At 44.3% G+C, this 72,089-nt stretch overlaps 4 protein-coding genes across 12 annotated transcripts in view; 3 read left to right on the top strand and 1 right to left on the bottom strand.

Moving 5' to 3' along the window:
• dnajc1 (DnaJ (Hsp40) homolog, subfamily C, member 1) overlaps positions 1 to 2,629 on the top strand; it is a 10,990-nt gene extending 8,361 nt beyond the window's left edge. The window contains exons 11-12 of the mRNA XM_030074138.1: positions 541 to 893; positions 2,301 to 2,629. Of these exons, the coding sequence (XP_029929998.1) occupies positions 541 to 893; positions 2,301 to 2,369 (422 nt within the window). The 3' untranslated portion in view covers positions 2,370 to 2,629. The remainder of the gene's footprint in view (positions 1 to 540; positions 894 to 2,300) is intronic.
• A 2,200-nt stretch (positions 2,630 to 4,829) lies between these two features.
• On the top strand, positions 4,830 to 8,124 carry c17h7orf25 (chromosome 17 C7orf25 homolog). Its single transcript, XM_030074145.1, has 2 exons — positions 4,830 to 4,985; positions 5,917 to 8,124. Exon 2 carries the CDS (start codon positions 5,933 to 5,935, stop codon positions 7,235 to 7,237), a length of 1,305 nt encoding a protein of 434 aa, XP_029930005.1. The 5' UTR covers positions 4,830 to 4,985; positions 5,917 to 5,932; the 3' UTR covers positions 7,238 to 8,124.
• Positions 8,125 to 28,078: 19,954 nt separating this feature from the next.
• inhbab (inhibin subunit beta Ab) lies at positions 28,079 to 34,829 on the bottom strand. Its single transcript, XM_030074147.1, has 2 exons — positions 33,956 to 34,829; positions 28,079 to 29,762 (listed from the first exon to the last, which is right to left on the bottom strand). Exons 1-2 carry the CDS (start codon positions 34,383 to 34,385, stop codon positions 28,969 to 28,971), a joined length of 1,224 nt encoding a protein of 407 aa, XP_029930007.1. The 5' UTR covers positions 34,386 to 34,829; the 3' UTR covers positions 28,079 to 28,968.
• A 24,100-nt stretch (positions 34,830 to 58,929) lies between these two features.
• Positions 58,930 to 72,089, top strand: part of amph (amphiphysin) — a 42,965-nt gene continuing 29,805 nt past the window's right edge. For all 9 annotated transcript variants that reach the window (XM_030074097.1, XM_030074104.1, XM_030074099.1 and 6 more), the window contains exons 1-6: positions 58,930 to 59,040; positions 62,993 to 63,073; positions 64,764 to 64,818; positions 66,000 to 66,094; positions 66,607 to 66,702; positions 66,836 to 66,943. In XM_030074097.1, the coding sequence (XP_029929957.1) occupies positions 58,972 to 59,040; positions 62,993 to 63,073; positions 64,764 to 64,818; positions 66,000 to 66,094; positions 66,607 to 66,702; positions 66,836 to 66,943 (504 nt within the window). In that variant the 5' untranslated portion in view covers positions 58,930 to 58,971. The remainder of the gene's footprint in view (positions 59,041 to 62,992; positions 63,074 to 64,763; positions 64,819 to 65,999; positions 66,095 to 66,606; positions 66,703 to 66,835; positions 66,944 to 72,089) is intronic.

Below are 72,089 nucleotides of genomic sequence, written 5' to 3'. Positions count from 1 at the left end.
CTGACTCCCGTCTGACTCCCGTCTGACTCCAGGCTGACTCCCGCCTGACTCCTGACTCCTGCCTGACTCCCGCCTGACTCCCGCCTGACTCCTGCCTCCCGTCTGACTCCCGCCTGACTCCCGCCTGACTCCCGTCTGACTCCCGTCTGACTCCAGTTTGACTCCCGCCTGACTCCAGTTTGACTCCCATCTGTCTCCCGTCTGACTCCCGGTCTGACTCCTGACTCCCGCCTGACTCCCTTCTGACTCCTGTCTGACTCCCGTCTGACTCCAGGCTGACTCCCGCCTGACTCCTGACTCCCGCCTGACTCCCGCCTGACTCCCGCCTGACTCCCGTCTGACTCCAGTTTGACTCCCGCCTGACTCCCGCCTGACTCCAGTTTGACTCCCGTCTGACTCCAGTTTGACTCCCGTCTGACTCCTGACTCCCTCCTGACTCCTGACTCTGTCTTTAAAGGCTGTACCTGCAGCTGCTGTCATGTGACGTAGCCTGTCCTCTGTGTGTGTGTGTGTGTGTGTGTGTGTGTGTGTGTGTTGCAGGGCTGGTGAAGCTGTCGGAGCTGAGAGGAAGTTCTCCTCCGTCACTTCCTAACAGTCTGATGACTCAGAGGGAGGAGGAGGAGGAGGAGGAGGAGGAGGAGGAAGAGGTGCAACAGCTGAGGAGGAGGAGCAGGAAGGCAGCGACGGCAGATGGAGGGGAGGTCAGGGTCAAAGGTCGCAGGCAGAGGGACTTTGACCCATTGGTGGTGGACGAAGAGGCGGAGCCTCAGCAGGAAGTGAGCGTGTGGACCCAGAACCAGCAGAAGTTGCTGGAACTCGCCCTGCAGCAGTTCCCCCGGGGAACCGCCGAGCGCTGGGACCGCATCGCCAAGGTTGTGCCTGGGAAGAGCAAGGTGGGCGCCACTTCCTGTTTCACCTCTCACTGTGGAGTTAACGCTCCTATTTTACAGAGCAAAGTGGAGTTGCTTAATAATAATGAAAATAGAGACCCTCACATGGCACTCAGGAAGTGCTTCACATCACAGAGGTGTGGAAATATAAATTAAAGTGTAAAACAGAATCAAAAATAAAACAAATCATGTATATCTACACCTGTACAGCACCTGTGATGATAAAACCACCTTTAATGTGATCTTTAATCAGTACAATTCAAATGGGCGTTGTGTAAAAAAAAAAAATAATAATAAAAATACAGTTACATTCAAACTCACGTTAAACACACCTGCCATCAATCATGACTCGGATTAGCCCCAGGTAAAGTCCCGCTGGTCCTGCGGTTCAGGTCCACGGCCTGCAGAGCTCTCAGACCATCACAAGGTATCAGTCTGAAGAGGCTGCAAAAGAATTTCCAAGGAATTAAATGTATCATGGAGCAAAGACGGTCAGCAACAAGAAGACATGAAGAAAAAATCTGGAACAATGGTGACATGAGCAAGAACTGGACGTCCCTCTGAAACTGATGAGAAGACAAGATGAAAAGTGGTCCAGGAGGCAAAGGAGCTGCAGGAGTTTGTGCTGGGTGCTGAGTACTAACCCTAACCTCCAGGTGACCTCCAGGTGACCTCCAGGTGACCTCCAGGTGACCTCAGTCATCTGCTCCTCCTTTCTGATCCAAGTGAAGTCACCTGGTGGAGGAAACGGCCATCTATACCCCGTCTGTCTCTCTCTGTCTGTCTCTCTCTCTCTCTGTCTCTCTCTGTCTGTCTCTCTCTGTCTGTCTCTCTCTCTCTCTCTGTCTGTCTCTCTCTGTCTGTCTCTCTCTCTCTCTGGTAGAGATAATAACAGACAAATGAAAAAAAAAAACACAAAAGTTTATTTAACCCTATAAAGGCTGAACTATGAAAGAATTGGCAGAAAATTCCATTTTTTTGAAATTGAACCTTTTATTTAGTCCTATAACAAAATGGAAAAAAAAAACATTTTTCAAAAAATAAGTTATTCCACACGGTGTTTCTGTTGTGTCATATATGACAGTGCTTGAAGTGCCAGCGGTCCAGAGTGAACAGGAAGTGTCCAAAGGTAAACAACAGGGTTTTGGTCAAGTATTGATTAAACTGAAAGGGAATGTGTTATTTGATGACGTGGATCAGATATGATTCAAAGGCTTCATAGGGTTAAATACAACAGCCATAAAGGGCTGTAACACCAATTAAACGGAAAAAAAAAACAGAAAATGTTTATTGTTATTTAATTGTCTATCAGCCAAAAACATTTTTAAAAAATTGACAAGAAAATTTACTTACTGTGTGTGTGTGTGTGTGTGTGTGTGTGTGTGTGTGTGTGTGTGTGTGTTCCTGCAGGAGGAGTGTATGATCCGCTACAAACTGTTAGCAGAGCTGGTGCAGAAAAGGAAACAGGCCAAGAGCTGAAGACTTGAGGGATCTACTTCCTGTCTGCGTGTCACTTCCTGTCTGCGTGTCACTTCCTGTTAGAGAGATATTTTTTTATGCTTGGCTCGACGGCGACACACTCCGGCGTGGCTGCTCACCTGCTCAGGTGTGTTTGTGTTTTTATAAAAAACGGACAAAAGCCTCTGAGCTCCTTGTGCCTTAGTGTGCTGCTCCACGCCGTCCAATCAGCTCCCTGCGTTCTGCTCACATGATCAATAAACGCCTTTATTTATTCCTGATCGTCTCTTTGCTCTGAACGCCTCAGGCTGTTTGTTTGTTTGTTTGTTTGTTTGTTTGTTTCTCTGTCTGTCATCAAAGATGTTGACACTGCAGCTCCTGCTGCTGGTCCAGCTGGCTGCTCTCACACACACACACACACACACACACACACAGGCTGAACACGCACACACACACACACACACACACACACACACACTGACGTTTGTAATAACTGAAATGAGTTCAGGTGAAAAGTGACGGTGTTTGAATGTTCAGGCTCATCCTGAGACGACACAGGAAACACAACAACAACAACAACAACAACAACAACAACAACAACAACAGTGAGAGTCAAACACACAGAGGGTCAGGGGTCAGAGCACAGTCAGGGGTCAGGGTGGGTTAGGGGTCGGGGGTCAGGGGTCAGGGTGAGAGCAGGTTTGTCAGAATCTAACCCTGCGTTCCAATACTCATACTACCATACTATTTAGTAGGGAAAAAAAGAATTAGTATGTCCCAATACATACTAAACTACATACTTTTTAAGGGCAGCTGCAGTACATACTAAAAGTAAAAAGTATAAGTATGTGATTTGGAACGCAGGGTAAAACTTCGACAGACTGACGATGACGGCTCGTCTAGAAAAACAAAAGGTGGAGTCTAAATGCAGGATCAAGATCGTCGTGAGAGGGCGGGGCCACCGGGAGAGAGGGGCGGGGTCAGACCCTGCATTCCAGTGCCCATACTACCATACTACTTAGTATGCAAGAAAAAGAATGAGTATGTCCCAGTACATATTTATGGATCATCTGTGGATCATCTCATTCATCCAGGTCGCTCTCTTTGGGCAAACTGAGTCGTGGCAGCTGGACAGGAAGACGTTTGGCCTCTTATCCGAGGGGCTTCATCATCACTAGTCTGACAAAGACAGTGGGCTAAGGTCCAGGTGTTTAGCCTCTGTGGGAGGGGCCACCTAAACATGGGTGAAGATCAAAACCCAAGAGGTACAGGCTTTTACTCAGTGGACAAAAACATCAAGTTCACTAGAGAAGATGTTAAAGACAACCACTTACCATTTGTGGATGGTGATGTGCACTTTGATGAGGAAAGGAGCCTCCACATTGGGGTATACAGGAAACCCACCCACACAGACCAGTACCTTCTGTTTGACTCACACCATCCACTGGAGCACAAACTGGGGGTTATCAGAACCCTGCAACACAGGGCAGATAACGTACCAGCCTCCACTCGGGCCCAAGCTGAAGAACACCAACACCTAAGGGGAGCCCTGAAACCTTGTGGCTATCCGAGTTGGGCTTTTGGCAAAGCACGCCCCAGAAAGAATAACAACTCTGATGATGCTGAGGAAATGAAAGACAAAGGCAAGAACATTGTGATTCCATGTGTCTGGGGTTTCAGAGAAACTCAGGAGGATTTTTAACAAACATCAAATCCCTGTATGTTTCAAACCCGGAAACACTCTAAGGCAGAAACTGGTTCACCCCAAAGACAGAACACCACACAACCAGAAGAGCAACCTGATATATGCTGTCCAATGCAGTGAGGGGGGGGGGGGGGGGGTCTGTCTGCAGCCGTCACGCCAGCTGGGCCCAGCTGTTATTTCAGCCACTTCCAGGTCAAGGAAGGAGGACGGAGGAGAGAGGAGACGAGAAGAGAGGAGACAAGGAGAGAGGAGACGAGGAGAGAGGAGACAAGGAGAGAGGAGATAAGAGAAGACAAGGAGAGAGGAGATGAGGAGAGAGGAGACAAGGAGAGAGGAGACGAGGAGAGAGGAGATAAGAGAAGACAAGGAGAGAGGAGATGAGGAGAGAGGAGACGAGGAGAGAGGAGACAAGGAGAGAGGAGATAAGAGAAGACAAGGAGAGAGGAGATGAGGAGAGAGGAGACAAGGAGAGAGGAGACGAGGAGAGAGGAGATAAGAGAAGACAAGGAGAGAGGAGATGAGGAGAGAGGAGACAAGGAGAGAGGAGACGAGGAGAGAGGAGACGAGGAGAGAGGAGACGAGGAGATGAGGAGAGAGGAGACAAGGAGAGAGGAGATGAGGAGAGAGAAGTCAAGGAGAGAGGAGACAAGGAGAGAGGAGACGAGGAGACAATAGAAATGAGATCAGCCCTCTCTGTTTAATGAATGCAGGTCACGTGATGTTTTGTGCTCGTCACCGCGCACCAGGTGGGCGGAGCTACTGAGTGAACCAGCTGCTGCTGCCTCCTTTATAACACCACAGAAGAAGAGGCTGCTTCCTGTGTAAAACCACAGAAGAAGAGGAGCCAGCGGCAGCGGAGGAGTCTTCACGTCGTGATCGGAGAAAATAATCCCAGCTGATCCCCGCGGAGGAACACGCGGCGTATGGATCCTGTAAGTGTCTCATGTTTTGTAACCGGATCCATCCGGTTGTGACCGGCGGGGCGGCGCGTGACTCAGCAGTTTGTGTCCCTCAGCTGTTAGCACGCTTAGCTAGCTAGCTGTGGCGTGACGTCACGTCACGCGGAAATATAAACAATGTTCCAAACGCGGAACTCATTTCATATAAACTGACGTCATCGGGAAGTTATAGATTGATGATCATCAATAAACTGAACAGGTCAGAGGAGCTGGTGGAGCACAGACACACACACACACACACACACACACACACACACACTCACACACACACACACACACTCACACACACACACACACACACACACACTCACACACACTCACACACACACACACACACACACACACTCACACACACTCACACACACACACACACACACACTCTCACACACACACACACACACACTCACACACACACTCACACACACACACACACACTCACACACACAGGTGAAGGCTGCTGACTGACACAGCAGGTGAACTCCAGGTCTGTTGCCATGGTAACCAGCTTCAGCTGACCCTGCAGGTGTGGGGACGTGAGCCCGAGACGTTGTTTTAATTATTATGTTTGTTGTTGTTGTTGTTGTTGTTGTTGTCGTCACGGTAACTGTAAACAGTTTCTTGGCTGTAAATTTGTTTCTGTGGCTCGGAGAGAGACATCGCTTCAGATTTGATAATCAATATTCAGGTTGTTGATCCTCTCTGCTCTGTGGGGTTAGAGTTACCTCTGACCCCTGACCCCTGACCCCTAACCCCTAACCCCTGACCCCTGACCTCTGACCCCTGACCCCTGACCCCTGACCCTGTGGAGGTGAACCCCCTGCAGAGATGAGACTAGCTGATCAGTGGATAAATAGCTGATCAATAAGCGGTGGTGTTGCTGACGTGTGGTTGTGTTTCCCGGCAGCGGTGAGGCGGCGGCCATGCAGGCGATGCTGCAGGAGCGGATCGGCGGCGCCCAGGCGCTGCTGGAGCGCGTGGAGCAGCTGTGCCAGCGGCAGCCGGGCGGCGTGGAGGGCAAGGCCAAGCTGTGCGGCAAACTGCGGGCGGAGCTGCGCTTCCTGAGCCGCGTGCAGGCGGGGCGGCTGCAGGTCAAAGAGTCGCACCTGCACAGCACCAACCTCACTCACCTGGCCGCCGTCGTGGCGTCGGCCGAGAGCCTGGAGGGCGTGTCCGCCGTGCTGCGCGTCTTCGCCTACGAGGACGCCGCCGGCGCCAAGCAGTCGCTGGTGGTGGACGTGGTCGCCAACGGAGGCCACACCTGGGTGAAGGCCATCGGCCGCAAGGCGGAGGCGCTGCACAACATCTGGCAGGGCCGCGGGCAGTACGGCGACAAGAGCGTCATCAGCCAGGCGCACGACTTCCTGCTCGCCAGCCGCCAGCAGCCCGTCCAGTACAGCGACCCCCACATCGTCTTCGCCTTCTACAACGGCGTGTCCAGCCCCATGGCCGACCGCCTCACGCAGCTCGGCATCTCCGTGCGCGGCGACATCGTCGCCGTCAACAGCGTCGAGACACGGGAGGAGGAGGAGGAGGAGGAGGGGGAGGAGGAGGGGGAGGGGGCAGGGATTGGGGCGGAGGCGGAGAGCAGAGCGGCGGCCGGTGAGGAGAGAGAGGATGACGACGACGACGACGACGAAGAGGCGGAGCCCGGCCTCACGCGGGTGGACCGGCACACGGTGGTGGCCAGCCTGGCGTTCCCCACGCAGCTGAAGGTGGAGGAGTGTCGCCGCGTCAACCTGGACATCACCACGCTCATCACCTGCGTGTCGGCGCTGAGCCACGGCCGCTGCCAGCTGGCCTTCAGGGAGCAGGTGCTGACGGAGCAGGCGGCTCAGGAGCGCCGCCAGCAGGTGCTGCCCCGCCTCCACGCCTTCATGCAGGACAAGGAGCTGTTCGCCTGCCGCTCCGCCGTCGACGACTTCCAGGTGATCCTGGACACGCTGGGCGGGCCGGGCGAGAAGGCGCGCGCCCGCCAGCTGCTGGGCCGCCTGCGCGTGGTGGAGGACCGGCCGTCGGAGCGAACCCTGCGCCTCACCGCCAGCGCCAAGGTCAACCGCCGCTCGCTCATGATCTTCGGCACCGGCGACTCGCTGCGCGCCGTCACCATGACGGCCAACAGCGGCTTCGTCAGGGCGGCGGCCAATCAGGGCGTCCGATACAGCGTGTTCATCCACCAACCCAGAGCGCTGACTGAGGGCAAGGAGTGGAGGGCCACGCCCGTCTGAGGGGCGGAGCTACTCACCTGGGGAAGTTATTTGTGTAAATCAGCTGATGGATCAGCTGATGGGTTTGTGTTTGGGTGTAAATACAGGAAGTGTTTTGTTGGTTCTTCAGATGATGATGTCACTTTGCAAAGTATCAATAAAGATCGGACATCATCAGCGTTGGTGTTCATTCAGGCAGACCAGGTGCATCATGGGAGTTACATGAAACTATCAACTATAATTAGATTACCTGTTGATTTGATTGATTATCTTTTAAACTAACTGATTAGTAATTATCACATGACTGAATATTCTGTTTAAACAGCAGGGGGCACTGTTGTCAGTTTGAATGGTTCTGTTTTCCTTTTATTATTATTATTATTATTATTATTATTATTACTTTATTTGAATGATTCAGTTTACAAACTGCATTTGGGAACATTAGTTTGTATATGAAACTGTACAGATCAAAACATACATACACTTCTCCTGTCGCACATGTAAACAACGTGTACATATCAAACAAAAAACATCTGTGTTGTGTAACAGAACTGGGCCTTTTAAAGTATCAAAAACAAGATATAATCAAAGAACAAGCATCGGGGGTTGACAAGACAACAGAAAAAGTTATGCACATAAACAACAAGGACTGAAAGTTAGAGACTTAGAGTTTCACATAAAACATCTGTGCACTGGTTTTCTTCAGGTAACACCTTTGAGGATGATAAATAACTTAATTTAATTCTTAAAACAAGCTAAAGAGGGTTTACTGTTCTTCCATTTATTCTTATGTATATGATATTTACCCATGATGATAATTATGTTTACCATCTTTGATACCTTCTTTGACAGACCATCCATGTAAATCAAAACCTGAGTCTTATTAAAGGAAGGATTGATGATCTCAAGATTTAACCAGCTATAAACGTCTTGCCAAAACTGCATTGTGACCGAGGAAGAGAAAAATAAATGTTCAATAGTTTCAGGCTCTGTCCCACAGAATCCACAAGGATCTACTTCAAACTTGAGCCTTTTCCTTTCAGTTTCAGCAGCGGGATAAATATTGTTCAATATTTTAAACTGGATTTATTTCACTTTGGGTGACATTGGCCATTTAAGATAGTTACAATGTGTATTTGTTCATCATTAATTATTCTTATTTTTGTTAATTTTTGGAAATCAGGGAGTAGCTTCCATTTTAAAACATTTCCCATCACTTAATTATTACATTTTCTTTCTTTGTTTTACACTTTAAATTAAAAGTTTCTACAAATGAATCAAATTGCATTAAATGGCCATTTTCATCCATCAGATCAGTAACATATAAAACTTTTTTTTCATACCATTCTTGTTTAAATAGTCTTCCTATTAATAGTAATGGTTCTATTATTCCACAAGGTGGAGCCATGTGGTGTGAAGTTGTGTGTGAACATTATTTTCCAATAATGCAATATCTGTTTATGGACGTCAGGCAATTTAACTGGCAGTTTGGAAATATCAAAGTCACAACATAACAAAAATTCTAACCCTCCAACATTTTTAAATAAACATTTTGGTATGTGGAACCATATGGAATCAGGCTGTGCTAAAAAAGCTTTTAACCATTTTAACTTGAGTACTCCAATCATGGATATGTTTTTCCTTTCTTGCTTCACCTCAGTGACGAGCTGGGGCCTATTTCACGAAACCTAGATTAGGATTTAAACCTGGATTTAGCAGCTATCCTTCATCTAGCCAGGATTAGGGATTAATGGGTTTCATGAAAGGTGGATTATCTTGCGAGATTAACCTGGCCAGTAAACCTGGCTATAATGAGCCTGAACTCGGTTTCATGAAAGTAATCCCACTTTAGTTACCATGGAAACTCAGCCTAAGCCTTAGCCTGCTCCGGACCAGGCTAGAGGTCCATCTTAAATTAATCCAGTGCCCTGTTGTTCAACTTTGTCAAATTACTATTAATCAATGACTCCAATCGTAAACCAATGACTTTGTTAATTCAACACCTGTTAGTATATGGACTCATTTCAAATTATGCTACATTCAAATAACATGAAAATAAACGCATTAAGATATAATCAATTTAATTATATTACTCTAATAGTGTGTGGCCATGAATCATAATTGGTTCACAATGGCTCATGTGATATAGCCTAATCACTGTCTGAGTTAAGGGGAGAGCTTGAAATGTAAAGATTTGAGAAACACTGCATTACAGCCATGGAGGCTGGAGGGGTTACGTGCCGTCCTCTCAGTCTCTCATAATTATGGAAGAACACATTTAATTGGTGTTGCCATGCAGTCGGGACATTGCACGGCACTGCAGATAGACAGAGTGATAGATAGAGTGATAGATAGAGTGATAGAGCGCATGTAATAGGCCTACAGCATTGGAGATTAGTAGGTTGACAACTGCTTAGTCTATATATTTATGAACTAAATAATAATAATATAAATAATATAAACTTTTTGGACAACTTAGCATTAAGTCGTCCAAAAATGTATACATTAAGTATTTGTCGGTAACACTTTGCTTTAATTATAACGCACAATCGACCAGCATGGTCTTTGGAAGGGAGGCGTGATCGAGCACCAGCCTGGCTTCACAATCCAGACTCGCTAAAGTCGCTCCTCCTCAGCCTGACTTGGCTTTAGTGGGATAATCCAGGCTGTGCAGGGCAGGCTTTAGCAAACCTGGATTTGGATTATATCCTGGCTTATTTAATTCACCCTTCGTGAAATAGACCCCTGGGACGCCTGCATGGCTGCCACTTAGACACAATGTGATGCGCGCGCGCACGCGCGCGCACACACACACACACACACACACACACACAGGGAATGAGACCTAGGTTAACTTTTGAGCAGAACTGTCCTTTACCTTGGCTCTTCTTCTGTCCACAAATCTGTTCCAGACTTCACTTTGTTAAATTAGGAACACACATTATAGTAATAGTTATATAGATAATACACTATATGAATATGGCTCATGTATTTATATGAATGCAGCCCTTCATGTAGTTCTAGTGTATTACGCTGAGGAACAGTGTATTGGTATGAACCGTGCGTCCAAGCGCTCCAGATGGGTTGTGTTCCTGGTCAAAAGGGGGCGGGGCTCCACTTTAACATTAGAACCGGTTTAAACTTGTTTACGGTCCAAAACACAAGAAGCACTTGTGCAATAGTACTACAGTATGACCACTCTGCAGGTCGAAGGTCAGCAGACATCACAACAGGAAGCAAAACAAAGGCATACAAAGTTTATTTTCCAAAATAAAGGTCCTCTCTGTGTACTGATGTGAAACCAAGTGAACGACTTCCTGTCAGTTAAAAGACTTAAAAAGACACAAGATCAGAGTTACAAAACGTTGTTCCGCTTCTAAAAATCTACACATCTTTTGTGTATCAACAACCAAATTCAATATGTACAGCTACATAGTCTACCAAAATAAAATGTGTGACATCTCATAGGGTTTCCCTGCGGCTGTAGTGGAATATTCCACCTGTCCTGAAAAGAAGAACACAGTTCATGGAGTTCTGCTGGTGAGGCTTCAGCTGCTTCCTGTCCTCCGTCACCTGGACGCGCCGCCGGCGGCCGCCACGGGCCGCAGCCCGGCCCAGGGGTCCTGCAGCATCGCCGGGCTGAAGTAGCGCTCCACCGCATCGGCCCGGTCCTGCCCCGGGCCCGCCTGCAGGGAGGGACACGGTTAATCTGCGTGCCACACACACACACACACACACACACACACCTGAAAACACACTGTACATTGTGACTGTTATGATTCACCACTTCATTAACAAAATTCTCCAGTTTTTAAAAGGTTTTTTTTTCCTGCTCACCGCTGCATTTTTGGTGGAAGTAAGAAAACTAAAGAAAAAACTAACACAGTCTCAAACTTTAGTACACGCTGGTCGTGTTGTTGGATCTTTTCCGAAAAACACGGCATGTTCGGGCTTTACATTCGGACTTAAGTTGTGTTTTATGACTCGTGTGTGTTCACCGACAACACGACATCAAATCAGTTTGTACACGGAGTCTGGCGGAAAGCCACACGGGCAGCGGAGCGCCGCTTCGCTAAACGCGCCTCCTGGCAAACAGACACGCTTTCAGTTCGACTTTTACCTGGAAGCCCTGCGGCGCAGCGGCACCGTGCGACCGCCTGAAGCCGTCCGGTCTGCGCCGCGTCTTTCCCCCGGACCCTCCGTAACCCCGGCTACCGAAACCCGCCGGGGAGTCGCCGTAACTCCGACCACCGAAACCCGCCGGGGAGTCGCCGTAACCCCGGCTACCGAAACCCGCCGGGGAGTCGCTGTACGCCCTGTGGCTGAAAGCCGCCGGAGAGCCGGGGGAGCCGCCGGGAGAGCATCCGTACTGCCGGGAGCCTGCGTACCTCGGACCGAAAGAAGGAGACCGAGCTCCGTGGAAAGCTCCGGGCGGAGAGCGGTACGTCCCGGCCGGCCTCGGGGCTCCGGGGCTCGGCTGCCTGGCCGGCGCTCGGTACATGAGCCAAACTAAAGTGATGAAAGAAAAGAGAAACGTCCCAACGGGAACCCGACCACAACAAAACAGCTTCGAGGGTCACCCCGGAACCGGAAACACGTGCACTCCCGCCCGGGCGTCGCGCCGTCACGCACTGCCCCCTGGCGGCAGCGGGTTAGAGTTACACCTGAGCCTGTTCCAGGAACCCGAACCCGAACCCTGTTTAATTATTCTGTTTTAAATAAGTGTCTCTGCTGGACTTGAAGATACTTTTTGAATAGCTGTTTATGTTTATATGTCTATAGAGATATAGCTTGACGAAATACTCAAATCTTGTTTAGAGAATATGAATTATACTACTGAACTTTATATGAAGTCAAAATATATAAAAATAAATGTTATGGTATCATGTGTTGGCATTATAAGTATATTTTAATAACATGTACAGCAAGCCTTAAATAACATGTTTTTGTTATTTCAACCACTGGTAAATATGCCTAAAATTGATGACCAATTTATTAATTGTATGAATACCTGATTTTTCAGGTCCTTTAAAAATGTTCAAAATTAACCCCTTACTGCCTGAATTTATTTGCACTTATCTACAAAAATAAATTATTTGTGTTTTTGCCTTTAAGCAGATGCTAAATTATTGGTGGTGGAGTGCTTCCAATACAGTTCTTGGTATGTGTTAAATATGCATCAACAGCATCAGTGGGATACACACACACACACACACACACACACACACACACACACACACACCCTCGGCTGCATTAAGACTGTAAGGGATTTGAGGCGAATTCGTGACAATAGTCTATAAGGGGTTAAAGTAAAGCTCAATGCCAGGTACCGTGTTTAATGTACACATCACATCACAGCCCCCTCCCAGAAACACCCACACTGAGATTCTTCTCTATTTTTTAATTTTTTAAAATTCCAAATCCTTCACGCATCACAGGGAAGGGTTAGTAAAAATCAAACAACAAAAGGACAAATGAGGACATAAAATAAAATGAATAAAAAAATCATGTAAGATGCCAAATTGCATCTTCCATGAAACTGTTTGCAGCAGATCCTGTGAAACGGGATGTCCTCGCCAGGTGGGCGGGGCTTCTGTCCAACACATGAGTCAGTTTTCCTTCCCGTCACTGAAGGAGCTGATCACGCTTCCTGTCCAGCAGCCAATCAGAAATCAGCTGCTGCTCCTGTTCAGTATCAGCTGACTGACTCCGACACACTGCATTGTGGGAAAGCAGCAAACAGGAAGTGCAGTTTTAAAGAGTGACGTCACCTCAGAGTCTGTCTTCTTCTGCAGCTTTTGTTTTATACTAAACTAGCAAGATTTAATATTGATATTGATTCAATGTGTAAATTCTGTGGGAATGAAGAGGAAACAATTCATCATCTGTTTTATCAGTGTGTATTTTCCAAAGCATTCTGGAGTGATGTACAGCACTATATAAGAACAAAAACAGGACAAGTAATTCTTTTACAGGAAAAGGACATTTTCATTTATTTCGGAGGTAATTTGGATGATCATATAGTTTTTTTGTACAGCTAATCTTATTGCTTGGCAAATTTCATATACACAAAAAAAATGGACTGATTACAAACCAAACGCTGATCTTTTTGTTTTGGAATTGCAGCAGTACGCGGCTACAATTAAAGACTGTAAAAATAAGAAAGCTATCAGAACAAACCGTGTGCTTGAAAGTGTTAATATTTATCCCAGGTAATGGAATGTGTATTCCTGCATTGATGAACCATGGCTATATTGTTGTTTGTTAGTAATATCCTGAACGGCTGGCTTTTTTTTTTTTTTTTGGGGGGGGGGGCGGGGGGGGGGGGGGGGGGGGGGGGGGGGGGGGGTCTGCTTTTATGTTGTATGTATGTTTGTTCCTTTTTCTGGATGTTTTTGTGATTGTAATACAGCACTTGTGTAAATTTAAAAAAAAAAAAAAAAAAGCTTTTGTTTTATACGTTCACCAGCTGGTTGGAGACCAGCCGCCACACGCTGCCCGTGATACCATGGCAACCGTCTGTTGCTTAGCAATATACAGCAACCGTCTGTTGCTTAGCAACAAACAACCGCTTGTGTTTGTCCAACAAACCGAAGAAACTCTGTTATGTGACCTGAGCACCACCAGGGGGCAGCAGAGCTGTGTGTGTGTGTGTGTGAGGGTGTGTGTGTGTGTGTGTGTGTGTGTGTGAGGGTGTGTGAGGGTGAGTGTGTGAGGGTGTGTGTGTGTGTGTGTGTTAGGGTGTGTGTGTGTGTGTGTGTGTGTGTGTCTGTGTGTGTGTGTGTGTGTGTGTGTGTGAGGGTGTGTGTGTGTGTGTGTGTGTGTGTGTGTGTGTGTGAGGCTGTGTGTGTGTTTCTGGGGGTGTGGGTTTCTGTACCACAAACAGCAGTTGCCATGGAGACAAGGATGCAATGGGTGGAGTTTAGAGGTAGTGTGTGTATGTGTGTGTGTGTGTGTGTGTGTGTGTGTGTGTGTGTGGTGAGTACGTGTTATTAAAAAATCAACATAACATTAAACTTTGACCCACTTTTGACTCCTAACCACACATGACTCAGCACATGACTCAGCACATGACTCAGCACATGACGATGGCGTGTACAGCAGCAATGTGTGACGTCACAACACACAGATCTGCTGACTCAGCGGAACCGAGCCGTGCAGCTGCTGAATGGAACTGAAGCGTCGACCAATCAGAGTTCAGCTGTCGTGTTTCCCGGGCGACCGCGGCCTCAGCATCACGCAGCTTCTCGTCTTCTTCTTCTGCTGTTCGCTCTCCCAGCACAAACGGACGGCGGCTGAGGTCGTTAAGCGAAGCAGGAAAGGGATCAGGGAACGTTACGTAACGAGCGGACAAAAGCCGAGCGTTACGTAACGGCACACGGGCCGCGGGCTGGACGCCGCTCCTGAGTCATTCTGAGGATCACGTCCTGCCGCGCCCCCGGCCGGAGAGAGGAGGGCTATAATTACACACACCGTCTGCTGTGTCTGTGTAAAGGGACAATACACCCAGTTACAAACTGGCATTTTCTAATTCAGATTTATTGTTGACTTGTGCCATCATCCTCCACCAAAATGCGAGAGAAAGTCACAAACTGGAAGAAAACAGAGTTTTAACTGAATCCAGCTGGGCTGCTGGGCTTCAGTTCCTTTTGTAGAGGAACGATGTCGTCTGGAGCCTGAAGACCAACCGGCTGTCCAGCAAAGAGATCCTGCTGAACTGAAACCAGCGCTGCAAAACATGTCATATTTTTCCAGTAAACAACATGTCAGCTAATGTTTTCCTAGCTGACCCACGGTCAGTCCACACCGAACCACATCTGTCAGATCTCAAATTCCCCAACCAACAGGGCATTTTGGGCTTTTTTAACCAATCACTTCCCTTCAAATTAGCTCAGTCGACTAATTCAGCTCCAACGGGACCATAGGCAGTAAAACCTACACAGACTAACTCTGAGTAATATGGCATAAGCTTTGATGTAAAATACAATGCCAAAAAAAGTGTCATTATGATCCGCAGGACAAGAGAAGATAGAGATCTTTCCTTCCCCTCTTTTCACCTGTCAGGACAGGTGCTGCCTGTCTGTGGCAGAGTTAAATACTTGGGTCATATCTTAAATGATCAAATGAATGATGATGATGACATACACAGACAGTGACGCATGTTGTATGCACAAGCAAACATGTCGAGAAAAAAGTTATTTTTCTGTTCGAATGAGGTCAAGATAACCCTGCTTAGAGCCGACTGTACACCACTCTACACTGCCCCCTGGTGGCTCAGCTTTAAGCAGAGCAGCATGCAGAAACTCCAGGTTGCTTACAATGATTGTATGAGGATTCTATTTGGGAGGCCAAGGTTTTGTAGTGCCAGTGAAATGTTTTGTGGTGTAGGGGTCATTAGTTTTCATGCCCTTCTGAGAAGGCTGACCTATAAGTTTACCTGCCGTCTGAATGTCTCAGAGAACATGTTTATCATGCTGCTGACTAACCCTAACCCTAACCTAACCCTAACCCTAACCTAACCCTAACCCTAGCTCAATCTGAGTGCTGCCAGGTATCACTCAGGCATTTGGAATCATTGGTACAGGCTCTTGTTGTAGTCATTCAATGTGCTGATGTTAACTGGTTGATGTTGTGTTGTGTTTTGTTGTGTGTTTTTATTGGACCTTGTGTCTGTTAATAAAGATTGATTGATTGATTGATTGATTGATTGATTGATTGATTGATTGAGTACTAACATCCTAAACTAAAACTAATCCTAGTATTAAAAGGAAACAGATAGACAAAAAACATCAGCATTAAAAATCCAGCTTGGTAGCCCCAAACAATAATACTTAAAATGGCAGCAGGACAGGCAAGTGGATTCAAACTCTCAAAAATACCTCAAAAACTTCCACCACCAGCAAAATGTGTGCAAAACAACCTACAGAAACCTTAATCTTAGCCTTAGCCTTAATCTAAATATCAAAAATACTGAAAATTGGCAGAAACCTCTCTCTAAACAATTAATCAACATTTTGATAATTTTATTCAACAAACAGAATCAGAACACCATCAGGTGGAGACAGGCCTGGACAGCAGCAACCAGATGGACCTGCAAGGAGCTGAAAAATCTGGAGTCTGATACTATCAACAGGGCACAGCAGAATTTGGCTTCACTGCCAAAGCCCAAAACCAAAACCATCCCAACCCAAACTCCCAAAATGGTTGGCTTATTCACAAGACATAGACACAGTGAGGACAAAATGAATCCATCCCTAATCACTGGCAATTCAAATATCTCCAGACTACCCAGTAAACCGGGTCCACCGGACCAGTTCCAGATCGACTCCTACCTGGGAGCCAAAATAATATAAGCTATTAATGTTATCAGCAGCAGGACCCCTGCAACAGCAAATGTATGCAAAGTCATACTCTCGTCTGGAATCAGCAGCAAAAATACTGCATCTCAGCAACTTATCCTAAATAGGGCTGGACAGTAATTCAATATCGATACATATCTATTGATAGACACTTGTTAATATGCATAAAAAAAAGCTCGATAAAAAGTTCGATAGAAAAAGGCATGTAAACAAGCGTGTTCCCTCCCTAGTTCATAAGCCTGTCATGTCTCTTGATACTGAAGTCGTTACTTCCTAACAGGTGATCACACACGCCCACCCAGGCATGCTCCTTCACCAAGCTCCACCCCCTTACCTGCCCCCCACTCGCCCTCCCCTAGCTTACCATAACACAGCAACACGTGGTGAACATGTTGAGTTCAGAGGAATATGAGACCCAGTCGGATGAAGAAGCCGGTGAGGAAATTGTCCAGAAGGACATTCCAGCTCAGCAGCATGGCGGTGTTTTGGTTATTACAACTCTGACAATGAACAGAGCACCGTCGTGTGTAAACCATGTAGGCAAACCATCTGGACCAAGAGTGGCAATACGACAAACTAGTTTTGCCATTTGAGTGGCTCACACCCGTTGGAGCATGAAACATGTTGCCCTCAGCGCTCCTCTGCCGCTGGTGCGTCGTCGTCGGGATCTTCAGGTAACGTTACACCAAAACAAACCAGAATGGACAGTTTCCTTACCTCTGAGAAGTATGACAGAGATTCCAAATGGCATAAGGATATTACTCATGCAATAGCATGCTTCGTCGCTAAAGATATGCAACCAATCAGTGCAGCTGAAAAGCCTGTCTTCAAACAGCCTCTTGCCGCAAGCACTTCTCGGACACAGCACTTCCCATACCGCATACCAAGTGCAGGCAATCGGTGGAAAAAGAGCTGTCATCCGTCTCCTACTTTGCCACAAGCTCTGATCTGTGGTGGAGTCGCAGGTGTGAGCCCTGTCTCAGCCTGATGATTCGTTATATAGACGGGGAATGGAACCTGAAGAGTACGTGCTCGGAAACAGCTTTCTGTACCCATGACCATGACGGTGGAGATGATTGCACAAGTTCAAGAATCAAGAGCTTCTTTAATATTTATTTATCAGATTTTTCTGATGTCAGGTCACTTTAGTTGATTTCACTTTGCTTATCATATTTATCAGTTGTAGCTGTATGTAAACATTGATGCCCTGATAAATAAGGTGGTTGAATCAGTTTTTTTCTTGTGGTTTTCATTTAAAGTAGGTCATTTAGCATAAAATGCCCCAAAAACATTTTTTAAAAAAAATATAGCAATAATTTAAAAAATGTAATTGATAAACTTTTTTTTTTTTTTTTAAATATTGTCCTGCCCTAATACTAAAACAGGTCAAATCACTCTACACAACCGCACTTGAGACATTTCCAGAGGCCCAAATACTCTTTCCACTGCAGGAAAAACTGTCCCTGCAATGCCTTAATGACAAAATGTAAAAATTCCTGCATATCTGCCCACGAGAAGCAAAACTCTTCCAAACTAACCCTATGCACACATAAACTCACCCAAACACCTTTAATAAATCTTAAACTAGACTGAGACCAATTAAAGTAGTAACTACCAACAACATGTGTGGCCAATCAGAGAGGACGAAAGGCTCCAGTCCGGTGCAGCAGGTAAACACCAAGGGGACCAGGTGACTCCATAACGCTGGATTCATCCTAACCCTAACCCTAACCCTTCCTAACCCTAACCCTAACCCTTCCTAGTCCTTCCTAACCCTAAACTTAACCAAGAGGTTTTGGTGTCTAACCCTAACCCTAACCTAACCCTTTTATTAATATCCATAAGCAATCAGTACACTGTTAACAAGCACTTAGAAATGTCTTATAACAATAAACGTGTTTATGATGTTATAATTAATGCACTTATATAGTCTTATTATCACTTACTACTGTTAATAAACATATTAGAAATGCAGATGCTGAAGTTAGAAATAATTCAGAAATAAAAACAAAAACACAACATGCAGAGTAACAATATGGTTGAGTTTAGCTCATAAGGGCCTTAGTATCTATTAACTAACAACAAACTGTTACCCTGCTGCAGAGTCAGGTGTACAGTTTATGTTCATTTAATAATCTGAGTTAAATATGATCATTTGCATTTTTATGAAAAGAGTATATTTGACTATATAAATAACAATATATGTCCAAATGGGACCCGTCTATTGTAGCAAAGGGAGTATTTTGTGTTATGGTGTGGGTCAGGTCATCTTTAAGTTGAGCAGCATGAAGCTGTGTTTGTGTGAATGAAGTGAAGCTTTTGCGCTGTTTATGTTTCTTTCTCCGCCCCTCGAGTTAATGCGGCCAATGAGGTATGTTCATTTTACTGTTATTGTTAATATAAGCTACATTTGTGTTTGTGATGATTATTCTTCATGTGAAGGTTGGGAATCGTTTTGGGTTTATTTATGAGTTTGTGTGTTTTTATGTCATCTAGTTCTCACAGCATAACACGCCGTGGATATTCAAATTAAAATGCTGTAATTATTAGATCAGTTTGCTTATTCAAGGAATCAGGGAACAAATGATGCGGTTGGCACTGTAGCACACCGTGCGTTAAAACACCTAGAGAATAACACTGCTTCTGCTAGAATCCTTTTTATTGAATTTAGCTCGGTATTTAACACGATCCATGCAGACATTCTTCTCCATCAGCTGGTTCAGATGAAGGTGAACCCTCTGTTGATTAAGTGGTATTATTCTTTTCTGTCTAATAGGTCACAACAGGTGAGATTTAACTTTAAGGGGTCCCTCAGGGGACTGTCAGTTCATCCCTGCTGTTCACTTTGTACACCAACGACTGTGTCAGCTCACAACCCAATCAGTTTGTTGTAAAGTTCTCAGATGATGCTGTAATGCTCAGTTTACTTACACGTGAAGAGAACATCAGCAGCCAAACAGCTGGAGCGGACAGATCTGTGGAGAGGTGCGATCAACACCACCTGCAGATTAATGTGCAGAAAACTGAGGAGGTTGTGGCGGACCTTAAGTCCACTGGTAACCACACCGTGATTACCATACATGACCATGACATAAAACAGGTGGAATCTTATAAGTACCTGGGAGTACACATTGATAAGGACATGAGCTGGCATGAGCTCTCATGTTTTGTATCCTGAGTATGAGTTGATGCTGTCTGAGAGGAGATGCAGGACTCCTGGACGAAGCTTTAATAGATTCAGGTTTTCATTTGTTCCCTTGTCAGTTAAACTGCTTAATGAGGAAATGTTGTCCTGGGGGAGAGAACGAGGCAGAAGGTGAATGTGCTGTATTGTTTATCTGACACGAAGGTGTGCATGTTCTCAGGGTGTTGCATATTGTCAGTGAATATTATATTGTGTGAATACGTCAATGTTATTATGTACAGTTTTCTCCGTTAGGAAACCAATAAAGTGACCCTTGACTCCTGACCCTTGACCCCTGACCCCTGAACCTTGTAACTGAGTAAAATTGCCTGGTGTGTGTGATTTAAGCGGAGGGGAGTTACAGCCTCCCTGTAATGTCCTCAGTGTTGAGGTGGGAGCTGGCAGATTTCCCTTTGAGTTTTGAATGGGGTACCTGAGAGACGAGCTGTGGCTGATCAAGGTTAGGGTTAGGGTTGCTGCATAGCAGAGTGACAGAGCCTCTGGTGTCTGTTTAAACCCCCTAACCCTGCCGGCTTCCCTCTTTATTAGGGGTCTCAGAGCTGCAGGCCTAAAGCCATTTGGGTTTTAGGCTCTGGGAATATTATTCAGTCTTTCCAGATCTTTGGAAGCTTTTGCAGCTGAAGTGACTTTGATTGAACTCGTAAGATCAGGAAACGTGGAAGAAGAGGCGGCGCTCGTCTGAAGCTGAAAAAACAGCCGCTCTCCCACATCCCATTACCATCTATAATGCTCGCCAATGTCCAGTCCCTGTGAAATAAGACCGACGAACCTCAAGCCCAAGCCCGCTACAGTCACGATTTCAAGGATGCCTGCATCCTGCATCCAGGCCTTCACTGAGACCTGGTTGTCGGACAGGGACTTGGATGTGGACCTGGAGGTCGATGGATTTGGAGCACCTATATGGTTGGACAGAGACGCTGCCGCAACAGGCAAGTTATCTGGTGGGGTTGTGTGCTTGTATAGTAATCAGTGTTGGTGTAAATCTGTCACTGTCCGGGAGAAACTCTGTGCCACTGACTTAGAGCTGCTCTCTGTTTCATTACGCCCCCCATATCTGCCCCGGGAATTTCCCCAGATATTTGTGACTCTTGTGTACATAAAGCTACTAAAAACAGATATAAATTTTCCTTCGTGCCTCTCTCCATCCGGGCTTTAAACGCTGTGGAGAAGAGGAGGTAATTGCACCATGGTTTTTATTGCTGCAACTGTGTACCTGTTTGTTATTTATTCATTGATTAATTTATTCCTTTTTGCACTGTCACTGTGCACTTGGTGTATCTGATGTCATTCACTGCTCGTATTATCATGTATGTTTTTACGTTTTTATGTCTAAATGTGACTAAATGTGTAATCTGCTGCAAACCAAATCACCCTTTAAGGTACAAATCAATAAAATGAATCTGAATCTGAATCTGCCTTTTCCTATCCAACCTCGTCCTCTGACTTGTACTCTGATCCAGGCTTTGTTGTTAGATAATATCTTAATTTCCTTGGTAGGGAATACACATTTGATACAAGAGACATAATCGCAAACCACCTCAGTGAGTCCATTGGTGTCCTCAGTGGTTTCCTGAAAAACAGACCAAAAGTTGAACTTTTCTGCACCCTTCCCCTCCTTAGCCAGGGTTCATTCTTGGGGAAAAGGTGCACGATGTTGTGGTCTGATGATCTAAGCAGTGGGCCTGCAGTAGATTTAGAGGCCCTTTTATAGATCGAGAGTATTGTAACATACTCATAAAAGGTGCCCAAAGACTTTTTTTTAATGCAGGGATTAAAATCTACTAAAAATGACATTTGGGCCATGTGGGGAGTGAGGCTGCAAGTCCTGGACCAACCTTGAAAAAGTCTCATTGGTTTCTGAGGATGTATGAACACAACAGGCCATGCAGGTATGTGCACCCTCCTTTCCTTTCATGTTTCCTGACAGACCTGAAAGAGTTTCTGGATGAAAACCAATCAAACTGCAGCCCTGTTTAGCAACTGATAGGCAGAGGGATTCCCCGGTGGGTCCAGGAGAGACTCTTACAGTGCCGTCTGTTTGTAGTCTAACACCAGACCACATGCCAACAAAGGCCAGAAACACCAAATACAAGATATCCATCTTGCAGGACCAGCAGGAGAGATGACCTCCACCTGGGTGTCAAAAGTTCTGGATGTTTGAGGTCAAACGCTGGAAAAGCAACTTTCCTTGATGGTTTCCACGGCAGAATGTACTGACGTCTTAAGCCGCTGTGAGTTTCTCCTTTCGGTTTGATTGCACTGAACTGACTGAGAAAAACTGCCAGCCGACAGAAACCCAGAGCTCAGGGCTTTTCTGCTGAAATGCCCTCAAACTGAGAAAAGAGGGAGATTCTAAAAAAATTCTGGTTAGAGGATCAATCACATCTGATCAGACTCTTTGAATCTGAACCTGCTGTTTGTGCTCATGTGTTCTTTATGAAAATAAAATTTGCTGTTGTTGATGATGTTGTTGATGTTGTTGATGGTGATGTTATTGTTGTATTTTATTTTTCTTGTTGTTATTGTGTTTTTTTTTTTTTTTTTTTTTTTTTTTGCAGCGCACAATTCTGTCTGCATTAGAAATATTGACAGGAACAGTCCATTTACTGATCAATATCTTGAATCAAATGGACTGATCAGTTTAGAGCATTTAGCCCCACTGACCCACACAGATTCTGCTCTGTTTAGCTCAGTGCTGCCCCCGCTGGACACAACACTGACCTGCAGGCTGTTTAGCTCAGTGCTGCCCCCGCTGGACACAACACTGACCTGCAGGCTGTTTAGCTCAGTGCTGCCCCCGCTGGACACAACACTGGACGTGGGTCAGATTTAGTTGGTCCTATAACTCTTCTCCTTCGCCCCCTCCAGTCTCTTCTGTCCTCCTCCTCTCCTCTCCAGTTTCTCCTCCTCCTCCTCCTCTCCTCCCTGGTGGAGATGAGTCATGTGTGACAGAGATCTCGCTCCGTGGGCGTCTGGACGTGAGCAAGTGGACTTGTGGAGCTGAAGCCAAAATAAAGTGGGATTGTGAGTAGTGAGCAGAGAGAGACTGTATTTTAGTCTTTGATACTCTGATTAAATGAATGAATTTCACACACACATACACACACACACACACACACACTCATACACACACAGTGACGCGAGGTGGGCGATGCCTCCTGCTGAATCTACAACTGTGAACTGGGCCTCCAACCAGTGCTAAACACTGACTCACTGCTGCAAGATGAGGTGTTGAATATGTTCTTCCAGAAATTAAGAAATTCATCAGAATCAAAGTCTATTCGCTCATTTAGGTTTGCAAAGCATCAGACTGAAGGTTTAGACTTTAATTATTAATCTGAGTTCAGTTTATCAAGGTTAAAGAGGTCAGGCAGAGAAACTTTCTGAGATCATCGACTTGTTTTAACCTCTGATGGAAACACGGTGACATTAAAAACTGTCCAACCTTTTCTGCACATTTTCTCTTCATGACACATTTATGTGGAATAAAGTGTACACAAGGTTCTGCCTTCTGTCAAGACATTCACGTCGAAGTATAAAGATAAACATCTAGTTTGTAGTGTCCACTACCTTTTCTCTTTTAGTCTCAGCTGTCTGATTTCCTGATATTCAGTTTCCTGAAGTCACAAGGCTTTCAGTATTTGTTGTTCAGTTCCTTGAGTGTCTTCCATAATAAAACTGGATTATGACACTCTATGAGGCAAAATGCATCTAAAAGTCATTAAGACAAGAAAGTCTGAGCCATTTTTAAAAGATTTGTTCCTCTGGAAACATTTAAACCAAGTGGGTAAACGGCTTCCACACAAGAGATTTTTGTGTTTTTTCAAATTTTGTATTTTCACATAAATGATTGATTTTAGTAGAAGTGTCCTGAGACTTCAGATGGAGGTTTTGCTCCTGGCAGCTGATTCAGTGCCGTGTGTTCGTGGTGGAGGTGGTGCTGAGGTTTCAGGCGGTGACGTGTCCGTCTGCAGCTGATCGGCCCACAGATCCTTGTTCCCAGCTGGGAGAGAGAAAATAGATCTTTCTAGTGCCTGTTTGACTCACATGACAATCCTCTGCCTCTCAGCTCTTTATCAACCTGGACCGACGAATCAGAGTGGCTCCAGTAATGTTTTTACATGTTGTCTTACTCTGATTTTCTGCTTCCTGATGAACCCTAGTCTCCATGCAGTAGGTCAATGAATAGTTTCCATGGCGAGTGTGATGCTGGAGATGCCCCGATGCACCACACAGTCGGTGTAATGCAGAAGAAACTTTATTGATTTATTTTCTCCAGGAAAACAATCTGTATAAGCAACAGCTAAGCAATCATCAGCACAAATACTTTTGTTTGTTTTACTAATAAAGAAGGCTGTAGCTTTAACCAACCGTCAAGATCCAAATAAGGCAGCACTTGTTTATTCTCATGAGTAAGATGGGATCCATTTCCTTTTGTTCGATTTGATATTCTAATTTATTTGCCTTCTTTATTAGTGAAAGACCTGTGCCTTGTCGACAGTTTACTGGCCCGTGATGTGTCAGTGAGACCATGTGACCTGTTCTGGTGTTGTTATCAAGTTATTTCTCATGCACTTCAACACGATGTACACAGTGCACACAATACACACGACGCAACATGATGTGTTATGTTCATGCTGCAGTTTGTAAAGCTGGTTTGAAAGTGATGTGAACGCTGAGCCTGGAGAGCACAGCACACAGAGACAGGCTGTGCTGCTCTGCAAACATTGCTCCACTGTGCTGCAACATCATCTCCAACTGGCCGAGGGTTTCCGACGGCAACACTGCTCCTGCCAACAAGGTTAGCGCACTTTGACTGTTTGCACAATCCCTTCCTTATTTACTTAATTATCTGTCGTCACCAGCCTCCCATTCAATATTTCACTCTTCGCCCCCTTTTTTCCTGTGTGCACACAGTGTGCCCATTTTAGAAAAGACCTGTAATGAACTCTGGCTGTTTGTGGAGTTGATCCACAGGCAGGTTCACTTCAGTTCAGACAGAGAGGCAGACAGCACAGAGACTCTGTTTGACAGAGCAGTTTTCCCACCTGAGTGGTTTAACTCTGAATGCATTACATTTATTAAAGTCTCTGCCAGGTCTTTGGTTCTCTATGCATCAACAGAGTGAGAGATCTTCTCCATTCACAAAGTAGTGAAACACAAATGGCACAAAGCAAAGGAAACTCCATATATTCCTAACATTCATCACTTGTCTTGTCTTAAATCGCTGCTTTTGCTCTGATTATCTTGTATTCTCAGCTCATTTGTCTTATGGAGGCACAGAAAGTGATGTGCAGCAATAACTAAGAGTGCATTGTGTTTGCTCTGAACAAGGTTGTCACACATGCCTAAGCAGTCTTTGTATTCCTTAAATCAACTTGTGGACTGAGCGATGGGTTTTTAGGTCAGTGAACAAACAGATTTGGAGCCGTGGAGCATCGCTGTGCCAGCCGCTCCTGTTTCTCTTGTCCCCAGAGCAGCTCTGGCTTCCGAAGGTTTAACTTTACCAGGTTCATGTGCCGCACGCCGCTAGCTTGCCCAGTGAGTCGGAGCGGAGAGAGGCAGAGAAAGGAAGTTGAGCGATAACACCGGAGCCTCGCAGTCTGTAGGCTGCCGCTCCAATTTTTACCACCAAACAAAGAGCTGAGTGTCGGGTTTCCCTGTCACTCTCGCTCCCTTTGTGGAAGTGCGAAAGCGTAGTGGAGTGCCGACATGATCCTGTTCTCAGCCCTGAAACGGCACATCACCTGAGCAGGAGTCACCTGGCGGTTCTCTGCTCTCGAAACAAAATGAATCCTGATACATTCAGCCTCAAAAAAAACCTCATCTGTCCTCATCTGTCTAATGCAATGCTGCTGCTGTTTCTGAAGACCACTCCCTGTGTGTGTGTGTGTGTGTGTGTGTGTGTGTGTGCTGTCTGATGCAGCCAGGCCCAGACGTGCAGGATGGCTGTGATCTGAATCCTGCAGGACCAGGAGAACATCATCGGCGGGTCAGAACACAAAAACACACCAGCTGTCCTCAGCAGGTTCAGAGATGCTAATCTTTAACTAAAAACATGCTAATTATCTGCTGCTAATTGATTAAAAGTTGATGTTGTTGACCAATACAACTATTTTTGACATGCTAAAAAAAAGCTCAACAGCAGCAGAACCTTTTAAAGAAGGTAAAATCATTTGGACTCAATAAAATGATCATCAAATGACGTCCTCCTTCATCTGTCACTTCCATTCACTCTCCATCCAAAACACAGTGTAATCCCTTAAATCATCTTTTTAAAGCCAGCAGACAGACGACTGGACCCACATTTACAACAACAGACACACAAACACCATCATGTGTCAACAAGATGGCAATGCAACACTGAACATTCTTATTCACTTTCGTTCAATTCTTAATATTACACTTAAATTGTTCCAATTAGCCAGAAATCACAAACAGAACAACAGAAATACCTTCCAGACTTGATGGGCCCTATCTTGCGCCAGACTCCCTAAACCCGCTATTTGCGGATTTAGGATTTAGGAAGAGGCGTTCCCCTGTAAAAGTTGCTATCTTGTGCACCTCCCGCTATCCGCAAAACACCTCCGCTACCCGCTATATTATGAATAGGCGTGTTTTGGGCGTTACGCCAGTTAAACCAATCAGTGTGCCAGGTGCCATTGCCTTTAAGGGCAGGATGCGCTATCCTAAATCCTAAATCCTAAACCCGCGATGGAGAGAGGGAGGTAGATTTTCTCAGGGCTTCTACTGAGGCTAAAGCAAGTTGGCTTTATACATATATACATATGATATATTATATTATAGGCGAGTTAATTCGGGAGGTGGAGCCACATGTGTCCAAGTGGACGTGTCACAAGGTTGTACTGATTGAGTAAAATCCCCGGGTCACACCACACACACACAAGAGGCAGAGGTGGAACTATGTGTAAACTAATTTATTGACAAGGTAGATTGGGCAAATAAAATATTAAAAATAAAAATATAGCACAGCTGCTGGCTTATGATAAAACAATAAGACGTGCTGGCGTAAGTGTCCAATTAAAACAGTCTTTCCTCTAAACAGTCTATATGAGTAATATACTCAGTCCATTCCGGCGGCGTCCCGGTATCAGTCCGACCGTGTGCGTGGCGAGGCTCCGTCAGGGCGCGCATTGAAGCCGCCTGGACGCGCTCTCCTAACAGCCCAAACTTTAGGGATAGCGGATAGCGGGTGGTCCTGACCACCCGCTATCCGGATGGTCAGGACCACCCGGATAGCGGGTGGTCAGGACCACCCGCTATCCGCTATCCCTAAAGTGTGTGCGCAAGATAGCAACTTTAGGGATAGCGCATGAAACACGCCCACGGACACACCTCCAGGCGCAAATGACGGAGTCGGCATAACGGATAGCGGGTAGCGGGTGGCACAAGATACCGTTTAGGGATAGCGGAAGTTCCTAAATCCGCAATTTGCGGGTAGCGGGTAGTGGCAGCGGATAGCGGGTGGCACAAGATAGGGCCCGATGTCTGTTCACTCTGCAGTGACTCTCCTGGTATCTTCTGAAGGTTAGTGGACAAAATAAATCTTTTGTCCAATATAACCTCTCATAGCAGGAAATGATCCTGAACCAGTCCTAAAAACATTTGGACTGATGTTGGACTGATGCTGGACTGATGTTGGACTGATGGTGGACTGATGGTGGACTGATGGTGGACTGATGTTGGACTGATGGTGGACTGATGGTGGACTGATGGTGGACTGATGGTGGGAGGCTTCATGTCGTCCAGTTGAAGATGAGGTGAGCAGATACAGTATACTGCTGTTTTGTTCTGTCATCTGAAGCTGCCTACAGCTTGTGGGCAGCTGTTTCATGTTTTAATGTCAAAATTGAGAATTTCAGTGTACCGAAACATTACAGGGCACTATCTTAATTACTATTTTACTTTAATTTCACACCAGCTATTGCCTCATGGTGCGTAGAGGGCAAAGCCAAACAAATTCACTGTTTTCATTAAGCGTCCTGAAGTCTCCTGAAGTTTCTTGAGGTTTACCTGAAGCCTCCTGGACTCTGAGGAATCAACAGATTCAACATTGATCCTCTGTCACTACTATCAGCCAAATCTTCTTAAATGACATTCAGTGTTGACCGGAGACTGACCTGGGATCAGCTCTACAAAAGCAAACCTAATCTAATCTTTTCATTCAGCTGTCTTGGGTCTTTTCACTGAAATTCTGAATTTGCATTGACTTTAGTGTCACTGTGAATTAAAAATTTCTTTGAGACAGGTTACTACATAAAAGACCAAAAGAAAGAATTTAATAGGAGCATGTTTAATGAGGAAGAAAAATGCAGCAAATAAATTATAGAATGTATGTTTTTTACAATGAAATGATAAAACCATAGTCAAGAAAATTGTATAATTTTTCAGGGTATTTTTCTTTCGCCCCTCAAAATGATAAACTTTGCTACACTGACTAAATGAACATTTCTGTGTTGCTCCATGTTGGTTTGTGAAACTGTTAAAAATCCAAAGTGAACAAGTTAATGAAGTGAAGAATGTTTTCATGTCAAAGTGATGTCTCTGCTTGTGAAACTGTCCGGCCAAAACAGACAACCGTCTTTGGCGAGAGAATCTTCTTGATAGGAAAGTTGCTGGCAAAAAACTGTTAAGAATGTTGTTTACAGTGCAAATTTCAACATTCATCAGATTTAAAAATAATAATAATAATAATAATAATAATAATATAATAAAAACAACAACAACGATAATAAAAATGATGATGATGATGATGATGATGATGATGATGATGATGATTTTGGCTCGTGTAGCTGGTCAAACAAATTTTTTTCAAGTATCTCAACAGAGATTGTAGTTTGTCTTTCACACACAGAATGCACTGTATCAAAAAAGGAACCTCGAAACAAACAAAACACACAAATGAAGACAGAAAAATTTTTACATTAAATGGCAACACGTCATCTATTGCATAGTATTCTCAGGTCTTTTAGATGTTCTCATTCCATGTGGAAAAGAGAAGCTCCACACAAGTAATACAATGCATAGTCCAGTTCTCACTCACCACTAAACATAAATATATTACGGAACTTTACTTTAATTTCAAAGTGCCACAGATTGTGTCGCCGAACCGCTAACCTCAGCAGCAACGAGTGTTTTTTCCTGCCTGTGTGGCGTCCCGTCTGGTCTTACGAGCAGCCGCACTCTTCCACGATCATGTTCTGGATGTCCTTCTTGATGATCTTCTGCTCCTCGTTGTAGTAGAGCATGGACATGGCCCGCAGCCGCGTGGGCACGCAGCACGACTTCATGCTCTGGAACGGGCTGTAGCCCCGCATGCGGTAGTGATTGATGACTGTGGAATGGAAGGAGAGGGAGGAGCCTGTGATGCTCGCCACATGGTTGGGGCAGTCACCCTCACAGTAGTTGGCATGGTAACCAGGCGGGGCAATAATCCAGTCGTTCCAGCCAATATCTTTGAAGTTGACGTAAAACTGGCGCTTACAGCAGATTCGTATTTTCCCGTCGCACTCCAGTCCTCGCTTGAACCGCCGGTGTCCTGGCTCCTCTTGCGCTCTGAGCGCCACCATGAGGAAGGGCCGGTGCGACTGCTCCCGCTCTTTGGCTCGCTCGCCGTCAACAGGCACCAGGATGGGCGTTGCTCCGGCGTCGGCACACAGCGGGCAGGACACCCGCAAGCTGAGCAGGCTCTCGCCGCCGTCCAGAAGAGCCTGGACGCTGCGAGGCACAGGGAGGGTGTGCCAGCCGCTGCGACGAATATCAACCAGCTTCTCTGAAATAGGCTCCTCCTCCAGGGATACACCCTGGTGATGATGACGCTGCAGGAGCTGAAGAGTCACTTTGCCTTTGGCCTGGTTTCCCCGGGCTAACTTAAGGAAGATCCAAACATTGGCTTGTTCCACCACAGAGGAGCCGGTCCCCTCCTTTGAAATGTCAAAGGTCACCGTAGTGGGAGAATCTCCTGCATGAAAACACATTAAGTATTAGCATGTTAGCATGTTACATGAGGCAATCACATCTATACAGTAGTATGGAATAACTGAGTTGATATCAAGCAGAGGATAAAGGGCAGGACACTCTTTCATTTTGTTGTTTTAAATCACAGGAAGAATTTGATGTGCATTCAAATAAAAATTGAAAAGAAAGTTGCCTTTTGGTACCAATGAGCATTTTGCAAAAAGCTGTTTATTCAAAGTGTTCCTGTTGTGTGGCAGAGCCGGGGTCACTGTGGGTCAGGAACTGTTTGCTTTGGAAGAATCCGGGTAACGACGGGCCACTGCTCTCCACTCTGACCTCAGGACAGTTTCACTGATGCTGTTTGTGTTCACCTGTCACCTGCCGAGCCAGCTGAGCCTCTAAAGGCAGGACAGATTTCTCTTTACACTTTCAGAGCAGATCTCATGTCTGCAGAAGTGAGTGTGGAGATAAACAAACAAACAAATTTGTTTTGTGAATTTACTTTTTGGACATTAGATTCAACACTAGAACAGTGTTGTATTAAAATGCACACCAAGCACTTTGGATCAGCGGTGTCAGATAACAAAACTGTTGGGACGATCTGGGTGGGTTTACTTTATCTCATTTTATTTTTTTCTGTAATCCATGTGTGTGTAAAAACTTTGAGACTGTAGGTCGTCATTGTAACTCTGTTTTAATAAAACCCAGTGTTGATGTTTTGTATCATCTGATAAAGTTTTCATGGTTGTGATAGACCTAAATAATTTATTATTATTTTTTACCTCCATTTTACTCCATTGATAATGGGAGTTGTCTCTCTTTTCTAGTTTTCCACTGAGTTGTTGTTTGAAACAGCAGAAGTAGCCTATAAATTGCTGCCTTCAAATTGTCTCAAACTGTCATTTTGTCTGATTCACTTGTCAGGCGTAACATGATATTGTATCTGGTCTGAGGTGTTGGCTGATTTTGTTTCTTATTGATCAGTAAAGGAATTCTGTGCAGACAAAATTATACAAAACAAAGATAAAGAAAAATTAATGCACAATCTTGAGTGTCAGATGCTGTCAGGTCTTACTGATGCATCCTGGCAAATTAATTGTTGATATTTTAAACATTTTAGCTACTTCAATCAATCAATCAATCAATCATGCAATCAATCAATAGATATTCATCCTATTGCATTTGTAACATGTCATCTAGAAAATGCCTTGCACTTGCGATAAGGCTGTGGTGGATTCCGTGAGGTTGCTCACTGTGTAAGGTGAGCATCTTTAACTTTCTCCAGGAGCTCTTCCTCTTGACCTCTTTCCCACCTCCTTTCATTTTGTTTTCTCCTCTCTTCAAATGAATGAATGAACATAAAAGCTTCTGCTAAATATATTCAGCACCATATGAGCAACAACGCTAAAAAAAGAAAGGCCTGGTTTCAGGGGAATGTTGTTAACAATCTTCTCCTGTGTCCATTTACCTCTCCCTCTCTCTCTCTTTGTCAGCCCCCCCAAACCCAAAGTAATTACAGGGGCCCGTATTTGGCTGAATGAAGTGATTATTCATGGCCTGAGACCACTTGGTATGTGGCCCCCCCACCCTCATTGTTACTGTCCCCCTAATTTCGGCAAGGCTTTGAGGGGCCCTTTCAGACTATTTATAGCAGCGAGTCATTATGCACATTTATGTAAGCAAACAAGCCGAGGGAAAATGTGTTTGTCACGCGCCGCTTCATCCCACAAAATGCTGCCTGACCCAACAACAATGTCATGTCTTCTATTAAAATCTGTGTCCATGACGATGACCTGTGTTGGCGTGATAGACAGACACGATCTGGGCTTTGCTAGCACCTCCTGTAGTGAGGCTCTCATGTTCAGAGATTCCTCCAGCATGCTGGAGGAGCATCGGGCTCCCCTGGTTTTTGGGACAATAGTTTGAAGGCTGGCATCCTGAATCCTGCCAGTCAAACCTGGCAGATCTGCGGCGTGATGCCTGGCCACCCGGTGCCAGTTTGCTCCAAGTACAAAGCCTGTCTGAGTTCCTGCAGCAGCAGGGGGTTATGGGATGCCGAGGAGTTAATTGTCTTGGTGAGCTTGTCATTTTGTTCTCAGGAAATGGCAATGGCCCCCCCGCTAACCCTAACCCCCCTGATAACCCTAACCTGACACTACTGAAATGGGCCTTGCTCAAAACTTAACTAAAATAGGAACAACCCAAAACCAAAGAACTGAAACAATCCAGTAACCGCTAAAACTAGCTTGTGTGGACTGGAAGATAAAAATAAATACGGAAAAGTGATTTAAAACCACCTTTAATTTTCCCTGTTAAATCCATCAATTTATGTTCTGCATAAGCCACCATTTTGTTCTGAAATAGACCTAAACCAATCCAAACCCTAATCTTAACCATTTCAAAATAAGATTACAATAATATATTAGACCCAGACCACAACACAGCACTAGCCTTAAACAAACTTAAATCCTAAAGTGTTCGTAATCCCAACCCAAGCCAGCCTTAACCCTTTTAGAGCAGAACTTTAGACTCTAACCATAATCTGACCCTAACCTCAGCCAAACTCAGACCTTTAATAATTCTTAAATTAGACTGAGACTAATTCAAACCCTAAACTCAACCCTTTCAGAATAATATTAAAATAAGACATTGTCAGCATCACCTGACTCTGACCTGAACGTGGCTTGGTGAGCCTGAGGGAGAGCAGCTCCCTCTGATTGGTTCCTCTGATAGTAACTTCCTGCCAGCCAGCGGTCAGGAGTGCTGTGGTGGTGTCGGGGCTGCAGGGTTCTGGGCTGCAGGGTTCTGGGCTGCAGGGTTCTGGGTTCCACACAGAACCTCAGCACAGGCCTGTTCTCCCTAACAAGCCCACAGTGACTCCCCACAACAGGAGCAGCTGCTCTGACAGGCCTGAGGCCCTGATCTGCTGCAGCAGGTAAACACTGAGGGGACCAGGTGAGTCCATGAGGCTGGACCCAGTCTGACAGCTGCTGCCACACAGTCCCGGCCAGCAGGAGGCGCCGCACGGCTTCACCTTAACTGGGAACCGCTAAAGTGTCAAGGCGTGTTGTTCTGCAGGGTTGTGGCAGATAAGTCATGGACGAGGGCGGAGCCTTTTCTCTCACCTGGCAGCCGCCGCCCTGCCCAGACTGGAATGCGATTCCACTGGATCCACTGGGGTTCCACTGGATCCTTCCTAAATACTAACCCACTAACCCTGACCCCCCATCCCCCTGATAAAACTAACCCTAATACAGCACTCCTTTGTGTGTCAGTCATTATTGGCTGGCTCCATCAGTCAGTTAGATGACTGAATGTCCGCTGAAGAGCCTTGATATCTTGATTCACAATAAAGTATTATCAATTAATCAATCAATCTAATACTAGTGCTGATACTGACACTAATACTGATTCAGATACAGCAGAGTGCTAAGATATATTCGTGGCGAGAATTCTTTTGTTTCATCAATAACGTAAAAACAGTTTTACTCAAGACGACATCAGTTTCATTGATGGCAGTAAAAGTAAAAAGTTTTCTCATTGTTTAGCGTGTGCGTGTGTGTGTGTGTGTGTGCGTGTGTGTGTGTGTGTGTGTGTGTCAGCAGCAGAAAACTTTCTTCTGGTTTGGCCGTTTCTAAACGTCGGGGCCTGTTCTGTGTTTTGGAAGCTTCTGTGACCTGGTTGGACTGCAGCTTCTGCTCTGATCTGCCGCTTCTCTCTGGTTTTGGATGAATATGACTCTGAATATGACTCGGTTGGTCTTTTCTCATTAAAACGCTGCCGCATCAACAATAACAGAGTTAAATATCTGATATTCACTCTGCAGACATGTGCTGATATTTGAATGAAATGTTTATTCAAACATAAAATCTCACATTTTCATTTGTTTCAGTTGTAAATAATATATTCAGTAAGAACTTATGTTAGTTTTTGATAAATGTTTGTGGACTCTTTGAGGTTAATTTCTTCATCAAAATGTGAAGTGAAATGTCTCTCAACAAAAATGAACCTAGCAACAAACACAAATGTTTTTGGGAACCAACAAACAAATAAAGTTTTTTTCCCCTAACATACACACACAACAGTGACTCTGTGTTCATGATGCAAGGATAAAAACTGAAGCTGATTAGCACTGATGGAGACTGATGGAGGTTCACATACACACACACACACACACACACACATATGCAGACTGACCTGGCTCTGCGAAGGTGATGATCTCAGAGGGGAGTTCGGGCGGTGTCTGCTCCGCTTGGCTCCGCCCCTCCTGGATGTCCACGCTGCCGTCCTCGGCCACGCGGCCGACGTGCAGCTTCTTGATGGCGTTGAGCAGCGCGGCGCGGGGAACCGGCTGCGTCAGGTTGGGCCGGGAGCTCAGGTGCAGCATGTTGAGGATGTGGCGCTTCACCGCCTCCACCATGTCGTTCTGTCCCGCTGTAGCCAAGGAGGAAGAGTTCCTCTTCATCTGAGCCAGAGCACACGACGGACACAGAGAGGCCGACGCCCCCTGCTGGAGCTGCGGTGCCGCATCAAGCCCCACCGCCGGGGGAGCGGTCGGCGAGGCTGAGGCCGACTGCGGCCTGGCCGCCACGAGTAAAACTGCAGCAAACAGGCATGCTGAGGCCATGCTGTCACACGCACTCACACACAAACACACACACACACACGCACACGCACACACACACAAAACTTAACACACTCTCTCAGATGATAGAGCTGTTGCAGAATCGGTCGGGCACAGCAGTTGCAAAAATGAATTCCTGTTTCTTGTTTCCTCCTCAAACCCCTGAGCAGCTAGACAGGTAGCAGGTGGACAGGTAGCAGGTAGACAGGTAGCAGCTGGACAGGTAGCAGCTGGACAGGTAGCAGCTGGACAGGTAGCAGCTGGAAGGTGCTGTAAAGTCCTGTTTCAGGTGTTAAAGTTTGCAGAAGCTTTCCTCTTCTTTTGGAATCAGTTTCTCCTATGCACCTGTTGCTCACAAGAGAATAAAATCCTTCCAGCAGCGTGATGGTTAACAGGCGGCAGGGCGACAGGTTCGATGGTTAACAGGCGGCAAGGCGACAGGTTCGATGGTTAACAGGCGGCAGGGCGACAGGTTCGATGGTTAACAGGCGGCAGGGCGACAGGTTCGATGGTTAACAGGCGGCAGGTTGGGGCGCCAGCAGAGTGTCCTCTGTCCCGTGCAGCAGAGTTTGGAGCTCCGAGCTCTCTCTCTCTCTGTGAGTGTGTGTGAGTGTGTGTGAGTGAGAGTGTGTGTGTGTGTGTGTGTGTGTAGCTCTGTGGCTCAGCTCAGTGTCTTTGTACCAGTGGGCAGGGTCAGAGAACTCCCTCTCTCTCTGTCCTCTTACTGTAATTATACCTCTGTCCCTCTTTAATCCCTCCCTCCACAGAGGTATTTCCCTTCTCCTGACTCACTAACATCAGCCCCCTGCTCTGCACACACACACACACACACACACACACACACACACACACACACACACACACACGAGCAGGTGAAATTCACACTGAGTAAAATCCTGCCTGGTATTTCAGGACTGTTTGTGGTGTTTCCTGACTGATGAACGTCACGACAGAGGAGGAGGAAGAGGCAGAGTGTCTCCCTGATTCATTCATACCACACACACACACACACACACACACACACACACATTCCCCCTCAGTCACATTTTCACACTCTAGTAGAGGCATGTGTCTGTGGACAGGCTTCCTCTGCGTCTCGGTGACTCAGCGCCGCATCATCAGTTCATGTTCAGAATCAGTTTTAGAGTAACAGAGTTTGTGATGTGAAGCTTTGGCTGTTCCAGGGTCTGCTCTGACTCCCTCTGCTGCTGGGGCGCGATATTACGGCAGAGTCCTCACCTGTCCCGGCCCCCCCACCTGTCCTCTTGTTCACCTTTTGTCTTTTGTGCGATCCGTCTGTCTCAGTAACTCGATGAAGATGCTCCTTCTCTGCTCCTATTATGATGAACTGGTTCAGTCATCTGATCCCAGCTCTGCTGCTCACCATGGCTGCACACAAAATATTATGGGATGGCTCCATATGCAGTATCATGGGAAGGCTTTTTACATATAATATGGGATGTTTTAGTCAGATTATTATGGGATGCTTCATACAGAATATAGAGGATGGTTTTATTAAGAATACTGAATAAATTCATACGGAATATTAAAACCTTTCCCATCCACAGCAAAACACTGAAAACTCTTCAGGTTCTTTAACACGTGCAGAACATGACTGCTCCGAGTTCAGGAGGAAAACGCCGCTCAGCTTAGAAAGGACAAAACAGAACAGGAAGATGTGTCCTGATTTTTATGGATCAGCATCGACTTGGCCTGAAGGCAAAGCCTAACCCACACAGAACCCTTTTTTAAAAAAAAAAAAAATTATTTGACAGTCACAGCGGGGACAGACAGGAGAGGCAGGACGACCTGCAGCAAAGGACCTGAAATTTGGATTGGAACCCTGGGACCGAGCCCTGGTACACAATATGTGCCGCACAAGGTGTTTCACAAGGTGTGAAACAGTGCACAAGGTGCTCCACGTGGTAGTTGATGTAGAGAAAACAGTATATTAAATATCTGAAGAATAGGACAATAGTGTCTTGTCCTGTCCATCGTCTGTCTTGTAATGTACTGCAATGTTTTGTTCGTAATCAGTTTTGTCCTGTTTGTATTGTATTGTGAACGTTGATGCCATGGAGGCAAAACAAATTTCAGTGTAAGCTGACAATAAAGTCGTATCGTATCGTATCGTATGAAGTAATAATAGAAGTTGTAGCACCAACAGTAATAATAATACAAAGGGTTGAAATTCTTGAAATAGTACTGGACATTAAAGTACTGGAAGGGGTCGTAGTACTTGAAGCAGTGCTGGAAGTAGTAGAAGTACTTGAAATAGCACTACATCAAGTTGTCTGGGGTTATTTTTCAGGGATCAAGAGGGGGATTATAATCTAAGGGATTAATTTAATTTAAAGGTTCACAGGGCGCAAACAATCATGAGAGGGTTTTGTGTTTCAGTATGTGGTGTGAAATTATGTAATATATTAACGATTTCAAGTGAGTTAAAACAGTGTTCAGACATGAGCCAGATTAAAAAGATGTACAACAACATGATACTGACACGGTACAGGGGTGAGAAAGGGCTTTGACTGTCACCTGATGTTCACAGGGATTGTTGTATTTCTGTCTGTAAATAACATAAATATAACATAAATATAAATATAAATAGCTGGATATGGGCTTGTGGGTGTATTTATAAAATAGAAATATATATTGAACATATAAAATATATTTAATGTATGTAAATGTATGTATAAATATATAAAAATAAATGAAAATGAATGAACAAATGAACAGTAGTTGAAGTAGTACATAATGGAGTAATAGTAAAGGGCTTGAAGTATTTCAAGTAGTACTAAATGTACTACATTTAGTATTACTTCAAATAAATAGTAGTAATAGTAATAATAGAAGGAGTTGAAGTACTTGAAGAAGTACTGAATGAAGTAGTAGTAGCAGTAGAAGTAGTGGTACCAGAAAAATAAACAGTAATAAAAGTGGTAATAAAAAAATAAACATAATGATGAAACAATATGATGTCATAAGTCATCAGTCATAAGGCAATAAAAGAACATTAAAACTCAAGTAAAATCAGTAAAAGCTCTCAGATGAAAGTATGTTTTTAAGACAGGAAAATCACGGACTCAGCAACCTGGACCCTCGGGCCCCACTGGCTCCGCCCCCTTCATTTTCCTCCTGGCGTTCGGCACTCAGAGGTCAGAGACACGCGCTGCTCGCATGTTGCGCAGGCGCTGCAGGGGAGGAAAGTCCTGTCGAAAGAGGATTAAACAGACTCTAAAGACTGCAGTGAGTTTGTTTCCACAACTTGTTCACGACGGATTAAACCAGTAAATAACCAAGAGCCTTGGACATGGCTGGAGTCCCATACGTAAATCTGATATACGGCCATATATGTAAACTACATATTAAGTATATATGTCCATGTATGTTTCATACATATATGATAATTATATAGGCATATATGACAAATATATTTTAAAATATAGCAAAAATGGCCACTTTCAAATATGTTCCATATATTTTTCCAGATATACACATATATGGCAAATATATTTCTATTGCATAAATGTTAATATATGATTTAGTCATATACTGTTAATCATATTAAGGATCCAAATCATACTTGCCAACACTGGGTTGTGAAAAATAGGGAGATTTTTTTTTTTCTTTGAATGTGCTTGCCACTCTTGTGACAGCGTGGACATGTGGTAACCCAGCAGCCCTATGCTGTTTGTGGGTTGTGTAGTGTTGTCACTCTTGCCCAGGTGGGGAGTTGAACCCTGGTCTCCTGCATGGCAGGCAGAGACTCTGGGTCTGTCTCAATCGAAGGACTAGATGACTACTAGGTCGCAGCCCACGGTGCCCACGTAGGAGGCGTCCTTCGTAGGTGCCGATATCAAGTTTACCGGAACGTTTAGTGAATTGGGACGGTGTAGCCTGCGGAGGATTCCTACGTCATTATTATGCAGGCTTCCCGAAGCACATTCGAGTGATGCAGCGTAAAATGCCGAAGTAGGTTTCGGAGGTGTGTCGGTGAACACCTGTGCATGAAACCAAACGATAAGCAGCTTCAACGCTCTCAAGATGGACAACATTGATTCTGTAGTTTTATGTATTTTATTTTTATTTTGTCTTCGTGAAGATGCAGAAAATTAAGATAATTGTTACACCTCACAAATTGCAACAGACTATCCCAGTTAAAGTAATTGTACACATGGCTACATTGTAACGTACCTGATGCGCTGATGGTTGCTATGGAAACATCATGCAAAATGCCTATCTAACTCATCTAACTAAACTTGCATTTACAGGCGTTGTTGGGATACAGTTAACAGCTAAACCGAATCTATGGTGGTAATTATAGGCATGAAAACTTATTAAAACGTCATGATATAAACATTAAGACGGTCTAAAACAGGCTTAATAATTCCAGCAATGATGACTGATCCAGAAATTCAACTGGACCGAAAGGCACCCTGGGAAGTAGGCTGTGATGTCGGCCGCGAAGCATCGTAGAAGTGTTTCCTGCAAATTAGTCAAAAATAGGCTGCATCTGTCGGCTGCATTTGCAGGACCCCGCGCGGGAAAACTGAATTGGGACAGCAGTTGTCGCGCCGCCGTGACGTAAGCAGCCTACAAATATGACCTAGGTAGCGCACAGCCTTTGAATTGGGACAGAGACACTATCCGCTGTGCCACTGGGGCTTGTGTGGGCGGAGCCAGAAATGAGGCTCTACAAAGCACACAGCAGGAGTGACAGTGGTGCTTGGGAAAGAGTCGCCTAAAAGTAGTGGTCAAACAAATGCTTTTACCTCAATGACAGTAAGTCCAAGCGAAAAATATAAGATATCATGAGAAAGGTAAGGCTTTGGGCTTTCAAAGTGTGTCAGATTATTTTCAAACTCCCAAAAATCCCTTAGATTTGGCGAGTTAAAAAAGTGTGTGTTTCTCCCTCTCTCCCCAGATTTTGGGTTCCAGATATAATGGGAGTCTATGGGGGAGAGAGCTGGCACTCCTGCCTCGTTAAGTGGAGGAGACCAAGGAGACCAAAAGTTTTTTTTGTCTCTGTTGAAGTTTCCTGTCCTTGACGAGCAACTGGCTGCTTTGCAAAATCAGACCAAACTTTTTGTTTTGTCTCTGATGGACTCGATCACACACAGTGAAAGTCATTGAAACTGCTTCCAAAAAAGGAAAAGAAAAGCAGTGGTTTACTCCTACTTCTGTCATTTTTACCTGCCTGGCTGCTGATCAGAAATGAACAAAGATCCGCTATCATGATGCATTCATATGCACGCAAAGCCTTAGAAAACCAACTCGAAGTTTTGGATGGATTACTCAGCCCTGAGAATCCATCTACAATACCTGATGAAAACATTGAAGATCGACAGCCAGGAAAGAAATCAAAAAAATTGGCCAGTGAAGGAGATGACGAACAAACTGTGACAAACTCTGCTTTAGTGATGGAGAGAACTGAAAAAATACAGGAGGAATCCCTCAGAAGACTGCAATCTCTCGAAACCACTGTTAAAGATAACACACAAGCAATTAAAAGTGTTACTGACTCCCTGGACTTCCTGGGGAAACAGGTGGAAGATGTGACTCTCCATGTGGACTCCCTGCAGAGTCAAGTTGAAACACTGGAGAAGGAAAACATGGTGCTCCGCGAAAAATGGATTAACCTGGAAGCTTACCAAAGCCAAAAGATGGAACCTCCGAGTGGCCGGGATCCCCGAACAGGCCGGAGAAGACACCAAGAAAACCATCATCGACATCCTCGGCCTGGTCTCTCCTGACATCGCTCAACAGCTGCACTTCTCTGTGGACATCGTCCACAGGCTTGGACCCCGCTCTGCGGACCGTCACTCCAACCGCCGCATCATTGTGCAGTTCCTGTCTCGCACCCATCGGGACAAGATCTGGAGAGATGCACAAACCTCTAAGCTGCTCAAGGAGAGGAAAATCAAAATCTTCGAGGATCTGACCCAAGATACGAAAGATGCAAGGCACAAGTCGTGGCAGCTGGTGGAACAAGCGAGGAAAGAGGGAAATAAAGCCGGATTCAGAGGCTCCTATGCCCTCATTGACGGTGAAAGGGTCACTGTGACTGATATGAAAAATGACAGTTAGTCCGTAGACTGGGCACAATTTGCACAGAAGAAGAAGAGCCCCCCCCTTTTCCTCCTTTATTTATAATGAACTTTTGTTATAATTAAATTTTTGAATTAAGTTGTTGCCTTACCTTGGCAATTAATTGACTTAGTTTCTCCTTAAAATCTTCCCTAACTAAACCCTCACAGTGCAGGTGACCTGGCTTCCGGAGCAAGAATTATTTTCTTTATATGCAGAACCTGTCGTAGAAGCCTGGTGTTTTTGTTTTGCAATCATCCTAAGAGAGGTGTGCGAGTGCCTTGTTTTTAACTTAAAGATGAGGGGGTTCATGATTTATTGCATTGTATTCCTGTATTTTATATTTGCTAATTGCAGGAGACTTAGAAATAAAGGCCCTAATTATGATGATAGGAAACATTAAAGCTAATTTGAGTTTTCTGAATTATCTGCATAATTTCTTATAATGTCTTTATCAGTGGTTTCACTTAATACCAGAGGCTTGCATGATAATCTAAAACGCAAAGCCCTGTTTTTATTTATCAAACAACAAAAGTCTGATTTCTGTTTTTTACAAGAATCACACACAATCATAGATGATACAAAATTCTGGAAAAATCAGTGAGGAAATGACTTATGGTTCTCACATGGTTCAGAAAGATCAGCAGGAGTAACCTCCCTGAAAAACAAATTTGAAGGAGCTATATTACGCTCTTATACTAATTTCTTGTACTAATTACTAATTATTAAGCTTGATGACATTATAGTCCTTCTGGCCAATGTATATGGTTATAATACCAAAACTGATAATGACTTCCTATTTGACACTCTGGGTTCACATTTTATATACTGGGGTCTGTTTCCCAAAGCAGGTTTAGTGAAAACTCTAAGGGCCCTATCTTGTGCCACCCGCTATCCGCTGCCACTACCCGCTACCCGCAAATTGCGGATTTAGGAGCTTCCGCTATCCCTAAACGGTATCTTGCGCCACCCGCTACCCGCTATCCGTTATGCCGACTCCGTCATTTGCGCCTGGAGGTGTGTCCGTGGGCGTGTTTCATGCGCTATCCCTAAAGTTGCTATCTTGCGCACACACTGTTTGGGCTGTTAGGAGAGCGCGCCCAGGCGGCTTCAATGCGTGCCCCGACGGAGCCTCGCCACGCACACGGTCGGACTGATACCGGGACGCCGCCGGAATGGACTGAGTATATTACTCATATAAACTGTTTAGAGGAAAGACTGTTTTAATTGGACACTTACGCCAGCACGTTTTGTTGTTTCATCATAAGCCAGCAGCTGTGCTATATTTTTATTTTTAATATTTTATTTGCCCAATCTACCTTGTCAATAAATTAGTTTACACATAGTTCCACCTCTGCCTCTTGTGTGTGTGTGGTGTGACCCGGGGATTTTACTCAATCAGGACAACCTTGTGACACGTCCACTTGGACACATGTGGCTCCACCTCCCGAATTAACTCGCCTATAATATATCATATGTATATAAAGCCAACTTGCTTTAGCCTCAGTAGAAGCCCTGAGAAAATCTACCTCCCTCTCTCCATCGCGGGTTTAGGATTTAGGATTTAGGATAGCGCATCCTGCCCTTAAAGGCAATGGCACCTGGCACACTGATTGGTTTAACTGGCGTAACGCCCAAAACACGCCTATGCATAATATAGCGGGTAGCGCAGGTGTTTTGCGGATAGCGGGAGGTGCACAAGATAGCAACTTTTATGGGGGAACGCCTCTTCCTAAATCCTAAATCCGCAAATAGCGGGTTTAAGGAGTCTGGCGCAAGATAGGGCCCTATGTCTGTTAACCCTGAAATGAGGGAAACTCTGAGTTTTCCGTTTCACAAAGGGAGGTAACTCAAAGCAGAGAAAGAGGGGTAACTCTAGCCTGTTTCACAGAGGGAGGGAACTTAAGCTCTCGGTCAGTTACCGCAGTAACAGACTCCATGAAAGAACATGGCATGTCCTTTCAACAACGATCCCGTGGATGAAGGTGCAGTGTTACTGAGCAGAGAATTAAATATTCGTCGGGAGATAAGACCGCGCATAGATGTTTATGCCGAGGTCTTACCTGTTTGAACAATGTTTTTATATTTCATCTTAAGCTGCTGCCAAGTGCGCTTCTCCCCTGCGGGATTGCATCTAAATGAAATAAATTAATAGGCTACCATTCAAGCAGTTTTCCCCTGTAATATTATTGTGATTGCAATGGACTACATTTAAACTTACGCATTGACCCGAGCAGCAGTGTCTCCCACGCCGCCTCCCTCTCCTTTGCCGCTGCAGCGGTGTTGCACTTTAAAAAAAAACATGCTCAAACTCTCTGTATGAATGCATTAAGATTTCCAATTCAACTGGGGTGAAAAACGCAGCCTGACGCTTCCCTGTTGCCATGGTGACTCGTCAAATCGGGGCTCCATTGACGCTGTCTTTTTCCAGCTGTGGTACACGTGCTTAACTCCAGGTGAAACTACTCTGAGTTGATCAAACTAACTCAAATCAGCTGTTCTGGAACTGAAAACTCAGAGTTTCCTGTCTCAGAATAGATCAACTCAGAGTTCAGGGTAAGACTCGGAGTTTGTTGAACCTGCTTCGTGAAACGGACCCCTGGTTATCTAAATATCCACATGTGCTGTTTGTTGTTGGTGGTGATTTCAATGTTATGGTAGACGACTCTGTAGATAGATAGACCCCCAAAATAGAGTAAATTCTCTCTCCAATGTCATCTTATTTATGCAGAAATTTCAATTAGTAGATATCTGGAGAAAAAAGAATCCTAATACTAGATCCTATACATGGGCTAACAAAACTGGTACCTGCAGATCACAAATCGACTACTGGTTAATCTCAAGTAGTCTAGATGAAAATAATATCCATGTTAACATTTTGACTACCCCACTCACAGATCATAAAACTATAAATCTTCAAATTAACTTTAGACCCAATGCCAGTACCCACCGGAATTCAACAACTTAAATTAAATAAATCTCCTGGAACTGATGGCTTGACATCTGAATTTTACATAACATTTTTTAAATTTTTAAATAAATATACATTTCCTATCCCTCCGAAAGAATATGCAATAGTTTTTGATGCAATACCCTCTGGTATAATTATGATGTTTAAATGGAAAAGGGGGGCAGGATACAAATAAGCTATGCTTCCTCCTGTCCCTCCTTGAGCCTTTTTTGTTGTCTTTCTTTTTGTATCTTTTTTTTCTTTTAATCTCTTTTTTGCTGTGTATAGACCCTGTGTCATGTGATTGTTGTTTTTTTGTGGCATCAAGGTAAATAAAGAAACTAAAAATGTCACATTACCTGAAACTGACCCATTACCTCTGGAGCCTGTACAGACAGAAGTCGGTCGAATCTGCGTCTCAGTGAAAAAGAACAATAACCGTACTGTACGTGCACTATACCAAAAAGAAATCATCAGTACCCCCAATGCCGTATCATACTGGAACAATACAGTAACCCTAACCCAAACCCGAACCAGATTTGGAAAAACATATGGTCCCTCCCTTGCAAATATTTCATCACAAATAAAACCAGAGAAGTGTCCCTCAGACTCATCCACCGAATCTATCCCTCCAATCTATTTATGCAAAGACATAAAAAAGACATCAGTGAATTCTGCTCCTTCTGTAAACAGACTCCAGAAGATCTTCACCTCTTCTGGTGGTGAAGAGGTAATTTAATATTATTTTTGCCAAAGCTCATATCCATAACCGGAACTTCACTAATCAAATACCATGTACTTACCGTCTCGAAAAGGAAATCAAACAATACTCAATCTGAAAACAAGAAAGCCATAAAGACTCTAGAATTATTTTCTTTGTTTCCATGTTTTTGAAATGATTTTGTGTTGGCCTCCCAGAAACATATTGTATATTTTGTTTTCCTCTCCTGCACTCTATGATTTCATGTAACTTTTAATTGGGATTATTTTATTTTTGCATGTAACCCCTTCGCCCCCTGTTTATGTCTGTCAATGCAAGTTCAATAAAAAAAAAAAACAATGCGAAGGCCAAGCCAGACGAGGAAGTGTTATCTCCCGTCCATGTGCGAAGCAGCGAGACCACTGTCTCCTCTCCCTCTACCTGCCGTGCTTGTTGGACCGTCACAGGTTGGCAAACATACAACTGACCAAGACAATTGACTGTTGTGCTGCCATGCGGCGAGCACCGTGAGTACTCATTTTTTTCTTCTTCTCTTTTTTTTTTTTTTTTTTTTGAGAAAGACCTAGAAGAACATGATTTTTGTTTGCGAGTTTTGTGGTGGCGTTTTTGAGAGAAAAAAAAAAGACTTAACTTTATTTTTTTGTGTGTGTTTGAAATAAATATTGTGAGAAAAAAGAAAAAGGACTGATAATATTTTTGTTTGTTGGGAAGAAGGCCTGAAAATATTTTGTTTGGAAAACTATTTCTTTTGAGTGAAAACAGGACTGAAAAACAAAGAAAACAAGGACTGAATTTTGGTAAATATATTTTGTGAGAAAAGTCAAGAAAAGAAAGGACTGCAGATAAATTTGTTATAATTTTGTGTGAAAAAAATATATAATTTGAGTTTGCATTGTGGGTTTGTATTGTGTGTGAATATATATGGAGCTTAGCGTAAGTTCAATCAAGAAGACCATCTTCGCCTGCTTTCATCAATAATTCTATTCCTCTGTTATTATGCCATTCACTCTTCTCTCGCATGCACACTTATAATTTCCCGGCCGTCACTGTGGGGCTGTCAACTGAGCTCGATCAGCTGTTCTCGTCAGCTGTTCTCATCTTCCAATAGCCTAGCGTCTCACCTTCCTCGTTAGCCTATCAGCTTACTGCGGCTTTTTTAAATACGCCTCTCTCTGTGCCTCTAGATTCATGCTGCTGTCGTGCGCCCCTCCACCTCCCCATCGCCTCCTGGTCTTCCCAGATTCATCAGTTCAGCTCATCTTCAGCCCCATCAGTCACCACCCCACCACCACCACCAGTGTCTGGACTCCATGGGGGGATTTATTTAGATGCCACTCAGGGCTGTCGCCCTTCGATTAAATCTCCCTGAAGAGTCTAAGCGCCAAAGTCTGTCATTTAATAATTGCTCATCCGTTATAATAAACCACTTTCATTCTTGATTCGTCTATGTGTCTCTTGATTGAAATATATTTCCCTCATTTGAAAACAAGGAAAACGTGTTGTGTTTCATTAATTGCATACTTGCCATTGTTTCTTTTGGGTTGTTAAGTTTAAAACTTGAACATCCTTTGTGTTGGATTTTGAGTGAAGGTTATTTCATTTGCTCTGACTTTGATTATAAACACATACAAAAACTGAGATGACTGACTGTTAAAAAATCTTAAATGTCAGGAGAGAGACCAGGCTGGCACCCCTTAAACCATAATCAAAAATAAATTTAAGAAAAAATCCCCACTCAAACCGCCACAATATGTGTTGATCTGAATAGGCTGAATGAGTCAGTCAAAAGAGAACAGTACATCCTGCCCACTGTACATGAGATTACAGCCAAGCTGAGTGGTGCAAATGTTTTCTTTTCTCTATATGCAGCCAGTGGGTTTTGGCAAAATCCACTGCACCCAGATAGCCGTAAGCTCACCACCTTTATAACCCCATTTGGCTGCTTCAGTTTCAAACGTTTGCCATTTGGTATTACTAGTGCACCTGAGATCCAGAGAAAAATGATGAAGATGCTACAGGGGCTGGAAGGTGTGGAAGTCTACATGGTCCTGGTTTATGGGACCACCATGGAGCAACACAACAGCCGCCTCGACAAAGTGATGCGACACATACAGTCAGCTGGTCTGAAACTGAATTTGGAGAAGTGTTTGTTCCGACAGAGCCAGCTGCAGTTCCTGGGCCACCTCATTGACCAGTCAGGGATCTGGCCTGACCCAGAAAAGGTGGAGGCCATCAGTCAGCTGTCGCCACAAGTAACGTTCACGAGCTTAAAAGAATATTAGGAATGGTGACGTATCTGGCGCGTTACGTTCCAAATCTCTCCACAGTGGCACAGCCAATGCATGAACTGTTAAAGACCAAGAATGACTGGACTTGGGGCCATGCACAACAGACAGCCTTTGAACACATTAAAGAACTGTTAACCACAGCACCAGTTCTAGCTTATTATGATGTCACCAAACCAACTGCAGTGTCGGCTGACGCCAGCAGTTAATGACTGGTGGGGTGTGCTACTCAGCTCCATGGGGACCTGTGGAAGCCTGTGGCATACTGCTCTAGACGACTTTCAGATGCTGAAACACACTATGCCCAAATTGAGAAGGAGTGTCTCGCTGGGGTGTGGGCGTGTGAGAAGTTTGACAGGTACCTTAGCGGCCTAGAACACAATCCACTAGTGCCACTCATTAACAATCAGAACTAAGAGAATGTTCCTCTCCGATGCCAGCATCTACTCATGAGGCTCATGAGATTCAGTCCAGTGGCAGAATATGCACCAGGAAAGACTCTTGTAGTGCAGATACACTGTCACACAGCCCACTGACATGCAGCAATGATGACACAGATACACACAGTGATGTTGCATGCTATGTAGCCACAATAGTGGGAGGGATTCCTGCTTCACCTAGTAAAATTGACTACATTAGGAAAGCCACTGAAGCTGACCAAGAATTACAGTCAGTCAGTAAGCTCATCAGGTCAGGTTGGCCTGAACACAGTAGCAGCATCCCTACAGATGACAGGGAGTGCATTAGAGTTCAGTTAGAGCTCGCAGAAGAGAGTAGTCTAATCTTAAGAGGGTGCAGGATCATAGTGCCAAGGTCCATGAGAGCTGAAATCCTGGAGAAACTACACCAGGGGCATCAAGGCCTGATAAAATGTAGAGAGAGAGCCAAGTCATCAGTGTGGTGGCCAGGACTAGCTAAAGAGTTAAAGAACACAGTGATGTCATGCTAGGTGTGTTGTGAATTAAAGAGGACACAACAAAAGGAACACCACTGCCTGACCATCCCTGGAAAAGGATCGCACTCGACCTCTGTGAACACGAGGATCACAACTATCTGGTGGTATCCGACTACTACTCCAGAATCCTGGAAATACTGCACCTGACTTCAACCACCAGTGCACATGTGATCCAGAAGCTCAAATGTGTCTTTGCCCGTTTTCAGTCCTGCTGAGCTGTTAATGGGGAGAATGATCAGAACGACAGTCCCCACCTTGGAGAACAATCTCCTGCCCAAATGGCCCTGCAGGAAGGTTGTGAAAGAAAAGGACATGAGACAGAAGGCGGAGCAGGCTCACTACTTCAACCGCCATCAAGGAGCCAGGGCCCCTGCCTGCTTTACACCCAGCAGAAGCAGTCTTCTCCAAACTGGACCATGAGAAGGCATGGTCTACACCGGCGGTGGTCTCAGGAGAGGCTGCCACTCAGAGATCCTACTTCATCGCCACCCAGGAAGGTGCAGTGCTGCAGCAGAACCGTTGTCACCTCCTGGCAGCGCCAGTTTCCCAGCCAACCCCACCGACATCTGCTGTGAGCGCGGAGATGGATGCGCAGTCTGCAGTGACCACCCCACCAGAGACTGTCCCTGCACATCAGACTGTGAGCAAACCCAGCACACCTCTGCCAACCCAGACTGTGACCAGGTCTAGACGGGTGTGTAAACCAGTCAACAGGCTTGACCTGTGAAAATAAGTGAAACTCATTATGGCCTTTGCGGGCAGGGTGATGGGAAATGGGACTTTGAAAAAAAAAAAGGGGACTGATAATTGAGTTGTTCTATTGTTGGACTGAATGGACAGATTGTTCTTGCATACTACAAAAACAAAACAAAACAAAAAACATTTTGTTGAACACAATTGTTGTGTCTGATATACACTTTGTTCTGAATTTGTGATTGCACTATATTGGCCAGTTAAGCCACTGATCTGCGTGCTGCTAATTTTGAATTCAGAGTTCTTAACAGTACCCTTACCAAAAGGAGTATACTCAAGTATACTTATAAGTATACTTTTTATGAACTAAGTATACTTTCTGTGAACTAATACTTAGGTAAGTATACTTTTCAGATTACTTTGAATGTACTATCAGGAATATACTTAACAAAAGTATACTTAGTTTATACTGACAAGTACACAGACAAAGTTTAAGTATACTCCAAGTATAACATACCTGATATACTTTAAGTTTAAGTATATTATCCAATAGTAGTTAAAACTTAGTACAAGTATATAAAAATGATGTACCTGCTTGCAACATGGAGTGTTATTTTACTGTATTAGCTGGCTTGTTGTATAGCTAGGTAGTCGCGCCCACAAATTATAAAGGTCCTCCCCTCATGTCAACAACCCCTTTTCCCTCCACACCAGTGAAACAAAGGAGAACCCAAGTGAGTTGTTTTTGGACTTTTTCCCTTTTTCTGTTTATTCATTGGATGTATCATGTATTGAAGAGTAACATTGTTTTCTTGTTTAGTACCAAGTATGAATACCTGAGTTAGTTCTGTTGGAAGAATAATATTCCAGTTTGTGAATGCATTAAGTGAATGCATGTAAGTCGAATATACTATTTTTATTTTATTTTATTATCTGTTTGATATTCAGAATTGTAACACTTGTTTTTCTTTCCTTTGAATTTCAGTATAGAGAAAATCATCCACTATATTTGAGTTAAAAGGGTTCCAGGCCTCCTGCCCCAGGCTACCACCAGGGCTCCAGGCCTCCTGCTCCAGGCTACCCCCGGGCTACAGGCCTCCTGCTTCAGGCTACCACCAGGGCTCCAGGCCTCCTGCTCCAGGCTATCCTCAGGGCTCCAGGCCTCCTGCTCCAGGCTACCACCAGGGCTCCAGGCCTCCTGCTCCAGGCTACCCCCGGGCTCCAGGCCTCCTGCTTCAGGCTACCACCAGGGCTCCAGCCCTCCTGCTCCAAGATACCCCCGGGCTCCAGGCCTCCTGCTCCAGGCTACCACCAGGGCTCCAGGCCTCCTGCTCCAGGCTACCCCCGGGCTCCAGGCCTCCTGCTTCAGGCTACCACCAGGGCTCCAGGTTACCTGCTCCAGGCTACCTGCTCCAGGCTACCTCCAGGGCTTCAGGCTAACAGCTAGCCCAGTTTACCATCAAGCCCAGGCCACCCCCAGCCCTCCACGATTCCAGCTAGCCTAGGCTACCTCCACGGCTACCTCTAAGGCTACCTTCAGGATTACTTCCAGGGCTACTTCCAGTGCTCAAGCTAACCAGCCAGCCTAAGCTACCATTAAGCTCAGGCTTCCTCTAGGCCCTTAGGATTCCAACTTCCGACTGTCCATCCACGATGACCCCAAGACGCTCATCACAAAGAAATAGAAAGGCCCCAAATGACGAAGACTTTGTTACTTGGGAGGTACTACAGGAAGCCCTTGGCCAGCAAAAATCATTTTATGACCAGATGCTTGATCGAATGGAGGCAAGTTTTAAGTCTTTCACTAAAATTGTGTTAGATTCTGCCAACACAAGAATTGATGGGCTAGTAAGGGAGATTCAAGAGCTGAGAACAAGTCTACAGTTCTCACAGAAGGAAATTGATGAACTAAAGCTTACAAAGGATAAGCTAGAAGCTGAAATCCAAACTGCTGTTTCAGCTCAGACACAGGTCCTCCCACAAAATGATTTTCTTGCTAAAGTGGATTACCTCGACAATCAAAGCCGCAGAAATAACATTATCATAGACGGATTAGGCCCTGACTCTGCATCTGAAACATGGGCTGATACTGAAAGCAAGGTACGCGAGATGTTTACAGACAAACTCAAGCTGGACTCCAAAGCCATCGAAATTGAGCGGGCTCATCGAAATGGAAAGTTCCATAAGGCTGACAAACCCAGGCCAGTGGTCGTGAAACTACTGAGATTTAAGGACAGAGACCTTATCCTCTCCAAAGCCAGAGCTCATCTCAGGAAGACAGAAATCTACATCAATGAGGATTTCTCTGACCTTGTCCGCAAAAAAAGAGCTGAGCTCATCCCTGCCATGAAGGAGGCCAGAGCGAAGGGGAACTACGCCATCATCAGTTACGACCACCTCATTATCAAACCTAAGTCTGGGCCCACCTAACTTAGGAAAATGTACTTGCTGCCGTGTCACTCTAGTCCATCATGACACACATGGACCAATTACCTTTTAATCACACTGTTTGTAAGCAGGTAAATCTGAACAACTTAACTTCCCCCGATCCTATTTGTGTTACTAACAGGGGTGACTTACTTTTCAGCGATCTATTACACAGTAATGACCCAGATATTAACTGTTTTTCTGACTTGAACCAAACACTTTTATCTGATTGTAACTATCTTTTAGATGATGCTTTCAAATCTATAAGCAGACAATTTGAAAAGAAAAATGACCTTTCTTTCATGCATATCAATGCACGCAGTATCCCAAAGAACTTTGACTTACTTACACTCTCCCTCTCTAATCTGGATCACTCTTTCTCTGCAATTGGGATATCAGAAACCTGGTTAAATAATGCAAATGCTGAATTGTACAGTATTGATCATTTTAACCATGTATATAGGTGTAGAGATGATCAAGTGGGTGGAGGTGTCTCCACTTCGGGAGAGAGTGTTTTCATTGAGACAGGAAATTGTGTCATCATTGGATGTATCTATAGGCCACCAAGTTTGAGTATAAGTGACTTTAATTCCCACCTGACTGATGTACTTAACATATTATCTAAGGAAAAAAAGAACTGTTATATAATGGGAGACTTTAACATTAATAGAATTGATTCTGTAAAAAATAACCATGTTAATTCATTCCTGGACATAATGTTCTCACATTGTTTTCATCCAGTGATTTCTAAACCAACCAGGGTGACTGAAACCTCAGCCACACTGATTGACAATATATTCACTAACGTACTTGATAAAAAGATTAATTCTGGTATCTTATGCATGGACATTCCAGATCATCTGCCGATTTTTCTTATGACCTCTGTAAATAGGACTATGGACTCTGATTCTAATTCAACAACCTATAGATTAATCAATCCATCTACCATAAACAGATTTAAAGAGCTGATTGAACATCTCTCATGGGCTCATGTTATGGCCAACCCTGACCCACAGGAAGCCTACACCATATTCATAAATAAAATATAATATAACATTGCATTTCCTGAAAAGAGAAAATCCTCTAAATTTTACTCGAAGCCAGTACAGCCCTGGATAACCCCAGGAATTATCAAATCCCTTCGAAAGAAACACAAAATGTACAAAACCTTTCTTTTGAATCCCACTCCGTTTCATCTAAATGAATTGAAAAAATACAGAAACAAATTAAATCATATTATAAGAGGGGCTAAGAAATATTATTACAGCACAAAACTGGCTGAGAGTAAAAATAATATGAGAGCACTCTGGAAAGTCATTAACCATATTCTTAATAAAAGGAAATACAAATCTCTCCCCAATGAATTTAAAGTTGATGGATCACTTATAAAGGATCCCTTAGCAATAGCCCACAACTTCAATACATTTTTTGCTGAAATTGGACCAGAACTGGCATCCAAAATCCCCGAGGTCAATGAAAGTCCCCTCCAATTTATGAAAACTCCACCTACAGGTGTATTTCATTTGAGCCCCATCACCTCTATTGAAGTATGTCAGATACTAGGATCCCTGAAAAATTCAGCTCCTGGATTCGACAATGTTAATGCAGAATTACTTAAAGTGATCTCTGATTCTATTGCCGAACCATTAACCCATATATTTAATCTGTCATTTAGTAAAGGTATTGTACCACAGCAATTAAAAACAGCAAAAATTATCCCCATTTATCCAACCATATTTACCAACTACAGACCCATTTCTCTTCTTCCCACCATTTCAAAGATTCTTGAAAAGTTAGCGTACAACAGATTGCTGAGGTATCTGGATGAGAATGAAATATTATACCAACATCAATATGGTTTCAGGAAATCTCGTTCTACGTATATGGCCATTACACATCTTACGAATGAGCTATATAAAGCAAAGGATAACAATCAATCTACAATAGGAATTTTTCTAGATTTGTCAAAGGCATTTGACACCGTGGATCATTATATTCTTTTACAGAAATTAAAACATCTGGGACTAGATACGCAGGCTTTATTGTGGTTCTCTAGCTACTTGGAGAACAGACTACAGTTTGTCGCATTCAAAGGAGTAAATTCTTCTCCCCTTGTGGCAAAATGTGGTGTTCCTCAGGGATCAGTCTTGGGGCCATTACTATTCCTTATATATATTAATGATTTGTCAAATGTATCCGATCAGTTATCAAAAATCTTGTTTGCAAATGATACTAGTTTGTTTTATTCACATCAAAACCCAATCACTCTCATGAATGTTGTAAATAAAGAATTGAAAAAAATTGCAAAATGGTTCAAAATTAACAAACTTTCACTCAACATTAAGAAAACTAATTTTATTTTATTTGGTCAAAGTTATAAGAAGAACCCTGTAAATATAACTGTACTTATTGATAATATGCCAATAACTAAAGTCAAATCAACTCGTTTTCTTGGTGTACTTATAGATGAAAACATGTCCTGGAAACCTCAAATCTCATTTATTACATCTAAAATTGCCAAAAATATTGGAATAATGGGAAAGATTCGCTATCTTCTCAATTCAACAGTTTCACTTAATTTTTATTATTCAATGATTTACCCCTTTATTAGCTATTGTAATATCGCTTGGGCCAGTACTCACCCAACTAGACTGGAACCAATTCTCCGCCTGCAAAAACATGCAGTGAGAATTATTACCTCATCTGCTCCCAGGAGCCATTCTCTACCACTATTCCGCAAACTTGGCATACTTAATATTTATCAGATCAACAAACTCCAAGTTGCTCAATTTGTATTTGGTTCATTGAACAGAACACTCCCCTCCTTTTTTAATAATTTCTTTACAGCAAATAATCAATTTCATAGCTATCCCACACGAACAGCTTTTCAGCTTCGCCCCCCCCCCCCCAGTCACGGACTACTTCATCCCAATTTAGAATAACACACAGAGGCTCCATGATATGGAATTCACTTCCACCTCACCTGGTAAAACTTTCGTCAAGATCATTTAAGAAGTCTGTTAAAAACATACTGCTGAATGAATAACCTAACATTGTCCTTTCTAAATCATTGTTTTTGCATTTGCTTTTTATTTTATGTTTAACTGCTGTTTTGACTGCTCTTAAAAACTGACTTAAGGGAATCCTACTAGTCAAGCCCCCCTGAGGGTTTTTTGGGGTTTCCCTGGCATGACTCAGTCATTTTTTTCTTTTCTTTTTTAATCTAATGTGTTACATATACTTTTGTTTTTGTTGTGTTTATATGTATTTTTTAATATGTGCCTAATAAAATAAATAAATAAATAAATAAACCACTGAAATGGCATCAAGGTTTTAATGTGCACACCACATAAAATGTTCAGTGAACCACCACCACCACCATCAGCTATATAGCTTTTTGTTGTTGGCTTTTGTGTCAAGAAATTGTTTGAGATGAGGAAATCACCAGTGTATGCTTCTACTTAAATGCCCTACTTTCATGATATATCACTGTAGCGTGAACTTTTTATATTTTCCATAAATTTCACCCAAAAGCCAAATATCCCTAACTTTTTGTAAGTAGTGTATATAGGGTTATATGGGTATATATAACCATTTGTCTCTCCCTTTTGTCTCTGCAGACATCAAAAAGTTGTTTAAGACTTTTGTACAATCTTTGTACAATATTTTGGTATTCGACATTTTCATGTTCATTTTAACTATATTCTTAAATTTAAAATTTTGAGGTTAAAGGATTAAATGCTTGTGAAAGGCATTTAATCCCAAATTCTTGCTATTTTTATTGATGTTCTGGTAATTTTTTTGCTAATTTGCTCATCACCTTTGACCCTGCATTTTTTATGTCTTTTTTTTTTTTTTTTTTTTTTTTTTTGTAATTTATTTATTTAATTAATTAATTTATTTATTTATTTTTACTGAAATCCAGTGAATCTGCTCAGGTGTCAAAGGGTTCATCCTGTGATGAAACATTTGTATCCTGATGGGAGCGTGGCCTCTTCCAGGATGACCACGCCCCCTTCCACAGGGCACAAGGGCTCACTGAATGGTTTGATGAGGATGATGATGATGATGATGATGATAATGATGTAAATCATGATGTTGTGGCCTTCACCCTCAGCACGTCTCAACCAGCTGGTTGGACTCTCCTCCACCACCACCACCACCACCACCATCATCATCATCATCATCATCAAAGTACTGGATGAAGAATGGAGCTACGCTCCTCCAGGAGAGATGAGAGTTGAGAATATGTCAAGACATTTTATGCCAAGCAACATGATCTGAGGAAGATGAGACTTTTCCTACAGCAGAAAGTTTGATGATCTGTTCAGTCTCTGTCATGTTTTTGCACAGAAAACTTTGGAGATGCTAAACTTTTTGGACATGATGGGTTCTCCCTTTAGCCAAAAGCAGCATTTTTTTTCTTCATTTGGACTCAAATCAAATCAAATTTCAATTTCAATTTCAATTTTATGTACCCATAACTGTGGTGTGTATAGATTTTAATTTATATTACTAAGTTTATTGATACCTGTCTTGCCAGTCAGCTGCAGCTGGAGGGTGTCAATGAGTGTCTGAGACAGAGATGTAACTCGACTCTCCGTCTGAACTTGAGCTGTTCCCTGTTGCTTTGTCCTGGTGTTTCCCTCAGGAAGTGTTTCAGACACAAAGTGCCTCAAATTATAGTCACCGCTGTCTTGTTTTCTACATCCTACTCTCTCTAGGGAGAATCAAACACCCATCCCCATATCAGCTTCAGCGTTGCATACAACACAACATGACCTCTGACCTCTGAAGAAACTACAGCAGCTGCTCTGTGCCTGCAGCGTACAGCAACTGGCAACTAGCAACCTACAATCAGCAGCTATCAACTAGCAATCTATGACCAGTAACCAGCAACTAGCAACCTACAACCAGTAACCATCAACTAGCAACATACAACCACTAGCTAGCAGTGAGGGTTGGGGTTAGGTTGGGTTGGGGTTGGGTTGGGTCTGGTCAGGTCAGTGTTGGGGTCAGGGTAGAGATCAGAGTTAGGTTGGGTCAGGGTTGGGTAGGTATTGGTTCTGGGTTAGGGTTTGGTTTCGGGTCGGGTTGTGTCAGGGTTGCAGTTGGGTCTGGGTCGGGTCAGGGTTGGCTTGGGATTGGGTCAGGTCAAGGTTGGTGTCAGGTTAGAGTTTGGGTTGGGTCAGGGTTGGGATTGGGTCAGGGTTGGTTTGGGGTGGGGTTAGATCGGGGTCAGGGTTGGGGTTGGGTCAGGTTGGGTTAGGGTTGGGTCAGGACGGGATAGAGGTCAGGGTTGGTTTGGGTTGGGGTTGGGTCAGGGTTCAGTCAGGATAGAGGACATTGTTGGATCCGGTCAGGTCAGTGTTGGGGTCAGGGTCGGGTTAGGGTCGGGGTTGGGTCGGGGTTTGGTCAGGGTCAGGTCGAGCCAGGGTTGGTTTAGGGTCAGGTTGGGTCAGGGTTGGTTTGGGGTTGGGGTTAGATCGGATCAGGGTTGGGTCAGAGTTGGTCACGGTCGGTGTGGATTTGCTCACATCACAGGTCAGGTGCGTGCAAAAACACCCACTAACGGTCTTTTCTGAGGGTGAAATTTCCTGTTAATCTGCAGATGTAAGACTGAAAACTCACAGTTCTACCTCCATATAGCATTTTTTGATCCTTTGTTTTGTTTTCAGCGAACACAATGGTGAAGTCTGAGATAACACGAGTTCCACTGAACACAATCACTAACAGGCTTTAATTGCAAAAACGACATGATAGGGAAAACTTTAATGAAACTTGATTTAACTTTACTCTTATGACTCGCAAATCATGCAGGACCAAATCACAGACGTCGTGTTGTGTTTTATATTTTCATTGTAACCTGGGCCTTTGGTCAGGTAAAGTACTTTTATATTTAGAGGTATACATTTGCAGAAAATTAACAAAAGCAGGCAGCATCGATCTGAACTAAACTCCACTTACAGGATTAAAGAATATTTACATGGCCTTAATACAAAAACTGTTGTGAACTCCCCATTGAGTGTTCAAGCCTCCTGCTCTACCTATAGAAACAACAACAAAAACAACAACAACAATAATAATAATGATAATAATGAAGATGCTAATAATAATAATAATGAAGAGGATAATAATAATAATAATAATAATAATAATAATAATAATAATGCAAGGCCCTACCGGGGGCCTGTATCATAAAGCTGGATTAACATACCCGGGGTTTCTCTTTGTTATCTGGCTTCACTTAACCAGACATCCGCAATCCTGATTTTTGGTACCAAGAAGCCGGTTATCAACTTGCTAATTGAACCCAGGGTTTTCCAATCTAGATCTGTGTGCGCTCACATAAAAATGGCGGTGTTTGCTGCAAATGACCAATTGCAGACATGGAAAAATCCACCTGAGCCGCATACTTTATGGCGGAGGAGCAGACAATAATCTGAAATAAATACGAGGAATATAAATCCATCATCCAGGCAAAAAGCAACACAGTTGCAGCTGCCAAAAGCCACAAGGGATGCTGGCAAAAAAAATTGCCAACTGTGTCAATGCATGAATTAGTGGGATTATAAAATTACTTCCCCACCATGACAGCACGAGTAGATCTGACTACAGAAACATTTGTGTGTTCAATAAATTAATGTGTCTCCCACTCAGCCATACACTCCTGCAGAGGAATTGGCCCTCTCTAACAGTGAGGGGCGACCCTTGATGGAGGTCTGCCCTCAGTTTGCCCTTTGATTCAACTGATTTTGATATTTCATTTTATGAACTATCTGACGCCTCGTGTTTATTCTGCTGGTTGAAATATTATTTCACTGTCACTTAAAGACTGTAAAACATTTGGCATCAACTCTCATGTGGACTTTTCAGGGCAGACACCCTAAATACTAAATATGAGCAAACTAATGGAAACCTAAAGGAGCCCGGAGGCTGGCGTGTATTTTATCAGGCTTTTATTTAACCCTCTGAATTAAATTCCCCTCATTTATTTTCAAAAAATATTTTTTAAAATCACTACGTCAGTCTATACTATCAATTTTTGGTTGGACAGTGTAGAGTCATGAGTAAAAAAAAAAAAAAAAACAAGAAGAAGAATTCCTTCTTCTCTTCAAACTTCAAAAAATGTGAGAGAAAAACAAACAGGATTAAAATAAGAAGTCTAGGTAAAATGTATTTATTTTATAAAAGAAGAAGAAGAAAGGGAAAAAATGCTCAGCCTAACTTGGGAAAAAAAGGTGCACAAGTTGTGCACCTTGATCCACTGGGTTCTCATCAAATGGGCAGGCCATTTTCCAAGAGACCTGATTTGTCACTAGGTGGGAATTTTATACCTGCTGAGCTCTTATCCTGAACTTAACCTGCTCCAGAGCAGGTGAGATGTTCAGCGTATGTTACCATGGCAATATACCCCAATAAAAAGTAAAGCACCTTCGTGGTACAGAAAACCCAGCAGGGTTAAGCCTGAAGTTAGCTCGCTAAGCCCAAATCCAGCTTTATGGTACAGGCCTCTGGTCAGGAACTTGGAGAAATAACTTTTCCAAAATCTTGTTGGCAAAACTTCTTCATCCAGAAAAATCAAGAAAATGTCACTGATGATGTTTCTCCAGCAGCACAGCTGGAAAAAGAAAATGGAAATAAAACATTTTACAAGATAATTTTACATTAAAAAAAATCATATTTATAAGCTGACAGAAATAATTGGATTTCTAACTTAAAGGAACAAGGAAATGTGGACAGGAACTTCTTCTTTACAAGGCTGCCACCAAGTGGCTGCTCTCAGGCTGTGCAGATATCCATTTTATATCCATATCCACTTTCATGTTGAACGATCAACCCGACTATTCTGGTGGGGACAGAATAAAAATAAAAGTAACGAAACACTGAAAATACGAAAACATGAAACAAAATAAATACATAAAAAACAGTATGACACTATGAAAGTAAGAACATGCATAATGAGAGAAGTAATTTATGAAAAAATTAAAAAAAATATTTTAAATGGTATTAATAAATATAGCATATTTCATTATTTAAAAAACAAATTTAAACAGCATTTGAATGTGTATAAAATGTACATCCTTTCTGAGCAAAGCCAATTTATTTATTTATTTAGTCCTCTGCAGGAGTTGACAGCATGTGCATTTTGTTTGGCAGTTTTTCAGTACAAACCACATTAACCACAGTCGTCATAAACCGAGCCCCCACACAGAGAAAGAAAATAAGGTGTGTGTGTGTGTGTGTGTGTGTGTGTGTGTGTGTGTGTGTGTGTGTGTGCGCGTGTGTGTGTGTGCGTGCGTGTGCGTGTAAACATGTCATTCTTATCAGAGGTTGTGTTTCCTTCGCCGGGAATAACATCCGGCTCGTGTGATTGGGTGATGAGGCTGTAAGCCCCGCCCCCTGCTCCCCGCCCCTCCCCCCCCGTCAGCGGAGCTCGTCGGTAATCCGTTTCTCATCCCGCAGCCATGGCCGACATCAAGACTGGAATCTTCGCCAAAAACGTCCAGAAGAGACTGAACCGCGCGCAGGAGAAGGTAAGAGGCGGGGTGCGGGAGCTCCGGGGGTGCGGGGGTCCGGCGGTGCTCCTGCGGGCAGCGGCGGGGCGGTGCGGTGCTGCTGGCCGCAGGAGGCTGCAGGAGCTGCGGCCTGAGCTGCAGCGCAGAGCCGCTGCGGACGGAGAGGAGGAGGAGGAGGAGGAAGATGGACCTACTAGGACTGGTCAGGTTAGATCTGATCATGTCACAGATCTGATCACGTTATCGATCTGATCATGTTAGGTGCGTGTCAATGGCGGACTGAGCGAGACATTTAAGAGAAATAGTCCATTTTACTGCTGATGACGTCATGTTGCCGATCAAAGGCCCGTGGTGTTGTTGATGTGAGCTGAGCTGTGATTGGACAGGTGGAGTTACAGGTCAGGTGTTTGTTTCCTTCAAGGTCAGAAGGTGAAGCTTTTTCAAACCAGTTTTATGTTTCTCACAGGAAACAGAAATCAGTTCATCTGTCATGTCCACTGTCACCCCCACGAACACACACACACACACACACACACATACACACACACACACACACACACACACACACACACACACACACACACACACACACACACACGTGTGTATAAAGAAGCTGCTGTCACGTCTTTCATCCACTCCGTCCCCCCCCCCCCCCCCCCCCCGTCTCTCTGTCTCTCTCTCTCTCTCCCTCTCTCTCTCTCTCTCTCTCTCTTTCTCTTTCTCTCTCTCTCTCTCTCTCTCTCTCTCTCTCTCTCTCTCTCTCTCTCTCTCTCTCTCTCTCTCTCTCTCTCTCTCTCTCTCTCTCTCTCTCTCTCTCTCTCTCTCTCTCAGTAAGAGGATTGGATTTCCTTTAATATCTCCCTGAAACAAACCAGCAGCAGTTAGCCTGTTAGCCTGTTAGCAGTTAGCTGAGCTGTCCGTGGTGCTGAACGGAGCTCCATCCCAGGAGCATCGGAAGCTGTTACACACTGGCTGTTTGCTATAATATAATATAATATGTTATATTATATTATATTATATAAATATATTATATTATATTATATTACGTAATATAAGATAATACAGCATAATGTAATATAAAATTTCAAAATTATAAATCTAATGATATATATAATGCTGCTGCTGATGTGTTACATCTGTCACTGTGTGTAGATGTTATTTATTAAACTTCAGTATCAGACACTGCTGAGGCCGTACAGCACGGAAATGATTCAACAACTGACTGTGTGTGTGTGTGTGTGTGTGTGTGTGTGCTGTTGTGTTTTCTTTCATTTGCTTTATGACTGTAATGTCTGTAATGGTCTCACCTGATCATCACCTGTTGCCCACCTGTCTGGCAGGAGTGGGTTCTCCTCTCTCTGTGCTCCTCCTCAAGATTTCTAACATTTTCAATTCAATCAACATTAACAATTTAACATGGTCAGAGATAGGGTTAGGGTTAAGGTTAGAGAGATAACACGCAGGCGTCTTGTGTCTCCCAAGGATCAACGAGTACAAAGTGCAAGGTGCAGAAAGAAAGAAGAAACAACAATTTAAAACATACTATCTAAGAAATCAAGGATCAAGGATTCATTCCCACATGGATTGATCTAGGTTTAAAAGTCTGATCGCAGATGGGATAAAAGATCTAGAATAACGGTTGGTTTTCCTGAGTGGAACTTCCTGAGGGCATGAGCTGAAGGTCGCCGCTAGGATGTGGTCATGCTGCTCAGTAACACCCTTTGCTTTTTTGACCACTCGTTTGTCCCAGAGGGATGGCAGATCTTCCTGCCGCACCCCAATTATTTTGAAGCACACCTTCACAATATTATTCAGACAGTTTTCGTCCTTCACACACGTGCCATTAAACCAACAGATAAACAAAAAAGTCAGAAGACTTTCGATGAAGGACTTATAAAACAGACATGCCGTGGGTGAAGTTAACAGCAGGTTTGCTTTGGTTCTTGCTAAAATTGACCACAAGTTCTTTCGTTTTAGACACATTCAAGTCAAGACAATTTTTGTCACACCAGCTGACAAAGGCAGAGACAGCGTTGCTGTTACTTGAGCATGAACCCTCCAAAAGGGACAAGAGAACAGTATCATCAGAGAACTTAACTAAATAGCTGTCCTCCATAACAGACCTGCCGCTGTCTGTATATAAGATAAAGAGCAACCCTAACCCTGTATTAGATATCAGAACCTCTGACATGGTTCCATTGACTGACTCTGTTTCCTCTGTTAAAAAGTTAAAAATCAGCGAACATAGCTGATGAGGTCAATTAAAAAACACATCAAGATGATTGATTAAAACGTGCCGTTGCATCTTGTTGAAGGCAGATGAGAAATCGGCAAACAAAAGTCTTGCATGGGAGTTGGGTTTCTCAAGATGCTTGTAGATCTTGTCTAAGATAAAAAGTTTGGCATCATTCACCCCCCTTCCCACCTGATATGCAAATTGCAGGGGGTCTAGTTTGCCAGCAACCAAAGACACAATTTCCTCCTTCAAGATCCTCTCAAAGTTTTTCATTATCAGTGACGTCAGAGTGACTGGCCCGAAGTCAATTAATTCTCTGACCTGCTTGGATTTTGGTATTGGAATCATAATGGAGGTCTTCCAAGATGTGGACAGCTTACAGCTGTCAATATATATCTGAAGCAGCCTTCTTAATATTCGTTGCCCTAAGTAAGGATGTGACCTGCTCCTGTGTTATAGCCAGGGATTCATAGGGAGGAGAACAATCTCTTACATTAGAACTGTTATGAACAGTGCCACCAGGCCTTTCAAAGCGAGAAAAGAAAGAGTTAAAACAATTAGGCAGATTGGCATTATCAACCCCAATAATCATAATGGTATCCTTTGCTGCATTTGGGTGGTGATCAACAGAAGTCATTGACTTGATGCCTTGCCAGGCAGTTCTCAAGTTATCATTGCTGAACTGCATTTCTATTTTATTTTCGTAATCAATTTTGGCCTTGGTTATTTCATTTCTGACTTCACTGGAGACATTTTGCCTCTCAAGGGTGTCTCCCAAGTAAAAGACTCTTTTCTTTTTGTTAATCACCGATTTAAGTTTCTTGGTCACCCAAGGTTTGTTTTTAGAGTATATAGTAACCTTTTTGGTAGGTATAATGGAGTCCACATGAAAGGTAATATAAGAAGCTACAGCATCTGAAACTTCATCAATATCAACATCAGCATCATCAGCATCACAAACAACAGGAAAGAAACAGTCCCAATTTGTGCACTCAGAACAACCCTGGAGAGATGAGACAGCCTCCACTGACCAGATTTTAACTCTTCTCTAGACACTCCATGCGCTTTAAGAGGTTTGTAGGTGGCCATTACACACAATTGTGGTATGACGCTCCAAGAGAGGACATAGGGAAAGATTTATAAGCTCCCCCCACAGATCCATAACATAAATTCAGCATAGAGTTTTTCAGAGTCGTAGCACAGGTCACATATTGTTCATATGTCCACATAGTCTTTTTCAAGGAGCAGTGATTAAAACCTCCAAGGATAAATTTAGCTGACTCTGCACAGATTGAGTCAAGCCTGTGAGTGACGTCAGTGATCAGCTGTGCGTTAGCCCTCGGGTGAATGTAAACAATCGTAAAGAAGAGTTGTTGAAATTCCTGGGGCAGATAAAACGGTCAAAGAGAGACCAACAACAGTTCAATATCGGGTGTGCATATTGTCTCTCTCACAACACGTCTTACAGTACCTTTGGTTGATATAGAGGCATATGCCTCCTCCGCGGTGCTTCCTTGTGATCTCTTTAACATTTAATGGGTGTGACCAGTAGGTAGCAGTGCACTGCCACCACCTGGCAGACTGTAAAACTACACTCTTCAACATTGAATTAATCATGAAAATACACAATCAGCATCTCAAGGCGGGCCCCTGGGCTGACTGAACATTTCCTTTTGTGGATGTAAAGGTGTTTTTCAGGACCGAGGTTCTGACCTGGTTTGACTGTGTGTGCAGGTACTGCAGAAACTGGGGAAGGCAGACGAGACAAAAGATGAGCAGTTTGAACAAATCGTCATCAACTTCAAGAGGCAGGAGGTGAGAACAGATGGAATTAACCTTCAATGATGAATGAACTATAGAACAGTTTTATATTTGTTTTATATTTGGATGATGCATACACTATGAGTACAAAAGTATTGGGCCATACCTCCAAGTCATTGAATCCAGGTGTTTCATTCAGTCCCGTTACCACAGGTGTGTAACCTCCAGCAGCTAGCCATGCAGTCTGCCTTTACCAACATCAGTGACAGAATGTCTGGTTCTAAAGAGCTCACTGAGTTCCAGGTGCTGCTGGAATAGTGATGGAACAGGAAGCCACTGCTGCAACAAGTCAGCTGCTCAAGTTTATTCCCTCCTAGATATTCAACCATCAGCTGGAAGTGGGATTATTGCAAAGTGGAAGCGTTTAGGAACCACAGCGACTCGGCCACCAGGGGGCGGCACCACGTAAAGTTACAGAGCGGGGTCGCCGAGGCTCATAGTGCGTAAAAGAGTCCGACGCTCTGCCACCTCAGTACCTGCAGAGCTCCAAACCTCCTCTGGCATCAACATCAGCACAGAAACTGAGCCGGGAGCTTCATGGCCGAGCGGCCGCACACCAGCCTCACCTCGCAGAGCACAACGCCGAGCGGCCGCACGCCGGCCTCACGTCACCGAGCACGACGCCGAGCGGCCACACGCCAGCCTCACGTCACCGAGCACGACGCCGAGCGGCCGCACGCCAGCCTCACATCACCGAGCACGACGGAGGACGGACGGAGCAGCGTAAAGCACGCCGCCGCCGGACTCTGGAGCGGCAGAAACATGTTCTGTGGAGCGACCAATCAGGCTCCTCTATGTGGCGGTCTGATGGACGAGTCTGGGTTGGGGAACACCAGGAGAACATTCCCTGCCTCCAGGAGAACGTTCCCTGCCTCCAGGAGAACGTTCCCCGCCTCCAGGAGAATGTTCCCTGCCTCCTCCAGGAGAACGTTCCCCGCCTCCAGGAGAACGTTCCCTGCCTCCTCCAGGAGAACGTTCCCCGCCTCCAGGAGAACATTCCCCGCCTCCAGGAGAACGTTCCCTGCCTCCAGGAGAACGTTCCCCGCCTCCAGGAGAACGTTCCCTGCCTGAGCGCATTGTGCCGACTGTGCAGTTTGCTGGAGGAGGGGTCTCGCTGTGGGCTGGTGTTTCTGGGCTCGGCCTCGGCCCCTCAGCTCCACTGAAGGGAAATCTGAACGCTTCAGCTCACCGACACATTTTGGACAATTCTCTGCTTCCAGCTCTGTGGGACCAGTTTGGGGAAGGAAGGCCCTTTCCTGTCCCAGCATGACTGAGCCCCAGTGTGCATAGCAGCTCCAGAAACTCCCACAGACACACTCCAACATCTAGCAGAAACTCCCACAGACACACTCCAACATCTGGCAGAAAGCCTCCCAGAAGAGTGGACGCTGTTCCAGCTGCAAAGGACCAACTCCATATTAATGTCTCTGGGTTTAGGATGGGAGCTCAGAGAAGCTCCTGCAGGTGGAACATGGAGGTGGACCAATACTTTTGTCCAGATACCGTACCTAGACATACCTAAACAACCTAAACAACTCTCTTGAGGAGTTCGCATCTGGCCGACATTGTTATCCAAAGAGATGTGCATGTGAGGTTTATGGATAGCTGCTGTATGCTGATATGTCACTCTGTGTGTGTGTGTGTGTGTGTGTGTGTGTGTGTGTGTGTGTGTGTGTTCCATCAGTTTGAGGGCTCCAGGTTACAGAGAGAGATGAAGGCCTACATGACTGCCATTAAAGGTAAACCCCAACACTCACACACACACATCTGATGACTGTAGTGAGGGGGCGGGGCGCTGAGAGGGCGGGACGCGGGGCACTGTTGGGGTCGGAGGGCTCAGGTTGTAAGACGTGTCTGTCTGTCTGTCTTTCTGTCATCTGTCTTCCTCATCCTCTGCCAAATCAAATATCTAAAAAAGTTCAATGAAAAAATCAGCCAGAAACTGAGATCAATGGAAAATATGTTTAAGTTCCTCGTTTAAGTTCCTCTCCTTTTTAAACAAACATCTTGTGTAGAGTAAAGAACAGCTAAGGCTCACTGTTGTGCCTATTTAATATTTAAATGCCGGATGAATGCTCCAGATTAGAGCTGCAGCCTGATGAAGGCTCACTCACGTTTGTTAATTGTACTTAGGGTTAGGGTTGTATTAGGGTTAGGGTTAGGGTTAGGGCTGTGGAATAATAAAATGGTAAATGGACTGCATTTCTATAGCACTTTTCTAGTCTACTGACCACTCAAAGCGCTTTTACAATGTTTTGCCTCACATTCACCCATTCACACACACAAATTCACACACTGATGGCAGAGGCTGCCATGCAAGGCGCCTAGCTGTCCATCAGGAGCAGTGAGGGGTTCAGTATCTTGCTCAAGGACACTTTGACACACTCTGGAGGAGCCAGGGATCGAACCAGGAACCTTCCGGTTACCAGATGACGGCTCTACCTCCTGAGCCACGCCACCCCAATAATAAACACTTTTGGAATATTTTTTTCAACAGAACTGTGTGCCTTGGCTATTCTTTAAGTTCACCAGTCACGTTCTACACAGAATGTTGATTTCAAAAGGAGAGAAACTGAAATATATTTTTAAAACATATTTTAGTTGGAAGCCATCTTTCCTAGCTGGTTACCATGGAGATGACGTGTGCCACTGAATATATACTGACTCAAACACTTCCTGTCAACACGTTTATCAACATGAAACAGTCTTGATGTCAGATGGGAGCTTAGGGAACAGATGAGGACCTAAGGGAGAACAGAGAGCAGTAGACAGGTCTGTAGCTGTACTGAAGCAGGATCAGAAACAGGAAGTTAGCTTCAGTTACACAGCATGTTAGCCTCACAGCATGTTAGGATCACAGTACGTTAGCCTCGCAGCAGGCTAGCTAGCAGCAGCATGTTGATGTGTGTGTGTCCTGCAGGGATGCAGCAGGCCTCCATAAACCTGACAGAGTCTCTGCATGAGGTTTACGAGCCGGACTGGCACGGGAAGGATGACGTCATGATTATCGGGAAGGTGGATGTCTCTCCTTTTCACTTATTGGCTTGAAAGATGATACTGATGAGTTTAATGCTAATTAGTCGCTTGCCCTTAAGCAATTACAAGAGGTTGTTAAAATGACAGAATAACATATGAGGAAGCTCGGCCTCTTCATTCAGACCAGCTTCATTTCTGCCCAGAACGCTGCCCAGAATGCTAGTGGGCTGGTACAGTGGTTCCAGTTGCTTGATGAGGTGGAAATTTCCTTCACACCTCAAAGAAATGCAGCAAAGCAACCTGATGAAACTAACAGAGATAAACAGAAATGTAAATATATTAAAATCAATTTAAATATGAATACCAAGCATCTACAAACCAAACAATGAGATCTTTTTAATTAGCTCAACACAAAATAAATGGAAATAAATTGACTTTGTATTGCAGAGCCAACAGACTGATAGAACTCTACAGTTTTAGATTCATCATTCATTCTCCGTGTCTGTAAGAGTCTAGCTTTAACAAAATGAAAAATGTCTGTTTCGTTGTAGGATTGTGATGCATTATGGGAAGATTTCCATAACAAACTAGTAGACTCCACACTCCTCAACCTGGATGGATACCTCCTGCAGTTTCCAGACCTCAAGGTGCTGCTTCACCTTTCACAGGAAAAACCTGATTTTTTTTTTTTTTTTTTTTTTTTTTTTACCCTGGAGTCCATATTAGAATTCCTGATTCTTTGTAATCTCAAGTCTGATTGATTGATTGTTTCTCTGTCAGAATCGGGTGGCCAAGAGAAGCAGGAAGCTCATTGATTATGACAGCGCTCGCCACCACCTGGAAACCCTGCAGGCTTCTGGAATCAGGAATGACCGCAAGATGATGAAGGTCAGTCATGGGTGTTTCAAATGCCACTTAGTTTCATAAAGAATTGACAGGAATTACATATTTGTCTGCACAAAGATAAAACAGAAGTGATATATGAAAATGCAAAAAGGAAAAAAAAAAAACAAAGGGATGTAAAAATAAAAATCATCTTACTTCAAAACAAAAACATGACAAGCAGGGTCTGTCCAACATGTCTGACCTGAAGCAGGTGAGTCAGACTGTTGGCTGGTGGAAGGTCACCTGATGAGATCACCTTCACTCACAGCTTGAATGTCACATGGAGAATTGTTTTAGACACTGCAGCTGAGTAGAATTAGCTCAGGCTTAGTTTAAGAGCTGATCTTCACAGAAGTGGTTATTTATTATTATGTGATTATTTAAGACACACTCCCAAACCAAACTTGTGAACTGTGTACAGACTTTAGAGGTGATCAAACTATTTCCAGAAGCAGATTTCTTTCACGTGCCATGGCTGCCAGATGCTGCCATGTTGTTGTAGGTCCATGTGCAATATCTCACCTAATCACCAGGTGAGGCCAGCTTGAAGGGGTTACCATGGGGTTACCATGACCCCCCCCACCAGATGCTGAGGTGACTGAAAGATGTTGGTGTGTGGAAAATGTCTGCAGCCACACAAGGGAACAGGAAAGAATGCATTACCTCTGCTGATGCATATCCAGGAGAATCCAGATCACCTGCCTATAGCCATTCCTAACACGAAACAAATGAATTCAGTTGTCCACTTCAGGTGAAACTCAGGTGAAGCACCTGAAGGCCACATTAGGACACAGAGCAACCATAACCTCATCTGGCAGGCAGACGCCAGGTACTTACTGTCCCTGGTGATGTGACAGCCACCTTAAGTCTCCAGAGGCTCAGAGCAGACTTGGAGAAATGGGATGCTGAAGATGGACTAAAGTGGGTTAGGGTTAGGGTTAGGGCGGGGTAGGGTTAGGGTTAGGGCGGGTTTTTGTTCCGAGGGCCAGATAGAGAGCTGATGACCAGGGTTAGGGACCACATTTCTGTGTTTATTGTAATCAAGTTTCGATAACAGTGCTTTTTGTTTCAAAACACATTCAGTTATATCACTTTTCCTTCTCAAAATCCTTTCTTTAACAATTCATTAATTATTGCTGTATCATATATTCAGAACTCATCACCAGTATATATTGTCACATCACAGTGGGAACAGAGATGTTCAGTTAATTCAGATCTGTTTTGAAGTGCAAATCCTCAGTTTGACACACACACAACAAAAAGCAAAACACATGAAAACTGTGCATGGTGCCTGCAGTTTCCCTAAATGTTTCACTGGATCTCCAGCATGAAACTTGACTGTAGCTCTTTCAGCTCTGCCCCTCCCACACAGCACACACCTCATACCTGACACTGGCATCTAATGCACAGCATACAACACAATTTGTTTTCCTATACAAACTGAAATTCAGCAAGGAGATTGAGTTCAAGGAGATTGTCCTTCTGCCTGTGCACGTTTAGTCCATCATCCAGGGTCCAAGGTTGTGCTGTCCAACACTGGAAACAGTCTGTGGGACGGGCGTAGACGTCGATGGTGACATGGATTTGTTGCCCCTGCTGATGGCAGGACTCAGAAACTCAGAGGGGGTAGATGTGGATTCCTGTTGAAAATGTCCCTGTCTTACTTTGGAATGAGAAAATAGTATGAACAAAGAACAACTGAATACATAACTATTACTACCACTACTACTTCTTATAATGATAATAATAATAATAATAATTATAATAATAATAATAGATTCAAGATTTATTCGTCACATGCATGAATAAAATAATAACAACAACAATAATAATAATAATAATAATAATATAATAATAAAATAAAATAAAATAAAATTGGGGGGTGAGTATCAGACAACAGGGGATAGTGAGGTGCTGAGCTGTCTGATACTGCATGCAGGTGGTGTTGTGGACTGAGCTGTGCTATGAGTTCAAGATCCGTGTGGCCTGGGGAAAGAAGCTCCCTCTCAGCCTCTCAGTCCGGGCTTTGATGGAGCGAAGCCGCTTGCCTGAGGGCAGCCACTCGAACAGTCTGTGGTTGGGATGATGAGTGTCTTTTAAAATCTGACTTGCCCTGGACCTGCACCGCTGGGTGTAGATGTCCTGGAGGCGGTGCTGTGTGGGTGTAGATGTCCTGGAGGCAGGGCAGTGCTGTGCGGGTGATGCGCTCAGCACATCGGATCACTCTGTGCAGGGCCTTCCTGTCCTGGGAGCTGCAGCTGCCGTAACAGGCGGTGATGCTCACAGAGAGCACAGACCCCACTGTGGCAGTGTAGAAGGTTTTCAGCAGCGTGGTGGAGATCTTAAATTTCCTCAGCCGCCTGAGGTGGTACAGACGCTGCCTAGCCTTCTTCACCAGGGTGGAGGTGTGTGTAGTCCATGTCAGGTCCTCAGAGATGTGAACCCCAAGGTACCTGTAATTGCTTACTCTCTCCACCGGGGTCCCTTAGATTCTGAGCGGTGCATAGTGGATCCTCTGCCTCTCTCTCCTAAAGTCGACCACCACCTCCTTGGTCTTGTCGACATTCAGGTCAAGGTTGTTGTCCTTACAGCATGAAGACAGCAGCTCCACCTCCTCCAGATAGGCCGTCTCGTTGTTATTAGAGATCAGGCCTACCACCACTGTGTCATCCACAAATTTCACAGTGATGTTGGATCGGTGTGTCGCTGTGCAGTCATAGGTGTACAGGGAGTATAGCAGAGGGCTCAGTACGCAGCCTGGGGGGGCGCCAGTGTGGAGGTATGGGAGCTGGAGGTGTGGACTCCAACCTTCACCACCTGTGGTCTGCCAGTCAGGAAGCTCTGAACCCAGGAGCAGAGTGAGGGACTCAGCCCCAGGTCCCTGAGCTTGGTGACCAGTCTGTGGGGAACTATGGTGTTAAATGCTGAGCTGTAATCAATAAACAGCAAACGCACTTTATTCCCCTTACCGGTGTCCAGGTGGGAGAGGGTGGAGTGGAGGACATGGGTGATGGTGTCGTCAGTACTCCTATTGGGGCGATAGGCTAACTGAAGGGGGTCCAGGGAGTCCAGCAGTGATGAACAGATTGAGGGCCCTATCTTGTGCCACCCGCTACCCGCTGCCACTACCCGCTACCCGCAAATTGCGGATTTAGGAGCTTCCGCTATCCCTAAACGGTATCTTGCGCCACCCGCTACCCGCTATCCGTTATGCCGACTGCATCATTTGCGCCTGGAGGTGTGTTCGTGGGCGTGTTTCATGCGCTTTCCCTAAAGTTGCTATCTTGCGCACACACTTTAGGGATAGCGGATAGCGGGTGGTCAGGACCACCCGCTATCCGCTATCCCTAAAGTTTGGGCTGTTACAAGAGCGCGCCCAGGCGGCTTCAATGCGCGCCCCGACGGAGCCTCGCCATGCACACGGTCGGACTGATACCGGGACGCCGCCGGAATGGACTGAGTATATTACTCATATAGACTGTTTAGAGGAAAGACTGTTTTAATTGGACACTTACGCCAGCACGTTTTATTGTTTCATCATAAGCCAGCAGCTGTGCTATATTTTTATTTTTAATATTTTATTTGCCCAATCTACCTTGTCAATAAATTAGTTTACACATAGTTCCACCTCTGCCTCTTGTGTGTGTGTGGTGTGACCCGGGGATTTTACTCAATCAGTACAACCTTGTGACACGTCCACTTGGACACATGTGGCTCCACCTCCCGAATTAACTCGCCTATAATATAATATATAATATGTATATAAAGCCAACTTGCTTTAGCCTCAGTAGAAGCCCTGAGAAAATCTACCTCCCTCTCTCCATCGCGGGTTTAGGATTTAGGATTTAGGATAGCGCATCCTGCTCTTAAAGGCAATGGCACCTGGCACACTGATTGGTTTAACTGGCGTAACGCCCAAAACACGCCTATTCATAATATAGCGGGTAGCGGAGGTGTTTTGCGGATAGCGGGAGGTGCACAAGATAGCAACTTTTACGGGGGAACGCCTCTTCCTAAATCCTAAATCCGCAAATAGCGGGTTTAGGGAGTCTGGCGCAAGATAGGGCCCGAAGTCTTTGATGAGTCTTTCAAAGCACATCATCACCACGGAGGTCAGAGCTACAGGGCGGAAGTCATTTAGACCGGCTGGGTTGGTCTTTTTGGGCACAGGGATGATGGTGGACTTTTTTAGGCAGGTGGGGACGACAGAGTGGGCCAGGGACAGATTAAATATGGATGTGAACCAGGGGCGTCACTAGGTTTTAAGGACAGGGGGGGCTTAGCCCCAGGAGATGCACAGGATGTGAGTGAACGCGCTCAAGCACAAAATTTCACAGACAGAAAACAAAGACTGAGAAATTGCTTTTCAACATTTTTGGACAGATTTAACAAAGATACTGTACACTGTAAAAGTCTTAGGCCACCAATAGATTTGTTTTTTTTTTTTTGTTTGTTTGTTTGTTTGTTTTTACTTCAGTCTATTCTTTAAAATTGGCTAATTTGGCTCATATATATGTCTCTTGGCTCTCTCCACTTTCTAATCTTGACTCTTAAATAAAAGCTAAAGTTAAATAAGTCATATAAGGTGCACCTTGACTGAAATGTTTCATATTCATGAGAAATTTTTGAAAAACAACCCCTTAAATAGTGCCTTCAGGGGACTTTTAGGAGACTTATAATATCAAAATTTAGACTTAAAACATAATGCATTCAAGTCACTGTATAATCAATTAAGGGTGTATGCTTAATTAGGGTCAATAGGCCTAGTATGCGGCTCACTGGAATTGAAAGCACTCATGTAGTTCTATCAAAGTCCTTTTAGGCCAAGGCTGTTCACTTAATGGCCATATTGGTAACGCCTTTTAGGCATCTATTTCAGATCAGTAAGTGCAGGTGCCTATCAGCATGAATGGAGAATGAGCCCAAACTGCACATAGGAAGGCCATGGCAACAAAGTATACCACACAAATCTTTGTTTAAATCTGAATCTGAATCAGTTGGTGTATGTATCTCCCCATAAAGTTAGAACAAGGCTTAAAAATGCCTTATTTTTCACATTAACCTACTCATTGACAGAGTACATCCTGGCCTGTTTTAATTCTTTCACAATGTGCTCTATGATTTCTTGTGAGACACTACTTATCATTTC

The sequence above is a fragment of the Myripristis murdjan genome, chromosome 17, assembly GCF_902150065.1.
Source record: "Myripristis murdjan chromosome 17, fMyrMur1.1, whole genome shotgun sequence".
In the NCBI taxonomy this organism is placed as follows: Eukaryota; Metazoa; Chordata; class Actinopteri; order Holocentriformes; family Holocentridae; genus Myripristis; species Myripristis murdjan.
Note: the sequence above shows the minus strand (reverse complement) of the source record. Positions and strands in the feature narration are given on the sequence as shown.

Excerpts from the sequence above, each read along its gene's own strand:
- c17h7orf25 (XM_030074145.1), top strand. The coding sequence starts at position 5,933 with ATGCAGGCGATGCTGCAGGAGCGGATCGGCGGCGCCCAGGCGCTGCTG.
- inhbab (XM_030074147.1), bottom strand. The coding sequence starts at position 34,385 with ATGGCCTCAGCATGCCTGTTTGCTGCAGTTTTACTCGTGGCGGCCAGG. Across the intron at positions 29,763-33,955 it reads CATCACCTTCGCAGAGCCAG|GAGATTCTCCCACTACGGTG; the intron begins GTCAGTCTGCAT and ends GTTTTCATGCAG.